This window comes from Argiope bruennichi, chromosome 11, assembly GCF_947563725.1.
Source record: "Argiope bruennichi chromosome 11, qqArgBrue1.1, whole genome shotgun sequence".
Lineage (NCBI taxonomy): Eukaryota > Metazoa > Arthropoda > Arachnida > Araneae > Araneidae > Argiope > Argiope bruennichi.
The window spans coordinates 41,616,514-41,688,602 of NC_079161.1; the positions used below are offsets into that span (position 1 = coordinate 41,616,514).

A 72,089-nucleotide genomic window follows, 5' to 3' on the forward strand; every position below is an offset into this window, starting at 1 on the left:
TGTATAATGAAATATAAGGAATCACTTTACTAAATCCTTTATTTACTGTTTATATCGAAAGCTACAATGAAATTTATGTGGCATAAATAATTAGACTTGTTAATCACATCATGTAAGAGATTCCAATGAGAAAAATGTACTTGTATATCTATAAATTAAATCAACCACTTATTACTTTTTGTGTTTGTAGTAAGGAAAAAAAAAAAAATCTGAAGATTCAATTTAACACAATTTCAAATTAAATGCAATCTGAATTATAAATATTCTACATTATATTCTAATATAACAGAGATACAAAGTTGTACCTTGTATGAATAATTGTTAAAAGAAATCATGTTTGTATAAAATAAATTGATATAAGAGTATATAAATATTCAGTACAGTACAATTTCTTTAAAGGAATATTCACACAATGCATGACTAACATTATATGACAATCTTTTATTTTTGTATAGGTTATAAGAGCCAATTATTTTCAAAATTTAAGGGGGGGGGGGAAAGGAAATATCTATAGTAAATATAAAATCATTTTTTGGCATCAAATAAATGTGCAGTAGTTAATTACACAAATATTAATGAATGCATTTTATATACACAAATAGAAAACATTTTACAATAGCATTACAAACAAGCTCAATACATAATAGAAGTTTCTCTCAAAATTAAAATAAATTTATGTAATAAAATTTATGAAAGTTTGACATAGGAAACACAATGAAAAGCTTCAGTTTAAAAATTTGGCACTAGAAAGAATAAAGTATGCATAAAAAAATTCTCAAACTCTCAAAATTTGTTTTTTACAGAATCATGTTTCAAAATTAAAAAAAAAAAAAAAAAAAAAGTGTTAAATTTTTGAAAGGAAAACTAGAAAGAATAAAATTTACTGTTGAATATAAGATTTCTTACACATTAGCTGATGTTTTCCAATAAACTAGCATCATATTTATTAAGCCAAAATCAACATCAATATATTTTTATACAGCAAGAACATGCTTGGTCAGTCGAAATTAGAAATTTTTCTAGATAACAGTATAATAATAATAATAATAAATGAAACAAGTAAAATGCATATAATGGGGAAATAAATCCAAGTATTACTTACACCACTAGTAAACATATCACAGAATTAGATAACATGTAATGGTAAATGTAAACATCACCGTACAAATTTAACATACATCCATAAGAACTTTGTACAAACATCAAATATATATTCAGGTAATATAAACAAATGTGAATCCAAGTTTGCTTCATTATTATAACAAAAACTGATTTTAAAAGATGAATGAAATATTCCATAAAGCAGGAATGCTTGCCATTTTTTAATGCATGCATGAAACGAAAATCCATTTTTAATTACTAGACTTTTTAAAGTTATATAAACATTTTAAAAAAGAAAAATACTTTACAAAGTCTGACAATATATACACACAAGTATTTTTTTCATAGAGTAAAAATAGAGCTTTTCCTAGTAGGTTAATATTTGTGAACAGCTAAAAAAGAGATTCTTTTTGCCAATAGCTCTGAACAATTAGAGTTTTACTCTTCATGATATGAAGTAAAAGAGCAGAATATGTTATAAAAGTTAAGATAGTTCCGAATTTCATAAAATTGCTACTAAGGGAATATAGGAACAAGGTATACGTCTGAAAAACATATATTGCCCTCATGCAAGAGATAAATAGTTTTGATTAATAAAAAATTGTATGATTTTTTTTGTTCAAAATATACATATGTATCTAAAAAATATACAATTTAAAATATATATAATATTTTTTTGTTCAATATTTATGTATCAAGTTATTTGAAATATTTTCTAAAGAAATGAACATATTGCAGAATTTTGTATGTATATTTCTAAATGACTGTATAAAATTACAACAGGCAGAAAATCATTACACCATGAAATAAATGTATCTTAAAAATCAAAATATAATTTTTAACAAATGAAATGAGAATAAAAACAGTTAAATAAGTTTTTACAACTTTTACAATTAAAGTAGATCTTCTTGTGACAATAATATATAGCAGATACTTTAGTAGAAAAGGGCTAAACTAGATTTAACTTCATGCAATGCATATCATATGATTAAGTGGTTTATAGTATTCAGCATGCATGCTCAACACTATCAGCATCATTTGATGATAGTTTTTATATATAAGACCATCAAGTATAATCTTTTACCAAATAATAGTTGCTTCGCCACTTCCATGTTTTGCTAATGGAATACTGATGAATTGTAAAATTTGTAAAGAAACGGACAGTAGAAAGATAATTAAGAAACCATTTACCATTCATGCAAGTTGTAATTAACTAGAGACCACTCTCCACTGCTGTGGGTCATTTTACAATGACTGAAAGATAGAACAGCATAATCAGCTAATGCAATGCTATCGAACTTTGCCTTAGAGCTTTTAAGACAATGATTCCAATCATGCTTTTACATATCTTTAATTTTTTTTTTTTTTTTTGTGTGTGTGTGTGTGTGTAATGTAGATATTTTATGAATTATGTTTAAAAGAAAAATTAATAAAAAAATAATTATGAATGACCTAATATATGATAGCATATAAGAACATTCCAAAATTTTCTGTATCAAAGGAGAACTTAGGCATAAAATTTAAATTGTTAAATTGATCCAAGTGAAAAAAAAAAAGCCCCTACGTCATTAATATTTAAATAAAAAGTAAATACATGGAGGATAATACAACCACTGAAAAATACCGAGAAATCATATAAAAAAATACTTTCTCATTACTATTAAATTTTTATTTAAGTTGATTGCAGTAACAGATTATAGGCAAATTAATTATATTTATTCAAACAAGCATATTTGTTTTATGATCAGAATCCTCATCATTTCATATTCTTGACTCTAGTTATTAAATTCCAAGTGATTTCTTTGCTTGAAAGAATTGAATTCAAAGATTTAAAAAAAAAAAAAAAAGCATGGCATGAAGTCTGCTATTCTGATGATGAGAGTAAAAGAAATGCGTTTTTATTTCATAAGCTATTATAAATATTCCAAGTAAATATTGATTGCCCCTCTACAACTTAAACCACAAACAAAAAAATGAATATTTCTTGATTATTACTTACGGCTTTATTTACAAATACAAATATAACAACTTGTTTCTTTCAGATTTAATAGAATGTTGAAACAAAAGGACAATTTCCTATAACTTCTAAAGCAATCAAGTCTTCTAATTTTAATGTTTTGATTGAAATTTGAATACATAAATGATTTGTGATTTACTATTATTATAACCCATTGTAACAGTAGTGGTCATTTTAAGCTGTCAGTAAATTGGTGAAAAAAACAGACATTCGGGTAACATTTAAAAAGGTCCTTTTCTTTTCACCAAAAGTAACAAATCAAAACAAATGCTTATAGTCATGCTATTCAGCATTATTATGTAAAGTAACTGCATCATGGTCCCTATAAACAGGATCATGATATCTTCACACTTGGGGAAAGGGAAGGCTTCTAAATGTCTTTTCAACTACTTGTCTTCATTTGGGAGTGAGATATTTCCTTTTTTTAAAATTAAATAGTGAATAAAATGATTAACAAATAGACTGTAATATGTTCAAATAAATTTATAGCTATATTTAAGTTTGACCATAAAATTTTGAATCCAGTTTACAGATAAAATACACTCACATAAAATATTGTCATATAAAAGTAATATACCACCATTATAATATACCAGGAAGCAAACTCAACAAATTCATGATAAAAGAGAATAAAATCTCTTCTAAAATATCTAAAATGTATATCCTCATTATACCAATATTTTAATTCCAAAATTGTTCCCAGTAATACAGGCAAATTATACGAGGCCTGTAAGAACCATACCTTAAGCACCCATCTACAAAAGTAATCATTAAGATTAAAATATTCAAATTCCTACACAAGAAAGCTCTATAATACTCATTCTGGAATGTACTGGTTTTTCATTTTTTATTCTAAAATTTTAACAGAGTCATAAATCAGCAGAATCTTCAAATGATTCATAGGTAATTAAACAAATATATGCAGGATCAATTAATATTAAAAGTTTAAAAATTCTCATCAATCCTCAGATTGTTCTTTAAAATATGAAACAAAAATTTTGATAAACCATTTGAATAGTCTGACAGATATGATTAAAAAATGAAACATTAATTTATGCAAGAAATTAGTGCTTTTAAAATAATATCAATGGAGCATGTATATTTCTAAACAAATATTACAAAAATATTGAACTATACATGAGAGCACAATTTTTTAAAAGAAATGGTTTAATGTTATTGGCTTTAACAATAAAATACAGTCTGTACAGAAAACAGACAGTACATCCCAATAAATAACATACATATTGATCACAGGAAGTATTTAGTAATCTTTCTAATAAAATAACTGTAACATTCTTCAAAGACCTTTATTCATTAAAACACTTTGCTCCCTTTTGAATATATACATATGTTTTAAGCATTCAAAATATTTAACTGGATAAAAATTTGAAGTTTTAGAACAGTGATGTCAAGAGAGTTAATTCTATACCAAAAATATTTTCATATTAATTTTTCAATTATTTTATAGAAAATTAGAATTACAAAATGTTATAATTCCTTTTGCAATCCATATTAATATCATTCTCAATGATTAATGTGTTGATTGCTGTTGCATCCTCTGCTTTACATTTATTTTCCTTTTTACTATTAATTTACAAATCTACATAAATGTACAAGTTATTTTCCCTATTCTTGTATGAAAGTAATATTAGGAAACTTTCTTTAGTATCCTAAAAATCTGTTGCATCCAGATAATGTCCATCAGGAAATTTTTGAATTAAATCAAATTATAGGATAAATGATAGAACCAGTAAACTAACCACTAAACAAAACCGATAAATTAATGATAAATAAATAAAAAAATATGCCATTAGGTTATATTTACAGCATATTATAATTGAATATTTGTAGCAGACATTACCTGAGTGCTAGTTTTAAGTTTACCTATCTTAAATGCATTATAAAAATAAGGAGGAGGGAACTGTAATTTTCTTAAAACAACTTTTTTTTTTTATCACATAGTAATTCACTCCATAAAATAATTCTTACGTTTCATCTGTTACCAATTTTCAAAAAATCCAATAAAAGAAACATAAGAATAAGGCTACTTTTTACAAAATTCGAATCTAAACAAATCCAATTTTGTTTTCAACTAATTTTTTGGGAGGGGGTTGAAGAAAGTCAGTTAATTCTTCATATTATTTTGTACAATTTGCTTTAAAAATATTTCTTATGAAATATTTATTCCTGTTAACACAACTGTTCTTCAACTTTCAATTGAAAATTAAACATTCATTACCAAACTAATTATATAGATATTCTATAATCTATCACTGAACAATATAATCTTTATAACCTCGAATGGTTTTTAGCTGTTTTTTCAAACCTTTTACAAATTCTATAGGTTGCACCAATAGTGATATATCAAGACCAACAGCATTCAATCTATCTTGCACCTAGGGAAGACAGGAATAATATACTTATTACAAAAAACATTTTTATAAAACAGTACATACAAAATTTAAAATTATACTTCTTTGTGTGCAGCAAATGAAAGAGAAACACTAATGGTTCAAAACTGTATGAAAAAGCTTTAAAACAATACAAAGAATTTTTCAGATTCTTATTGATAATAGAATTAGATAATATGACAAGATTATCATTTCTTAACCCACTTATGTTAGAATAATAGACCAATAAAATAATTACAAAGTACAGTTTATGAATTTGCTAAGTATATAATATAATAAAAAATTGGAAAATTTACTTTATATATCAATTGCAAAAACTACAAAATAATTGACAATTTTAAAGTAACAAAAAGAAATGAAAATTTCTTAAAGTCATTAAATGATACTTTTTAGGTAAAACTAAAAGGAATTTTAAAATCCCAATAACCTAAAAAAATTATTAAACCCCTTAAAGAATAAAAGGGGGGGATTTTATTAATGCATTTTATGAATCAATTTTATATTTTATAAATTTTTAAGTATATAATTATAATAAATTATTATAAGCACATAAATAATTGTAAAAAACAAGTAACAAATTATTTTTCCATCCATTAATAAATACAGTTCTTAGAAGATCATTCACTAAATTCTGTTCAATATATAATTTAACATTATTTTCTACAATTTTTTTAAGCAATTTAAAACAATGGACAAAAATTAAAGTGGGAAAACTTTGATACTATTCACCCAATATTTATAAAAATATCAATGCTGATTTAATAGTTATTATAGCATTTAAAAATATCAATTAGAATCTTTACTTTTCCTCTAGCTACACAATATTTCAATTTGCAACTTCTATTTATTTTTGTGCCAACCCATTCAGAATTTTCCTTCAAATTCATATTATTCTGATGGCATTCATTATAAAAATAAAAAATTGGATGAATAAGATGATAATACTATATATATATACCATTATTCTCATTTATTTATAGGTAGAATAGCTATATAGATAAAGCATGTACAATACTTCCTTTATAATAAGAATACTGGTTTTTATCACTATATAATTAATTTTTTTTGCATAATTTTACATGAACTGATTTCTGATCATGGAAAGCTTCAATGTCTGTCTGCAGGTGATACAAAAGGGCAAAACTATACACTTACACTAAATTTCAGTAACATCAATGGTGAATAAAAAATTTCATAATAGTTTTAAACAAGTTCATTAAATACAAAACAGTTAAAGATTCCTCCATAAAATTCTAGAATATAAATAATTATAACTAAAAAATCATTTCAATATATTAGAAATAAGCTAAAGATTCCATTATCAAATAAGCTATTTTATAACTTTTATTGGATGATAATTAATATCTGTTAAAGTGTATACATAATTAATAAAAAAAACCTCTAAATACTACCTCATTATCTTTAAAAAATAAATTCAATGGACGATGATTTATTTCTGTCAAAACCCAGTTGCAATAAGAATTACCATCTAGACTAGATGCTTCTTCAGGTAAACCTTGCCGACAAGCTAATCCTCTACGTTTCACTTCTTTAATCTGAAAAATTGAATAATCATTTACTAAATAAATTGAAAACTGTACAATTCCTTTCCACAATTCATATATTAATTGGATTTCAAAGAAAATATTCAGTTCATTTTTTTAAATTCCAGTAAAGCAAAAGTAAAATAAAAAAAATAATTACTCAGTAGAATAGGATAAAAACATCCATTTTATTAAGCCTGAAAGCAGTATAAAAAGATCATTAAAAAAAAATCATGCACTCATAGTAACTGCTGTTTTTAGAGAAGAATAACGTATATCTTTATTCTTGTTTCTGCCAAATGTAGAAACAAAATATTTAATTTATATAAAAATGCATTTATTTAAATAAAAAAAACTTGTTTGTTTACATTCTGAAAACTGTTTCTTAGATCATTAGAAACATTTTTTTCATCACTAATATTGCCAAAATGACAAATATTTTTTCTTTCTTTTTTCACTTGTAAATGTTCTTGTTCTTTCACTTATAATGTAAAGTAAACTAACATTTCTGAAATATAAAATTAAGACCATTTTATCAAGGAACAGAATTTTTATTTAAGTTGATTTGCAACATTAATATAAGCAAGTGTCTTTTTAGAATGTACAATTATTAAATAGGATCGCATGCCGAAGTTTAAAATGGATACAGTTTGCCATCAAATAATTGAAAAAAATATTGGTTCTCAATATGTTTTTCATTGCATATATATCAATGCGACAAATAATAAAAAAAAATTACTCTAAACTTGGAAAAAAAAACTTGTGCTTTTCTCATTGGAATTACAGAATAATTTGTTTCATTGGCTTTTGTTATAAAGATTTGACATTTGGGAATAAAAAGTGCAAACTCTTTTTCTTTAATATTGATAAAAGGAAAAATTCATCCTTGTTTCTAATTAAATACAATTAAAATCTGTATTTTCACAGCAGAAATAAAAAATTTCAATAAAATCGATAGTTGTATTTGAAATAAAATACAGTATGTTAAGAATATTTTGTTACTTAAAGTGATCCTTTTAACATAGAAGAAAATACATCAAATTATTTAATTACTATGCTTGACACAAAATTTTTGTACCTCAGCAGTGCCACCTTCTCTAACAATACCCAAATCTTGTCCTTCATATTCACGTTTGATTGCAAATATTTTTCCATATGGAACTCTTCTGACAATAAATTCTACCTAAAATACACAAAATAGAGAAACAGAAAAATCAAAAGAATATATTAACAATCTTTCAAATAAAAAACGTTGAATATTATCTCTTAATAAAGAAAGAATTATTAAAAATGAATATGCAATGCATATTTCAATTTGAGATTCAGAATTATGAGAGGAGAATCATTTATATAAATTAATATGTTTAAGTAATCTATAAATGAACACTAAATCAAAATTTAGAAGACATGAACTCTCTTAACATTACCATTAATGAAGAAAAAGGACATTAACATTTAAGTGTTAAATAAGTTTTATAGGTAGATACCAAAAATGTAGAAATGAATGTATACATATAGAAAAAATTAATAAAAGTAACCATTTAAGTAGAAGACAAATATTTCATTATTACAGGAAAAAAAAGCAATTGGATGCTAAGAAGTACAAAATGATTAATTATGTTGGTTGCTTCTGAAACTGCCCTAAGACCTTTTGAAGTAAGAATGGCAAATCAAAGAATAGGCAAGACAGAACACATATATTTCTAATATTATATATACATTTATGGATAATAAGACAAGTTCATTTCAAAAAACAAAATGAACTTAGCCACTTAGCTTGATAAGCCAGCAAGTATGCTTATTTAGAACTATTCCATAAACCAGGTTCTAATGTTTGGCAAGTTTCAATATTGATGCTACTTTTAACTCATCCAATAAAGAATTGCTAAGATGTTAAATATGGGCAATCAGGATATTGTGAGTTGTTTTTGACCAAGGTTCCACTTATAAAATAGTAGCAAGATTTTTTTTTAAAAAGTAAAACAAATTCTAGAATAATGACAGTGAAGTGCTTAAATTGAAAAAAGCTTTTCATTAGAATGAAAAATAAATAACATCCAAATAAATCCCTGTAAAATTTAATTAACATATCTATTATCACTTTAAAGGACCAGACAAAAGCAGATGTGCATTGAAAAATAATTTTATAATAACATTTCACTTACCGTAGATGGTTGCTGTTTAATTGCTCTATGTGCATCCTGCACAGAATGAATTCTAAGGCCAGCTATACTAACAAGACGATCTCCAACATGAAATGTGTTGTGCAGTAAAGGATGCTCTTTTTGTTTCCATCCAGCTATCCTAAGTATTAGAAACAAAAATTTCAAAAGAAAATGATGGATACAAGCATTTAATTTTATTATTATTTATTATATTCAAGTTATTATTATTATTATTTATTTTAATTACCCCCCCCAGATATAACCTAACAAACAGTAAATAAAACAGAATAAAACCAAACAAGAAATAATAATAAAAAAATACATTAATCAAATTAATGCAAAATACAATGTTATTTAATTACTATCTTTATTATGATGAGAAGGAAAAAAAAAGAATATTACAAGAATATTACTTTAATGATTAACTCATTAAAAAAATATAACTTTATTAAACTGACAGAGATTTTTAAAAAAAGCAAGTATTTATTAACAATTTCCAACTCAGTTAGTTCCTTCCAGAAATAGTAACTACATGAATACATCAAAAATCAGATAATTTTGAAAGAAAAAAATATTTATCAATTGGAGCCAATTTCAGATATTTTTTTAAATGTACCTGTTTTACAATTTAATTTCTCATGTAGTAATTAAAGATTTAATAATACATACAATGTGAAAAGTGCAATAATAAAATAACATAATAAAAATAACAAGCAAAATTAAAACACCCCAAAACTTGCAGCTGAAACACTTGTAATGAAAAATTTACACTACTAACAATTTAAATATACAGAATAATTTTAATTTATTCGTGGTTTAAGAATAATTATTTTCTAATCATTCAAACTCTGGCATCAATTTAAGTTTTGAAATTAGTAGGCTTTTAATTGCCCAAAATGATTTAAATGCATGCCAAACCAAAATACTATATAAGCAAATTCTCTTCTGAAATTATATAAGTTCAAAATATTTTCTCACATCATCTTTTTTTTTCAATGCTTTCTGCCTTCATTTTTGAGCTGCACCTGCCACTAATTATCATTCTTAAAAAAACAACTTAATAATGGATAAAAATTAAATTTTTTTCTCCAATGTTATGCACTATATTATTATTATTATTATTATTATTAAAGAAAGGCATGCAAGTTTCTTTTTAAAATAAAGAATATTTCACACACACTCAACACACACAGAGAATAAATGTTAAATAATGAACTTAATCAGACATGCATTCAACAGAGGGGAAAGAAAATGTTCTGCAACAGAATAAGCTTTTAGTTAGAGTAAAGATGCAATTTGATGCTATGTTAAATTGCTTGTAGAATAATGTTAATAAGGCAGATTATCTCTATTATTGTCATCAAAATTTTAAATATGCAACTTTTTCATGTGTTATCAAGATTTGCTCATGCACTTCTTTTAAGATCATTTTTATTATATCAACATTTTATGCTGAATTTTCAAATGTTATTTATTGCAAAAGAGAAAAAAAAAATTAATAATAAAAACGTAATTTTGATAAATCATAATTGCACATTAAAAAAGAAAACTTCTCTAACTACTTTTAAAATATTCCACAAATCTTTTTCCTCTATACAAAAAGAAAATTACTGAATACAATACAATAGAATTACATTTTAAAAGGAAAATAATCAGAATTAGTTATTGGCACTTTGTATCAGCTATGCTTAAACTGAAAATTATATTAGAAAAAATAATTTATAATAATAAATTTCCACATTCCCATAGAAAAAAAAGATAAAATATAAAAACAAAATTAAATGCTTTTAACAAGCATCCCTCAATGACTTAGGTCAAAAATAACTATTAAAACCATAATATGCAAACACAAAATTTTTATGATATGCTAGTCACAAAATGTGATTGAATTTTTAAGGCAAAAATATTAGCATTTTTTTATTTGTATAAAAAATTAAACATTTCTAATTACATTCCCACACACACACACACAAAAAAAAATGTTTTAAATGACTAAAAAAATTTAAATTATAATGTCATGTAATTAAAATTAAATATGATTTTAAACAATCCAGAGAAAAGGCATAAAACCATAGAAATAAAATACAAGAATGAAGTAAAAATATTATGCATCAACTTCTTTCATATTTTTTTATAAATGGCAGTTCTATTTGAGCTTATAAATTGTATTTTATTTCTTAATAAAATTTATATGGTACTAATTTTTTAATAAGCATCATCCAAAATAATAATAAAAATATTAAAAATTTATTATAAAATCCTAATTAATGAATTCCTATTCATGAATTTTCTACACATTGATTTAACAAATTAACAACTGAATTACACCATTTTCAAAAGTTTGGAGCAACAATATTTGTATTTCCTTCATGTCCACTAAATGTCAAAATAACAGATTATTACACATCCATAAAAGACTATACTGATTAATTCTATGATTGTAATTTAAAATGTTAGGAGAAATTAAATAAATTAATTTTAAAATCTAAAAGATGGAAGCAGTTTTTTTTTATATATATATATATATATTTAACTCGCAATTTTTCCATTTTAAATAGCTTTATGATAAATTAAAAAAAAAAAGCACAACAAATTATTTCTCAAATTGACTGTTAAGGGAAAAGTAATCAATATGTTCTACATACCAAACATGGTTGAAACACTCGACAAATGCAATAGCATTTAAGCAGTCCTTCTTCCTTAAAACTAATCTTACACCACTTTTATGGCGCATTTCTGCCTGAAGTTTCTGAACTTGGGCTTCTCGGAGTGAAATTGGCTTTCCATTCTCATCAACCGGTATTGTGCCATTTTTGAAGGCGCTACTGGACTGAAAAATTACAAAGCGAAAATAATTATCTCTAAATCATAATTTATAAAATTTGCTAACAATATTTATTTAAAGTGTTTTATATAATTATACACAAAAAAAAATTCCTTTCTGTTGATATTTCATCTTTATTAATAACTAACTGAATTTGATGATCATCTGGTTTACTAGGAATATAGGTAATGTTTACTTTCAATTAAATCTCATATGCAGATATTAATGCTTATGATTCCCACAATAAAATATTTTTATGCATCTAATTGTGACAGGAATCAAGCTGTGTTAATCTTGGATCTATTCTGTTCATTGGGTATATAAATTATTCTAATAGAGTCTAATCTCATAATATCATTATGTAATTAAAAAAATATTTTTAAATTTTTTTTTATATATATTTATCTTTCAACCTTCACTTTTCTATTAAATAGAATCCTTCATTCCCAACTTTTAATCCATGAGGAAAACCACGTGACTAAATATCTGAAGAAAAAGTGAAAACAGTTTTTGAATTTCACTGTAATAACAAAAACCTAATTATTGAAAATTATAAAGTCACTTTTAAAAATTGCCAAAATTCTAGGAAATTTTCAGAATAATTAAATTGATATAATTTAAATGACATTTCTTTAACTTTTAAAATAGTGCAAAAATCAGTTTTAAACAATAATGTTTTCAGAAGTTAACACAGAAAAACATTAAAAGTTTACTTAACTTTTATTTAAATAATAATAATAAAAAAAACTCTCAGAGATGCATATTTCTAACCCTTCAAAGTATACCTGTAAAAAATTTGATAACTCTAAATTAAATGATTTATCCTGTATAGTGCCATGCACAGACTATTATAAGCAGAGATGATGAAGATTATTTGTATAAGTGCCTACATGCTGGCACTCTATAGGTGTCACTATATGACCTAGACAAAGGAAATTTGGAACATATACACATTAAAGTGTAGGAATGAGCACCTTAGAACAATAAAAAAAACTTACTTAAAAATTAAGTGAATTTTAGCATTTTTCTGTGAGAACCAAAAATACAATACTTCATTTTAAAATTAAAAAAAAAAAAAATTTATTGCTTCTCAAATTTTTTTTATGATTTTTTTTTTTTTCTTTTTGCATAATTTACATGAGGAAACAGAAAGGGAAAATATGGTACCACAAAATGCAATATGTATTTTGAAGTAGATTACCTATATATTTAAATTTTAGTAACACTGTGATGCCATGGAGTGACAATTTAATGCCTACCACACTTTGATATTCAAAAATGCTTTGCTGACTGAATTATAAAAATATGAATAAGATATTACAATACATGAATTGATTATTTTTATCATCAAGTTTCCATTTTCTCAATACACAAATAAAGAAAATGAGAAAATTGTACCACTTCCAATATAAAAAAGTAATCTAAGAAAAACTGAATATTTTAGGAATGACTAACTAATCCTGGCAGGAGAATCAGAAGCCTGCCAAGCATGCACACTAATTAATTTTATAAATGCCACATTTTTCCTAATAATGAATATAGACTAGACAGCACAATACATCTACTTTTGATTCAATTATTAATAGTAATGAGTTTACAATTAGACATAATGGCTCTTCAGCACTTAAAATCATGACAAGATCCCTATCATTCTTGATATTTCTAGGTAGATTTTACTACAAGGTATTACACAGCATTGTTATATGCAGAATTTTCAGGCAATTTTTTTTAAAAGAGGATGGAACAAGAGAATTCCACTTAGATAGTGAGAGCTTCCATAAATACTCATTGAACTACATTCTCAAATCAAATAAAGTTTCAATTTGGCAATATTTTGCAATCTCCTTTGTAAAGCATATTTTTCATGCATACCTTTTTAATCTTAAAAATATTTGAAAACAGATGTGTGTAAAGGTAGCGAGTGTGAATGAATGTAATACTGGAATAACTGACAAAAAACATACGAGACAGAACTGGGGGGGAAAAAACCATTAAAAAATCTATTAATGTTGGGAAGAGAAACATTCACAGCACATGCAATTTTAAATAGTTTTCACTTTCATAACATTTTTTTAAAAGTAAGTATAGGAAAATTAGATGTTCTGCTGATCACTTTAAGTCATAAACAAATAAAAAAAGTGATAAAACAGTGCTTCTTTCAAATAAATAAATTCTCCCCTATGAAGCAACTTGCAAGTAGAGGGCCTTTGTACTTTAGGTTTATTTTAAAATTATTTTTTTATAATTAAATTGAAACCCTTTTACTACAATTATTGAAGGGTCATAATACAAATTAATTGCAAAGATCTATAATTTTAAATCAGAAAAGACACCTGGATAAAGTTAAGCAATAAATGTCTCCTTCCTATAAAGTTTATTTGCTTACATTCAGTAAAATATTACAATACAGTACAACCTGTTGCAATAAAACAATGCATATAACTTTTTCCATAAATTTAAAAAATAAATTATGGATTTGAAAGCAATATTTTTCTATTTCAACATCTTTTTAAATCAGGACTAAGAACTCTAATCTAAGGCAAAATTGTACTTATATTTATACCATTTGGAGAGGAAAATACCATTAAAATAAGTTTAGATAATGATTAAGACAACTCATAAAAGGATAATGAATAATCGTTAAAAAAATACCAGTAAAATAATACAAGGGCATTAGAAGTATACCATATATTTATAAAAAATTAATAAATATACATTAACTGATACCTAATTTTAGGGACTAAAAACCTAATTTATCATCTATTTAATCTATTATGATAATATAAGAGATGAAATATTTTATAATACAGACCATATTTTTCATTTATTATGATAATACAACAGATGAAATAAAACATACTATGCCATTGAGGCATTAAAAACCTTTGACTATAAGAACGATAGATGGAACATTAAATGAAAGTAAGAATACACAGTGCAATTTATTAGATATGTTAAAACTTACTTCAGAATGCTTTTAATAATGAAAACTCAATTTGGAAATTTTTAAGGAATGCACTTTTATTTCTCTACTAGTGCATCTACTAAATATGTGAAAAGAGATAATAAAAGTCTCACCTTTTATTTTTCAGAATTGTCTAATTTCAATGAATGACATACACCTTCCTATAAAATGTAAACCAGGAAGGTAATATATTGATAGAAGATAAGAGAAACATTATTAAATGAGAATTACTAAAAACCAAAAATGCTAGAAAGAACTAAAATGTATACATATAAAAAAATAAATAAAGAAAACCTGCTAAACAAGGAGGATATAAAATAAGATTAAGAAATGAAAAAATTCCAAATTATGGTGTTTATACTTTTGCACAAACAATACTCTCTTTCAAAATACAAATAGTTGTTAAAAGCAAAATCTTCCCAATTTTAATTATTTCCAGATAAATTTTGAAACAAAAGTTAAAAGGTTATAAGCTCTTGCCAGTCTGAAATTCAGTAGATTTTCTTTCATGGAATTCCTTAAAATAAGTCAGAGGAAACAAAGAAAAGAAAGGTGCTATTTCAATTAAACTCAAAAATTTTTAAAAACTGAAAGCATGATTTTTTAAAACTATTATTTAGAAAACATCCCACAATTTTTGACAAGTTTTGGGGGTCTTCCAACAGTATCCTTGAAATGTTAGAACAATTTCCAGTAATCAAAACTTAATATTCTTCTTAAACACAGTCAATTCCCAAGACTGTGCTTAAGATCTTCAGAAGAAATAAAGTCTATAAGGTAAGAAGAAAAATTCTACCTGTAATCTCATTCCATTATGTGGATGCCTTTCAGCTAATGCTGGGTGACTGCTTCTTTCTGAAGAACTGCATACTGGCTCCAAATGTGAATGTGTCCTTAATAATGCAACAGGAGAACTTGTAGAAGCAGAACTAGTACACGGTGTAACTGTATTCGTACATTGCTGTTGAGAAGATGCATGTAAAGAAGGATCTGAAGTAGAGTTTGAATTTCCAAGACTACTGGATCTTATTGGTGAATGCACATTAGACCTATCACCTGTGACCAGGGATGGTGTCCGGTGAAAGTCAACATTTTGTCTTGGAGGCAAGGCTGGAGTGGGCTTGTACACTATATGCCTTTGAGGATATGGAGGATTCTCATAGCTCGGGTTTCTCACACCCGAAGGAACATTGGGTGGAGGTCCAAAAAATAGAGGCTCATAAATAAGAGCGAATTCGGCAGAAGGAGTATTTGGAACCGATGATACCCTCTGTTCCACTTCATTAGGAGATGGAACAGGAGAAATGCTATCTTGGGAACTGTTGCTTCGAGATATTGGGCGAGCATTTTGATCAGCAAATGATGGTAAATCAAAAGTAAAAACACTCTCTGGGACTGACTGGGAAGAAGTAGGTATTCCTTCTGATGTACTGACAGCTGTGACTGAACCACTAATGCTTGAAGAACTAGTAGTTTGCAAAGAAGCTCTACGGGATGTAGGATTTCGAATATAAACAACAGTAGAACTTGATGCTACACTCTCTAAAGGTTCAGAAGACTGGACTACAGTACTAGGAACAGGAGGTAATGGAGAATTAGGGTCTCTTATAGAAAGACGACTGAAATCTAGGGGGCAAGAAACATATAATAAATGGGAAGAACATATAAAAATGCAGCAATAATGCTAATCTAGAATAAAAACAATTTTCAAAGTCCAAAAACATTACACATTTTACTTACAGTTCAAGCTATTCATCATTAATAATGTTTAATACATTTATTAGACTGTTATATTCATCTAATTCTGGATATCAAAGAATATGTGAAGGAGAATGAATATAATTCTAAATGTTCCTGACAAAAATGTGCAAAATCATTGAGATTTCTTGAAAAGAAACATGGAGGGGGGAAGAAAGAAAGATTCAACATTTGTTTGCAAGTTTTAGTGAATAGAATAATTTAAGAAGAAATAGCGTAAGATTCACAAGTGAAGCTAATTTTCAATATTGGAAACTGTTAGCGTCATGAAGCCAAAATTAATGGGGGAAAAAGGATTTTTCTTTACTATCTCCTTTTCTGAATATATTTATGAAAATAACTAATATATTACAGGCATTAAACCAATTACATGTCTCCAAGTACTATTTTTAAAATAAGAAACATGGTATTTCCTTTACTAATAACTACACAGCAGGAACAGGCACTTCCAAAGAATTCTTATCGAAATTATATCTTATCAGTTATTTTATGTAAAAATTATTACTTGTTCCTTATCTACATAATTTAAATAACAAGTTGAAACAGCATGTCCAAATTTTGTAACAATAATTCTGTATTTAATAAGTTTTTTTTTTTTTAAAGGAAGTCCCATAATTACTGATAGATGAAAGGGGATATCAATTATATTACATTCTCCTTCACATATCAAGTAGGAGCTGGATGCATGAATGAAAATTTATTACATTAAATGAATGAGTGGTATCAAACAATAGTGCTTTCAAGATTAGGTTGAATTAAGGAAATTAGATAAGGATGGCTTAGATAACTAAGAGACTAACATTAACAAACATGATTTTATTACCTGCACGAGACTGAGACTCTAATGATAATCCACTAACAGAATGTTGATGACTAAGAGCCCTTGTAATGATAGGTTCTTTACTGTATAAGTTATCTTTAGGCTGAAAATTATATATTAAATTACACAAGGTGCAAAATTAAAAAAAATAAATAAATTAAGTATTAAAAAAAGTAGCAATAATTTCTCACATTCAAATAGTAAAAAAAAAAAAATTCTTAGGTTATATCTTGTTAAAAATAAATAATTTGATTATATTTTATTATAACTAGTAATAACATTAAAACTTCAAAAATTTCAAATGCAACAAAGTTGAAAAGAGGAAGGAGACGAGGAATAATAGCTCTGTATGTTTGGGTGGACTATAATGACAAATATATTTTTCCAATTTAAGTAATTTAATTTTCTTATTTATCATGTTTTAATTTCATCAATAAGATAAGAGAAGTGAAAAATATAGAATGTGAATTGAATGTTCATTTTTATCCTTATTATATTACTAATATAATATTTCTTTGACTTGTGCTATAAATACAATGATAATGATGGAATTGAAAACGGAATTATTTTTATCACTGATGTTTGAAAAAGGATATTAAAAGTTACTTGGAACTTATAAGAGTAAAATAATAAATATTGATTAAATTACTGCAAATTCTAATTATTTCTTAACTAAAGTAAGTCAAAATTATATAAAAATTTAACAAAATTGTAATCAAAATTTCATAAATTTAAATAGTACAAAAATAAAAAAAGCTTATAAAATGTTCCAACTTAAAAAAAAAAAAAAAGTTTAAGATCTTTTAAATGCCTTCATTTGTGGAATTTTTTTTAATGATATTAGTAATTTAAGACAAACAGAAATAATTATGAAAATTAAAAGATTATCTATACTTATAATAAAGCTCAATGTGTGTGTGTGTGTGTGTTGGCGCTCTACAGGCCAGACCGTTTGACATACAGCTACCAAATTTGGTACATGTATACCTTGGAGGTTGGGAATGTGCACCTGGGGTTTCTTTTTTCGAATTTTTAATTAGAATTTTAATTATTAATTAAAAACTAACTTTCCTGCCAAAAAAATCTTCCATTTTCCCCACCGCCAACTTTTCCGCCAAAAAAATCTTCCATTATCCCCAGCGCCAAACGAGAAAGGCTTCAGTTTTTTTTTTCTCCCAACAGTAATGAGGCTAGGGTTAAAATTTTTCGGCGGATTATTTCAATCGGTTCTGTTTATTTTCTTAATGTTTGATGCATTTAAAATTAAACATTGTTAATGAATCAATCTTTCAGATTCATTCTGAAGTACTTTTGAATTAAAATAAAACAGAATAAAGGAAATTAAAAATTTCTAATCCGCATAGCGTTACCCCAACTGGCGTAGAAAAAATCACGTATTTGCGTTACGTAACCGGCGAAGAAAATTCACGCATGCTCATTCTGTTCTGATTGTTGCCATGACAACGTTATCAATGGATGATTTAAATTATTTTTCGATTAGTTGCATGCTTTTGTAAGTAAATTGTATTTATGTTAGTTATATATTTTTTGTATATGCTTATAGTTTTAAGTACATCGTTTTTTAAGTAGTTTTTTTAAAACCTGTTTTCAACCGTTTATTTTAAACGATTCGTTTTATTTTCTTAGTGTTTGATGCATTTAAATTTAAACATTGTTAATTAATCGATCTGCTCATAATGAATCTAAGAAAATTTTGTTGACTAACTCTTGAGATATTACATAAATTAAAAAAGATATTCTTTAGTGCCCATAAAGTTTAAACGCTGAGTGACTCTATTTTCAGTAATCAGATTATAAAAAAATGCTTTCTTTCAGTAAAAAATATTATTATATTAATTGAAGATAAATTCTTTCCACTTTAATTTAAAGCATAAATTCTATGGGTGCTAACAGAAAATGAGAGAGATACATATTACGTTATGACTGAAGGCCTTTATAATATTATGAATGAATTATATGATAATCAAAATTTGAAGTTTTAAAATATTTTGATGAAGAAGCTATTAAAGAAGAAATTGCATAAAATATTTAATTATTAAAATTTTAACGAACATTAAGATTGGCGAACCGGCTGGTCGCCAAAGGCGGCTAGTAAAAAATAATGAGATAACACATAAAACAAATAGTAATCAACTGTCTAATTTAAATTTCAACTAAATCTACAAACCTCTAAGACACCTAATTCTCGAAGTTTAGTGCTTAAAGTATCCATCCATTCTAACATTTGTTCACTAAAATAAAATATAATATTTCCATATATTATTAATTTGATTGGAAATACAAATAAAAAATATTTTCAAATGAAGAAATAAATGTTTTAATTAGCAGAGTTATTAACATTATATTATAAAATAGTACCATAAAACAGAGCTATTAAATAAAAGATCACTAAAAATAAAAAATGAAATAAATCTATTTGAAAAAAATTAAAGGAAATCAAAATTTTCAGTGCAAAACATCGTAGTATGATAATGTTTTAAATAACTCTTCAAGCTTTATTTCATTTTTAAAATTTACTAGTATTAATTATAAAAATTAAATAATAAATTTATTATTAATTATAATAAAGAGAGAAAGGATTTTATGGAACATTATATGTAAAAAAATTTGAATTACCATCATCAAAATAAATATCAATTAAAAATATTTTTTAAAAATTTATTAGGATAAATTAGACAAAAAAATTGAATGGAGACAAAATTGATAACTATTGAAAATCTAACATTCTGAATTTCAAACATAATATATTCCGAAGTTATTAAGAAAAAGCATTAAAACTTCAAACATTTTTTTTAAATTAAAGATCTTATTGAAATTTTGAAAAATTCTTTTGTAATGAGTCCCAACTATTCAAGAAGCAACTACTTGCCAAATCTGGTAATTCCAGGACCTATGATCTGCCCTGTAGAAATTTCACATGATTTTTAATCACAGAAATTGCAATTTACACATAGTTTGCAAATCTGTATACATTATCATCCTGTATATATATATTATCATTTGTTTCTAGTCTACAGGAAATATTAAACAGGACAAAGGACAAATATTAAACAGGATAATATTTTGCATTAATAAGAAGGATTGGAACAATATTTTAGATTAAAATAAATTATATGTCAAAAGCAAATAACTTTCAAAAAGAAATTTAAATAAGGACTTGCATAGTAAATAATAATAAAAAAAAAAGATGAAATAAAATAAAATAATATTCTGACTACAGAAGTGGCATTTAATATAAAATTAAATTATAATAAAAATTTAGTTCTATATCTCGTAAATCAGACATTATGTATCTTTACTCTAAGAAGCTTCAACATTTTGATCAGATCTTTCACATTCTCTAAGAGGATTTATTTGAGATATTGTAAGTAATTAGATACAGATTAGTAAGGTCAAATTTGTATGAGAGATGATATTGGAATAAAATACAAATCTACACAGAAAAATAAGTTTTATCAATTAAAAAGACATAAATTAATTAAATATATGTAGATTCTTATTTCATAAAATCTTTCAATCTAAGAATTTAGATAAAAATACTAAATTGTTTTAATATAAAAAAAGAACAAAAATTAAATGCTGAAAAATATAAAAATTGATAATTTTGAAAAATGATTCAACAAATATTATCTCTGGACACTGGCAAATATTAAAAAATATTGTTAGTATGGTCTGTAATGCCATTTAAAAAATAAAAATATAGTAATCAAAGTATCAAATATAGGAAGAAGAATTAAGAAATTTTTAAATACAAATTGTAAAATAAAAATTATTGTGTAACATAAATTGTACTAGATTAATACAAACTAATGCTTTTTTATTCACAAGTGAATGTACAAACACACACACATATATATAATGATTTAATATTATATAAAATTCAAAAATTAATTTTATCATTTGGTACGAGTTTTAAATAAAAAAAAATAATTTATAAGTGGAATGATTCAATAAACAACTAAGTTTTCCCTAATAATGGAAACCCAGCCACAAGGTATAAAAAATTACAAAAAATGAAATTTCAATTAAACTTTAAAACATAAATATGCTACAAATGCTTACTTTGTCGAAGCAGCTAATCTGACAACTTGGTTATCAAGAGTAATAACAAACTCATGATCATTCCCTTGGGCCACTATTGTAGGAGAAATGTGTAGACATGTTGAGAGAGAAACGCTTGATAAGGGCATGTGAGAGTAAGCACTGCGTCGATTTTCATAAAATTCAAGGAATCCTTCTTTATCATCATGTACACAAAATACTACCCAAAACTTTTCAAGTTTCTGAGACTAGAAAAAAATATTAGTTAAAGATTAAAAATCTGCATACTATAAAATCTTCTTATTGATGAAATCTCTCTCTATACATAAATGAAACATCAAATTTCCTTCTTAATATATTATAGAAAAAATATTTTTCAAATTTTTTTAAAGAAATATTGCAAAAAAATAATAAATAAAATTATTAATTTAAAGTGTAAAGGAAGTTTTTGTGACAATTGATTAAATACTTAATTTTACATTGATTAAAAACTATGTCTCATTTAAATATGTTCCAAATCTGAGTCTGCTCATAGCTTGGTAGCACCCAAAATTTATTTTAAACAGAATTTAGAATAGCCAAAACATCGTAAAGGTATATATTGAAATAAGATTTATTTTACCTCATTGGTACTCAAAAATGTCTCTAGGAAAATGTTTTGAGGGTTCCTATTATTTTAAGAAAACTTGATTTTTGCAATGAATGAAAATTGTAATTCACTGTTGAAAATGGCTACTTTTGCATTCCATGTTTAAAATAAGGAAAATAATAGATTTCTATTATTTTTTAAAAATCATTTGAGACAGCCTACAGTTTTTTGAGAAAAATCTGTTGAGATTATTTGTTGGTGCAACAGATAATCTCATTTTAATTAAAATTGAAATTGCAAATAGTATTATTTTAAAAATTTGTAGAATATTAACATAAATATTTTCTACTTCCTTGTATAAAATGATATTTTGATTTGACACAGGAGAAAGTGAGGACATAATGCTACATAATTTTATTTAGCAAATAAAGGTCTTAAAGTGACATTTGATTTCTTACGTATATGTTAACTATCATTAAAATTAAAAAGAAAAATTATTTTGACAATTTAATATCTTTAATAGCGATGGACATTGTAATACTATACACCACTTTTGAGATACAGATTTGATATTGTGGGGTACAGTGTTACTTTATAAAAAGAATAGCAATTATAAAGAATGGGCTTTTATTAAAATACACTGGAATTGAAATATACTGATAACTAATGATTCCTTAAGCAGGCTTAAAGCATCTAATTTGATAAGTTTACATATAATTGAATAGCTTTAAATGTGGAGAACACTAAAAAAGACTGCAGTGCTAGCAGAAATTCTTCCATTGAAATGCAGATTTCAGTTTTCAGACACTAGACTTTTTTTTTTTTTATATATATATATATATTTCATGTTTATCTGATCAAAATATAAGCAAATATAGTAAAAGAAAACTACTAACATAAACATCTCATAAAAAGATGTGCAGATTTGAAGAAAAAGATTTTGGAAAAACTAATCAATTTCAGTTATGTTATCATTCATATTACAAGTCACACTTTAAATGAAAAATGCAGAGCCATTAAAATTAATAAACTTATTTAGTAATCTGATTAATAAGATTTATTTTGTGAACCATATTCTTGTTTGAAATGTTATTAAATAGCTAAATTACATATGCACAGTATGTCATTTTGTGATTTTGCACCCCATCTGAAATAGTTTTAACAACAATATTCTTACAAATGAAAAATTACAAGATTTTAAATAAAACATATAATCACTTTAAAATTAAATTGACAATAACAATGTGTACCACCCTTCCCTATCATTATCTCATTGTTTTCTATAAACATTTATATTAAAAAAAAAATTCCAAGTACCATTTTCAAGTACTAAATAATAACAAATACTTTCATGATGAAAATTAAAAATTTTCATTAGCATGCAGAACAAAGTGGGTATATCGGATAGTGTCTTCTAATAAGAAAGATGAAAGCATCTGTTTGTGTGTATGTTGATGCTCTACAGACTAGGGAGTTTGAACAAACACATTTTGGCACTAACTTGGCACATTTGGAGAAAGGTATGTGTTTTTTAGGGATATTTTGTTTTTTCAAATTTTAGTTACAATTCTAATTAATTAAAAATTAAGTGACATTTCACAGCTTTTTCAAGATAACTTCTAAATATATTATAATAGAAAAATGGCTTTTATAGCATTCTAAAAGTTAAAAAATTAACTTTTTTATGATACCAAGTTTTTTAACAAATAATTTTTCTTTCTCTTTTTAAAATTAATCCATGCATAATTTATAACAATGTAGAAATGAACCGAAACTGTTTTCACTATTGATACCAATATTTCATGCTGGCTTTTTATCCCATTGTGTTGACCAAGATATGGATTACTTCCCTATGTTGATTAGATTTCAGTATTTTTTAATATTTTGATGCACCTAAACTTAAGGTTTTAATTCAGAATCATATGATGCCAGGATAATTTTACAGTCTCTCTATTTTAAAATACTGCTGCTTTTTCCAGAGTGCTAATTGGATATTTAAAGAAACAAATAAAAAATTAAGGAAATGCAAAGCACAATGAACAGAAATGTATAAGGCTTTTGAAATAATGTAAGTATTTAAAATATTTTGTTGAGGAAGTGATTGAAATTTTTAACAACCATTAATCTTGGCAAATTAACTAGAAGTCGAAGGCAGTTTGTATGTTATAAAGGTAAATTTAATTAATACCTATTTATTATTTTCATTCACAAAAGTACATTTTAAAAAATGATACACAAATTAAAAAAGAAAAATTGTTAATAAGTAAAATAATTAAGAATTATATATATATATACATATGACCTAATAATTAATATTCATAGAAATAAATGAATATTTACTACATTAATGTAGAATAAATTTGCATCTATTTAAAAAATTTTAAAATAATACAATAGTAATAATTATATTCAAGTCAAATTTTTTGATATATTGTAAAAACTTAATGTATTTCAGTGAATTTGTGTAAATTTCTATTCAAAAGTTGGGAATAAAAATTCTTGTCAACAGAAGTGGTTAAGCCATTGCTTTAAAATGCAAAGATATAAAATATAGCATGAAATATGTACGATTACAAGAAAGAAACGCAAATAGATAAAAATGCAACTAGTAAACTATAGTTCTATATATTATAATTAACAGATAATAAAAATTAATAAAATTGATATCTAAACATAAATATATCAAGCATTGTTTGTTTTTTAACAAACAATACTTGATATGCTTCTAAGTTGTAAAGGAGTAACAAGCAACTTGTACTATTTGCAATGAGAAATATATTTCAAAAATACAAATTTATAAATGACATGAACATTTTTTTTTATGAATTACTTTATTAAAATATATAAATTTATGAAGAACTATGTCTAAATTGAAGAGAAAAAATATTAAAAACTAAAAGTAATTGACAAAAATAGCTTTATGCAATATATAATACAGTTGTTAAACAAGGAAGAGAAATTATCCTTCACCACTTTGTTCTTTTTCTTTTTATCAGAGAAAATATTTCATCATTTATATAATTTTAGAATTTCTTTTCAAATAAACATGGTCAGGATTATAATCATGATCAGCATGCAATCAGGACCAACTTTGAGGTAGAAAAAGATGGTGTGTAAATGCTCTCATACTTTTTAAATATTTGAGGAGAAAATTTTCAGAAAATATAATAGGTTTATTATTTATTTTGGGTGTGCTTCACAACAGTTCAGTGTCAAATTATTATAGAAATTAAATCCCTGATAAGCTTGGGGGGAGGGGGGGAATAGAAGCTTGCAAAAGTATCGATCTATTCCTAAGTCAGAAATTATAGTAACAGCATTTTTTTTTTAAGTTTTAATTTAAATCATTAGAAAAAGAATTTTAAAAAACATTAATAATTTGAATTTATTACATATATATTACCTTAGGAAACTTTCCAGACCATTTATCAATACAAGGCATCTTTTTTAACCAACTATTTTTGTGTATTTCTCTCACTGCAGGAGAATGTTGAGAAGTAGTGGGGTTTTCAACACTAGCAGCTTCAGAAACCCGTTCCCTGTCTAAAAGGGAAGTATTATTGTTGGAATCTTCAGCCACTGTTGCAGAAGCTTCATTTCTTTGTTCAACTTCTGCTGGAGATGTGGAAGTGGCTGTTTGCCCCACAATTGGGTCTAGTACAGAACTAGAATCTCTACTCATTTTTCAGACATTTGACAGTTATGGATAACCTGCAATATGAAATGTAATTAGTTAAAAATGGGAACACTCACTCATTTTAAAGATTTCAATCTTCTTAATCTATAGATATCTCATAATATGCTTACATTTCATAGAAGACAAGGGAATTTGTTATTTAAAGAATATTAAAAAGAAAATAAAAAAAACTGATTTTCGAATATAAAACATTTAATTTAGCATAAAAAGGAGAAATAAGTTGATAGTAATAGCAAAAGTAAGGCAGAAGAGTAAAGATGATTTATTTAACTAATAAATTCCTAATTGTTATAGCATTTCAAGAGATGCATTTACATATTTGTAATGTCTCTTCTCATTTATTTTTATTTATATACTCTACGTATCTTTTATTATGAATTGCAATATTTTTGTATGGTACTAGCAATCTTTGCTTCAAACATAAAATTGTTTATATTTGTATATTAATGCATTTTCTTTTTTAATATAAAATACAAAATTTTAAAGTGAAAAAATTCCTTCAACTATTACATCAATATCCTTTATACAACCTAATTATGTATGTTTTGCAATTGAAATATATGTGTTAAGTAATTTGATAAGATAGTAAATAAATGATATATGTACAGTGGCTCAAAAAACTGAGAGTACACCTTACTTTTACTTCATAAATCCGACTTTCAATATAAATAACACATTACCGGGAAGTACAAACATAATTTTATTTTTACAAACTCAACAAAAAATTTCTAAATTGAAAATTTTCAGAAGCATTTTGAATAAACCTACACAGAATTTTGCCTCAAAAAATTGAGAATACACCAATGAAATTTTTGCAATATCACGCATAGAAATAAAGTGTCACTATTAAATTGCATGTCTTTTGGCTCTTATAATGGTCTCTAAACGTCATGGTACCGATTTGAACAATTTTTGGTGGTATTTGAAATTATTTTACCCCATTCTTTTTGCACCACTTGTTTTAAATGGGTTTTGTTTCTAATTTTGTGTTTTCGAACCCCTTTATCGGATATGGCCCACGAATATTCAATGGCATTGATGTCGGGGTACTGTGGTGGTGTGTGTAACTGCTATTTACAATGAAAAAGACACCATATTTTGAAGTTACGTGTATTCTGTTTGGGGTCGTTGTCTTACTGGAAAATGAAATTTCCATCTAAACCCACATTTTTAGCACTTTCCTTTAGATTGCTGCGAAGTATATACAAGTAAACCGTATTATTTATAATGCCATCTATAAAAATTAAATTTCCTACCCGGATGAAGCCATGTAACCTCAAATCATCACGGAGTCACCATCATGTTTAACTGTATGACGTAAATTTTTTGAATACAAAGCAGTATTAGGCTTTCTCCGTACAGTAAGATGGTTGTCACTGCCAAAAATGTTCAGTTTTCTTTCATTACTAAATATAGATTTCTTCCAAAGGTTATTGGTCTTCAATTGATGAGTTTTTACAAACTTCAAATGCTTTTTCTGAATTTGCAAGCTGGTGAACGGTTTCTCTCTAACAATGCTACTTTTATATCCAGCTTGTTTAATGGCATTTAGCACAGTTTCACCACTTACACTTCTGCCGATGATTTGAAAAGTTTCTGCAACAAGTTGGATGAACCATATGGTAGCAGCAATCTAAAGGAAAGTGTTAAAAATTTGGGTTATAGATGGAAATTCCATTTCCCAGCAGGACAACGACCCCAAACAGAATGCACGTAACGTCAAAATACGATGTCTTTTTCATTGTAAACAACAGTTACACACACCACCACAGTACCCTGACATCAATGCCATTGAATATTCGTGGGGGATACTCGAAAAAGTGGTTCAAAAATACAAAATTAGAAACAAAACCCATTTAAAACAAGTGGTGCAAGAAGAATGGGTAAAATATCTTCAGATACCACCAAAAATTGGTCGAATCGGTACCATGACGTTTAGAGACCATTATAAGAGCCAAAAGACATGCAACTTAATAGTGACATTTTGTTTCTATACATGATATTGCAAAAATTTCATTGGTGTATTCTCAATTTTTTGAGGCAAAATTCTGCGTATCTTTATTTAAAATGCTTCTGAAAATTTTCAATTTAGAAATTTTTCATTGATTTCACTTTATTTTTACTCTAAATTAAACCATTTGTTATGAGTAAAAATAAAAACAAGTTTGCACTTCCCGTTAATGAGTTATTTATATTGAAAGTCGCATTTATCAAGTAAACGTAAGGTGTACTCTCAATTTTTTTAGCCACTGTATATTAACTGCATTTTAGAGATTAATCGAAAACCTCCTCAAAGATGTCATGTTTATTAAGACCAGCAATTAATAATCAAATATGCCACTGTTAGTCAATTGAGAATGTTTGGCAATAAAGTGCAGGTTAAGCTAAAAGTTCACTCATGGTATGCAACAAATATATAAGTATTAAATAAAGTAGCTAATAGAGAATGAAAATAGCAATATTCAAACACATATGAAAATTTCTAAAAACTGATATTTGATGCTAACATATTATATATAATTGAATTAAATGCAAATGGAATTATGATAGCTATGGAGATATTTTTCATTCAAGCAAAATCATATCATACTATTATAAAAAATACCCACACATATAAATTTCTTAAATTGGAAATTAATTTTTTATAGTATCTAAAATACATGTATATTCTTCCTACACTAATGCTTGGAGAAAGAGCAGAAGAAATATGAAATTTGTATATATCATTATGGAGTCTATTTCCAGTTCATTATACTAATTTCAAGTTTTTAAATTAATTCTTAAGATGTTTAATGAAATAAATATTTATTAATTAATAAAATAATATCATTAAACTAATCATATAATAATTAACAAGCATAATAATTTACGTAACAATCTAATAAATTTCAAAATATAAGAAAGACAGTCAAATATTATTAATTAATGTATTATTGCCAATAATTTATAGCAAAAATACTAACATCTGCATTTAAAATTCATAAAAAAAATAAAGAATACAGTTTTCATACTGACACATATTATGCATGACCAGAAAGTTTTCACATTTTTGTATGAAATGTTGAGTTTATGCCTAATGGAAATATAAACTCAAATTTTAAATGTTTAAAAAAATGCCTGTAGCCCAGAAAAACAGTACAACAAAGTTTATTGTGTATTCAATGAATTTTTACTACTTTAATTACATTCTACATTTTAAGTTTGAGAGCCACAGTCACAAATTAATTAAAAATTTGGATGAATGTTCCAAAATAAGTTATAATATGTACATTTAACAGCAGTATTAAAGAATATATATATGAATTCATTCTTTTGACAAAAATAAAATATCCAATGCTGAAAAAACTTTATAAAGTTAAAACTATTTGCTTTAAACATTACATAAAGCATCTACCAATGATTTAATTTTAATGAAAAGTTAAAAAAAAAAAACAAATTAAATAATTGTATTAAAAATATTCAGAATTCAACAACAAAAAAGAGATTGCTTAGAATTCCATATTTGGATGGCTTAACACGAATTCAACAAAATGAAAACTACGCATTTCTGAATTTTAATCAAGAATTTAAAAAATTTATAAAGTGATGATGTACCTGTCAAAGTTGAAACAGCTGCTTGTCAACAAATTGTTACAAATATATCGTATATCTTTTATAATCAAAGAAATTAAATTCGATTATGAAATTTCTAGATTTAATGAATGAAATTCTGTAGTCGCAGTGTAGACATAATATATAGAAGTAAATATTATTATTTAGTTCTTCTTCTATTCATTATTTTGATTTATTTCGTGACAACAATATGAAGATAATAATCGGAACATGTCTTGGTGAGAAAATAACTCAAAACTAGTAGTTAGATTTTCTCATAGAGGCGCTGGTCTGTCTGTAAAATATTTATTTAATATCTTGTTTATTCACAATCGGATATGAAACGGTAATTTTTTATATTAGTATAATAATATAAATAGCTATATTATTATTATTATAAAAACTGTACAGTCTTTAATTTCAATACATCCAAAAGATAAATTAGTGTATATGATAACAATGATTTTAAATCAACCCCTAAAATTTTACTATTAAAATTCTTTAACCGAAAGCCAGAAATCGTTAACATATTTGACATTCTTGTTCATGAAAGAGTAATTTTGATCCTTCAAAATAAATCTTTTCCAATCCTGTTAAAATGACTGGAGAATTTTTTAACTTATAAAATACAGCTAAATAATTCAAATAATTTCTTGCTGATGGGTTGGTTTATGTTTGATATGGGCTCTATGGAAGAAGACCCGCCCTATACATGCACAAAATAAATTAATGAAAATTGTAGTGAATACAGTTTCAAATAAAAGTTATGATCAAATGAATTTGCCTTTCACAACTTTAAGATTATGAAAGTCATTCTTTGAGATTATTAAAAATCATACATTTTCTATTAGAAATTGTGAAACTCTTCAGAATCATAGAAAATAGGCTAGAGAGTTTTATTGATAATTTCATAAAAATATATTAGTAAATTCAGTTACTTTGCAAAGAATCGAAAGCGAAATTAACCATTTGTTCTTTAAATTATAGCTAAACAGTTGCAGCATGAGAGAAAAAAAAATTGTTCAATTTGGGTAACCGTAATGAAGTGAAATGATTTTTTAAACTATTCGAATTTTCTGGAGTATTCTTAATTCAAGAAATCATTTTGGTACAATTTATTCGTATTATTTTTTTGTTGAATGCATTATCATTATAAATTATTTTTTTTTCTAAAATATTTTTACGAAGAAATCTTTACTTGTCAATGATTTCACTTTATCTCAGCAAATCATTGTCTAAAGCAGCACCAATAGTAGGATGGATTGCATTATGCGTTTGTATTAAAGGTTTCCTCTTTGATTGCTTTGCAATAATTTTTAAGTTCTTTTATTTACGAGAAAATGTGGTTAATAAAGGCTTCAACTTAAATGCTTACTTAATAAAAATCTGATAGATCATTGCAAAAATGGAGCTAAAAATGTCTTAAGCCTAATGAGATTTTTTCCCCCCGCTATTGTTAATGAATGTTATGAAAAATTCATTTAAAAGTAAGCTTGAATCTCATTTATTGAAAATTCTGATATGTAATAGGAAGTTTTTGCTGTTTATGGAAATCCTGGAATAATCGCATATAAAAATATACCTGATATTTTCTCCAAAAAATTTGTAAATTTGAATTTTTTGTTGTGTTTCTATGCAAGTTCTTTAGTTCTTGATGAAAAATTATTTGAGATATCCTGGATCAGAAAGTAGATTCAATTGCTTTTATTATTTTTATTTTATTGAGAAATATCGTACGTCAGTTAAATAATAGCATTTTGCAAATTGGTCTTATACTTTAGTGTAGATATTTTTATGTGCATTTTATTGCTATGACCATATTGAGTAAAAGAACTTGAAATCATGAAGATTATATTGGAATGCTATTTCCTTAATGAAGTTTAAGGAAAGAGTGATTTGAATTAGAATTTGAAAACCAATTTCCTTATATTTCTGAGAATGAAATAAGAAATGTTTCCAATGAGAAAATTATGGACAAAGTACTTTGCCATGATGGACTTATTTTACATATTATCTAAGAATTGAATTCGTGATGTTCAAGGCTCTATTTGGAAATAAAGCATTATTGTAAGTGATTGCTTGAAATAATTTGTTTTTCCAAACAAATGGATGCCCTTGTAAATGCCCTCTGCTTATACTCTTATTATTGACTTGTGAAATTCTGTTTCAAAATAATTTTCTTCTGAAACTTTTTATTTGACTACTGACTATCTTGCAGTTTTACATGTGTGGTTGGGAAAAGTTATTAAAAAATTTGAATGCTCATGAATGACAGCTGATGGGGTAAAAAATCAATTACATTGAATTTTTATAATTTTTTGGAGCTGTATCTTTTGTAATTGATTTTGATTATATCAGGTGACATAGTGTTTTATTGAAATCATACTGATTAGATATGAAGAATCATCATCGATATTATAAATTCTTTGATGCTCTGAAAATCAGAAATTTCTTCTACAAATTGGTTTTCCTGCGCTAATTTTAGTATCCTGATCTGGATATTGAACTGCAGAAATAGCTACTTTATTAATTTCCTCAACAACCATTTGACTTCTACTTAAGTTTGTAAAAATCATTTGATAGATTGGTTCCTACTACTCAAATAAGTTTCTGCAAGTTCAAAATAATTTCTGAAGGGTTTGCAAATAGCAGACTTAGCAGAACTGTCTGTCTTGATTAGTGAATTTAGAATCGCATGTATATGTTCTCTAATCTGTGTCATCTAATGCCATAGGGTAGAACCCGAATCTCTGAAATTCAATTTAATTTTCTTGATAAGTGTAGTACTTTCCAACCCACTTGTTAACGAAGGAGAATTGTCACTTTTGTAAGAATTAAAATTTATGATTTGGGCTTAATACAATCAGTTGCTGCATCACATGAACCAGCAGGCTGCATATATGGATTGAATTTGTGGATAAGGCATAAATAATTTTATTCTGCATGCAGAATTCGCTTCGCAGTGCAAGTTTATGTTCATATACAATTAAAATATTTTTTTTTTAATCTAATAGTTTTCAATTCATTTATTTCCTCCCAATTGCCATATTCTCAAAAAATTATTTTGCTTTCCATCTAGCCAGGGTCTTAGGAAACCACTTGTGGCTTATTATTTAGTATTTCTATAGGAATACAGGTATACTGAAAAGCTATGACTCATTTCAAATTGTCTGTTTTAAATCTTCATGACTACGAAATGGTTGAGAAATTTCATCCAAAACTAATTGAATTTTCTTAAGCCAGTGTAGTTTTTTTTTTTTTTTTTTTTTTTTTCACATCTAAAATTGTAAAGACTTTTTGGTACATACGTATTAAGGTTACGTATTTGGTATATGTATCACAGCTACAGATTTGGTGGTTTTTAAGTGCTGCGAATCTACACCTAAAATTTTAGCGAAAAATCATAAAATAAAACATTTTATTTAAAATCAAAACACTTCATTTAAAATCAATGTGGTCAATTGGATTTCGGTGGAAAATGGGCCGATATAGAGTTTAGCACTGGAGCTTAAACACAGTAATAGTGATAACAGAATGAAAATAATACATAAATAATGTGTGATGGATTTGATAGAACTACCGTATTCAATAATAACCTTGCATTGTGAATGCTCATGACAATAATGGACAAAAAAAGTAAAGCCTGTAGATATCAATTTGAACATCAGATGCCCGTGCTTCCTTTTTTTATTAAATATTATCTGGTTTTCTTCAATGTCATAATAGGTGTTAAGTTTTCTCTGTCTGTGTGTCTTTCTAATTTTTCTTGGATATTTATTAGAACATTTTGCACCCTTCATATATGAATTATTTTTACATGAATCGTGCATCATTTGCGTTTTAATGACATTATGCAACATTGGGTCATTTTCAGGTTTTGGCAATTCTGTGTTGATTGTATCATCTATTTTATGAGTATGGATTTTATCCTGCAACCATAATTGAATGTGTATTTGGAAATCCACTTTTTAATCATTCGCACCTGGTATTAAGCAATGAGATTATAGTGAGACTACCATAGGAAACAAATCAGAGGCTATATTCTCATGTAACATTAAAAGCAACTAAACATAGTTTCTGAATTAAGTAATTGTACAGTGTATACTTGATCATGGATAGTAAACATAATTTTACCCTTTCGAGCATTTGTCATATTTTGTATGTTTGTGTGACAGTTTATCTTTTTGTTAAATAAAAGGTTGAAGAGTGAAAGGATTCATTTATGGAATTCTACATTTGATCTCGAAATATTAATAGCATACGAATTTTGTCCAAGGTGTAAAAGAAATTCATTTGTAGATTTACCATCATCATATTTAGAGAGCCCAGGGTGGGCCAGTGCCTTCCTCTGAATTCTTTTCCACCGCATTCTATATTTATTTGCGCCAGACTGGGTACCCATTTTAGTCGCCTCGTATGACGTGCTTGAGTTACAGTGGAACTATTCTTTCATACCCTGTCACCACACGGGTGACGTCTTCTCAAAAGCCGACTCGTTATTATATTCTGAAAATGTTGTTGAGAGAGCCTTGGGCTTTGGCACTTCCAACTTTTTAGGTGGTTCTGTCCTCTGTGGTTTGGTTTCAGGCAGAACCGTTCCGGCTGCGGTCTCTTCGAAATTTTCACCTTTACGCTTAGTAGCCGGAGCTCTAGACCTTGATGATTAGGAGGCTGGGAAGACGAGCCATTCCGGGTGCTTCCAAACTTTCGGTGCCCACTAAAACCTCTTCTCCTAAAATTTGATCCGCCTCTAAAACTCATATTTAATCAATGCGCATCTGCGACAACACCTTTTAAAAATAAAAGGTAGATTTACCGCTCTAATTTTTTTTTTGAAGGAGACCATTGCATATTGTTTATAGAACTTTTTAAATTGACTGAGAAGCCCTCATCATTATCATTAAAACACAGTTACTCTTTTTGGGCAACAGACAAATTATCTCCTCTAATTAATAATTTTGTTGAATGGTATCAAAATTTCAATTTTGTTTTCCATGACACTTCGAATCCTACCTATGCCTTTTATCCTGAACTAAATCAGCGAAGCTGATTTAATCTGGTGCAAAAGGTTCAATTTCTCAATTTGTTACGCATCTATTTCTCATGTTGACTGCTGTTTCAAATTCGATTTTTGAAAGCAATCATTGTCAGGTCATTATAATTTGGTCATATTTGATTGAATATAAAGACAAGAGATTAGAGTCTGGCTAACCTTCAAAAGTTTTAGCTGCAAGAACTAATCTTAATGCATTGATGCATAGGATTTCGGATGTTATTAGAGATACCAAAAAAAATTGCATTGCTGGTTAATGATAATCCTCACAGGTTGAATTTATCTTGTCCATGGCAAGTTCCTTTGCAATGCTGGATTTCGGAGTCGTATTCCTGAAGTTTCTGAATTTGACAAGCTGTCTCGCCTTTGGGATCCGACTTAGGTAAAATTCAAAAGCCATCTCGATCAGTTCAGTCCAAATGAGAAATGTTTTACCATACAATTAATGACGATGGGAAATTTTTGGTGAAACTATTTTTAATCGTTGAACTTAATGATAGCTAACAGAACTTTTACTAAAATAAGTTGACTTGTTCATCGTTTTCGATTATTTGGGAGAATACTGCTCCAATTCCTTTATTGCTAGCATCCTTATTTAAGATGATCCGCATCTATCTTTGCCAATCCGATTGAGATATGTTCTCGCATTCTTCTGTTCATTTGAAAACTAGCAATAGATGCATAGTCGAAGGAAAATACGGAATTCATGCACCATTTCGAAACAAGGCCAATCAGTTATTGCCTTAATTTGGATCAATTTAATTTCATTCTGCCGAAATAATGTGTCCATATAAGCAACCTTTTTCCGGAAGAATCTGCATTTCTTCGGACTTAATTAAAGTTAGCATTTTGTTATCTCTAGAATACTTCTCGAATATTATTAAAAAAAATTTCAAATATTTTTCCTCCTATTATGATATTATTTAAAATATAATAAGCATGCTTTAGACCAGTGGTTCTTAACCTTTTTAAGCCGCGAACCAAATTTGAGAAATATGTTCATGTCGCGATCCAAAAAAAAAGTCAATTTTTTCATTGCTTTATTTTAGATCGTATTTTTAAAAATCTTCAATCCTACGATGATGATTTTTTTAAACTTACAAATTTTTTATTTATTTTTTTAATAATAAAGATAAAAAAAGTACTTTTCGATCCAAGGAAAATTTAATTAATAATCAAGTGTTTTTAATAATTTTTATTGACCATATTAAAATATATTTATAACTTTTTGAAAATAATTGACATTTTAACTTATTCCTAAAAAAAAAAAAGAAACATCAATACATATGTTAAGTTTTTTAAATTTTAAATGCAAGTCATACAGTTTTAATGAGAACCTTGTGCTTGAATATATTTTGAAAGATCTTCAAATCTCGGTTGAATGCTTGTCAAGGAGCACCTTATATCTATTTCAGGATTTAACTTGTTCCGGTAATTGTTTTTGATTACACACAGAGCCGAAAAACCAGCCTCACACATATATGTTGTTGAAAAGGGCAATAATACTTTTAGGGCTTCTTTAACAATTATTGGCTTTTCGGTTTTTAATTTTAACCAGAAAGCACATAAAGATTCAGTGTTTTTGTAGAAATTATATCGAAGTACTTGGTCACTTTGTATTTCTATTAATTGTTCTTGAAATTGATTAATATTAACAAATTCCTCATGCAAATCACTTACATCAAAATTAAATGGCATTCGAACCCTATTATATTTGAAAACATTGTCTGCTGGGAAATATCGATCAAAGTCTGCTATTAGTTTTTCTAAATGATTAATAATAATTTTCTGTATTTCAAAATCTGTGATATCAATATTATTGTCTTCAACAAGTAAATTAAGAGTCGGGAATGAAGCAAGTTTCTTTACTTCAACCTTATTTCTCCATAATTGGAGTTTATTTTTAAAACATGTAATTTTTTCAGTTAATTCAATAACAGTATGATTACGTCGTTGCATAGACGTATTTAGATTATTTATTTCAAATAAAATATCTGACAAATAAGCAACTTGAGTTATCCACTTACACTCGGAGAATTTAGATGCTAATGGGTGTTTCTTTTCTCTCAAAAATAATTCGACTTCTGTCCGTAATGATAATACTCTTTGAACAACTTTGCCCCGGGACAGCCATATAACTTCAGAATAATATAATAAATGTTCGTATTCTGCACCAAATTCGAAACACAGTGCGCGGAAAATTCTACAGTTAAGAGCTCTTGATTTGATAAAATTGACTACCGCAACGATTTCGTCCAAAACGATACATAATTTGGGTGATAATTTTTTTTGAAGCAAGATTTTATTTATGTAACAAACAATGAATCGATATAATTTGTGGATTCATTTGTTTTGCTCTTGTCGAAAATCCCTTTTGAAATGCTGTCATGGCAGCCGCACCGTCGGTGCAAATACTGAAACACTGATTCCAATTTAATCTTTCTTCTTTAAAAAACGATTCGACCATAAGAAAAATATCTTCACCTATAGTTGTTGTTGACATTGGTTTGCAAAATAAAATGTCCTCCTGTATATCTGTTAAACCTGGATATCGCACGTAAACCATGAGTTGAGCATCGTCGTCTAAAGTTTAGACGAAAGTTGTAGTACAGTCTTATTCATTTTTTCATTTTTCAAATGTGGCCAGAGCATTGCATAATTCAAACAATTGTTAAAGCCCTTGTCTGGTGGTAAAAATTGTCTTTCCCATATTTTCCGGTACTAGAATACGCTTTTCAAATCCAATATCGAAAATCATTGGCTCCCATTTAAGACATCTAGAATGTTATCTATTCGTGGGAGAGGGTGATTATCCTTTTTTGTTATTTCATTTAATTTTCTATAATCCACACAGAATAATCGAGTCTACCCATCTTTGTTCTTAACAAGCACAATAGAAGCCCAAGGTCCCGAAGATTTCTCGATTACTCCACTCTACCATATCTTTAACTAGCCGTTCAGCCTCTTTTTTTTTTTTTTTTTTTTTTTTTTTTTGTCAGGGGCAGACATCTTTTTGTAGCTTGATTTGTGGATGATCTCCTATATCGATATTGTGTCACGTTGCAGCAGCGTCACAGGTAGAAAACAAGTTTTGAAATTCCTTAATAGTTCTCGTATAGCGATTCGCAGCTTTTCATCAAGCCTTTCGAAACTCTCCCAAGATCGTTGAAATATAATTTGATTCAGAAAATTCATGAGTACTTTTGATGATATCCACTATCGATTCATACGTCACTAGAACAGCTCCTTCATCCACAATTTTGGCCTTATTCTCCAAATTCAGAGCTCATGATTTCTCATTTCAAATTAACTAATATGGCCCCTATAAGGGCACCTGTCTGGAAGACTTGCTTAGGAAAATCCCTTACGATATCCTTGAGTTGAACGGGAATATATGTATAGACTTTCCCATATATATGTAAATCTACCAAATATAGCCGCTTTCAGACTTGTATAAAAATAATTTTATGTCGAAACTAGTTGTTTGGAATGCATTTCATCTATCACTAACGACCCTCCTATGCACTGATATTGGATTTAGGCGCATGGATAGATCTAAATCTTTGTGCAATGTTTTACAAAAAGTTTACTTTGAATTTTAGAACTGCTGATGTATATATCTGTTGTTATGACAGATGATTCTTTTGGTATTAACATCGGAATTAGTATGATTGGATAACTTGTTAAGCATTTTAAAAAAACCTTTCTAGGGTTGCAAGAAATAATAATATTGTTAAATTTTAAGGCAATTCATCATTTAGTCTCGTACTAGTTTCAAAAATACTCTAAAAAATGCAACTATAGAGCTGTTTTTATATCCTTCAAATCTTTTTGAATTTGTCTCTATGCAGCTTTCTCAATGCCAATATATAATCATAAATGATGTATCGTTTCAAATTAATTTGTAATTTTTTTTAATTTAGAAGAAAAAAATGTTGAAAAAGAAGCCTGAATTTTATTGTTAATCGTACAAAAGGTGATTTAATTTTGTAATGATAGAAGTATGATCATTTTTATGTTATCAAAATCTAATACAGTGGCTCCCAAAAGTGTTCGTACACAAACAAGAATCAATTAAAAACCTCATTATTTACCGTTATATATTCTTATTTTTACAAGAAAATTTTTTCATAGCATATTTTTACAGTTCTTAATAAAGCAATGAAGAATAAATTTTAATTACGATGCAAATTATTTTTTTAAAAATGGCAATAAATAAAATTGCACAAAAATAAGACACAAAAGTGATCATACACTTTAAAAAAACATCACTAAATATGAAATTTTCTAAATTTTTATAAATGTTTAGTATTTAGTAGGATATCCTTTATTCTTTATAACAGCTTTTAAACGTTTGGGCATAGATTTAACTAAACAATCGGTTACTACTGCACCGATCTTGTTCCATTCTTCGATAATTACTGCTTTCAGTTGAATTTTCGATTTAATGTCGTGACTTCTTATTCGCACCTCTAATTCTTTCCAAATATGTTCTATAGGGTTTAAATCCGGTGATTGAGCTTGTGTTTTAAGGGTTTGAGGGCAATGATAGAGGCAAAAAAGACGAACATTCATGGCCGTGTGCTTAGGATCGTTGTCTTGGTAATACACAAAGTTGTTTAAAATGCCCAATTTTTGTGCTGACACTTTTAAATTATTATTGAGAATATTTATATAAACTCTATGATCCATTATACCATCAATGAATACTAAATTGCCTACTCCAGCTGCTGACATACACCCCCAAACCATGACACCTCCACCGTCATGTTTTACTGTTCCAACTAAATTCTTGGGATTAAGTTCTTCGTTTTTTCTTTTTCCCCTCCATACAATGATTCTCCCATCTGACCCAAAGATGTTAAACTTACTTTCATCTGCAAATAAGACACGATTCCAATAGCTCTGTGGCTGGTTTATCATAGATTTGGCAAATTTAAGCCTAGCAATTCTGTTCTTCTGACTTACAAAGAATTTTCTTCGTGCAGAGCAGCCATGTATACCGGCATTCCGAAGAATTCTACGAATAGTTTCACATAAAATAGAAGTTTCGTTTGATTCATTATATTGTGAAGTAAACTTTATTGCACTCAGACATGGATTTTTTAGAAATTTACTCACAATATTTCTTTGACTTCTAGCTGACAGAATTTGAGGGCGACCATTGCGAGGCTTGTTTACAATCCTTTTTCCCTCTCTGTAACGTTTTATTATGCTTTGCACCGTTGAATGAGGTAGATTAGTTATAGTTGCAATGCCTCTAATTGATTTTCCAGCTTTAAAATGAAATATAATTAATTTTCGTACGTTTAAACTCGTTTATTTACGAATGCATGCATATCTAAGAAAAAAGTAAATAGAATAAATAATTGTGATATTAAATACTGAAATCAAACGATTTTAGTGTATTTTTCAATTAGAAGAAAAATCAGCCGCGAAAGATATTTTTATGATTAATTTAAATAAATAATGTTTGGATGTACAAAGACTTGTGTTCTAATTTTGTGACATTTTTTATTTATTTATTTTTTAGAACAATACTACTTGATTTTTTATAAAAATATTTGTTCAGTTTTATTGAGAACTATTTAAAGATGCTAATTAAGAAAACCAACTAATAAAATGCTTTATTAAGAAGTATAGAACACAATTTCTGCAAATTTCTTTAGTGTACGAACACTTTTGGGAGCCACTGTATGTTTTACAATAATAGATGCTCCTGTAGTGTTGCAGAAATAAGCATTAAAATTACTATGTTATTGTAAAAATAACTTAAAATTTCAATAAAAAAAGCTTTATAATAAACAGAGAACATCTCATGTTTAGAAAGTAATCAGGCTCACATATGTATGAATGTTAAAAATACATAATTTTTGAAGCATTTTCTCACTGCACCATTTAAATAGAAAAAGTATTTTCTTACATTAAAAAGATGAAACAGTGCAGAATCATTCATACCTTATGATTCCCTTAAATGTACTATATGATATCTATTTCAAGGTTAGAAAACAGAATTAATCCTTATTACTTTTCACATTAACATAGGTTTTTAAATTATATAGATGCTGTTAATGAACTATTTAAGTAATTACCATTATCAAAAGATTCAATATGTTTAAAATATATTTCACAAAAAGAAAACATTTCACATCATTTTTTTTTTTTATTCATGAAAATAAATCTGGCTGGATTTCACCAAACTCCATGACTAGTTCAAAAATCCTTCGGGTGAACTGTTCCCCATACGGTGGTGTCAGTTTTTTAAAAGTGGAAACAACAAGTTGTCCCACCGCATGGGGAACAGATTCCGAAGCTTCACTTTTTTTTTTAATACTTCTGACACCATTCGTAAAACGTCTTCTCCCACATTTGTTTGACGGCGTCTTTTCGGAGGAGGACCTACACTGTTATTGCTTGATTCGGCAACTCTCTTCTGCGGAGTTGCTGCCGAAGACTCTGGGCAATTTTCTTCGTATGCTTCAAAGTGATCTGCTTCCTCCACAGAAATCTAAAAATAATTATGTTTTACTATACATTGAAAAATTAATCAAAGGATATATTTAAATGCGCATAGAAATGCCCATGTTAAGAATAAAGGTACCACCCAACTCCTTCAAGAGATTAGATGCTAGACCCTTCTAATATTAATCGATTGATTGGTATACGGTTAATTAATGATATGATCACTAGATATATTTAATAAAATTCAATTACATTAGATGTTAAATTCAATTACATAAGATGTTATTTAGTTATACATTCTATTTCAATTCACTTCTTGACCGGCTTTTTCATCATTCAATTTTAAAAATTAAAGGTCAATGATTAAGCTCAATTATAACTAAATATGCATATAAGTTATTCATCAACTAAATAAAAGCATTATATAAGAATTATAAACATTTTAGCAAAATATACCATTGGTTCCGAGCACCCATCAGTTGCAAACGAATCATCCAAATTGGACTCGGAAGAGCCTACATATATTGTGTCCCTCAGGAACAGCAGTCTGTGATAATGCACCCATTTTGGTGCAATATCCAGAGCTGCTGATCCTGAAGGCAATCTTGCTCTTTTATCCTCTCTTTGGAAATATGACCTTAGTATTCAAAATTTCTTGCGAAGTATTTCTGGAATAAATTAAAAAGAATTTAGTAAGAAATATATATATATATATATATTTCTTTATAGAAATATGTGTGTGTATATGCATCATAATAATGTAATTTTACGTAGCCAAATATCTTTAACTTAAATTATTTTACACAATACCAAATTTAATTTTGTATAATTTGACTTGTAAATGAATATAGAATAAATTCTTAATAATTTTTCTTTTAGTTTCATGAAAAATAGGGTATATTTGTAAGAAAGTAATGCTGCATGTTAATACACATTTACATAAGTGAAACACAATAATCCCAAATGAAAACTAATAATGAATACGGAAATAAGTTAGGAGCTAACTGGCCGCATTAACCATCTTGTCTTATTTAATGAATAATACAATTATATAACCTGCGTATGGTTCAATATAGTAAATAAATTGCATCCCAATTTTTAAAATAGTTAAACTTTTTTTATGCGTTTCATATTTTTCAAATATTTTAGCTGGGATTAAAAGAAAAAATAATTCAGCAAAATAGATGAGATGCTTATAATTTGTGTTACATATACATACAGAAATTTTTATCAGGAATTTTTTGTACATATTTAAAAGAATTTTAAAAATTGATTAAATGCCGCCTTTCTGCATTATCATAAAATGTATTCGTATAAAACGTTTTTTGATCACAACATCATACTGAGAAACATAGAATATTTCACCTACCTGATGTTAAGTGGTCCTCATCTTCGGGCCATCTCCTTAGCATTTCTATTCTTATCGATTCATACAATGTTTTTTTAGCACAATGAGTATCCAGTGGATTCCAAAGAGCCGGCTTCTCCTGAACAAGGTCAATGAGAGCCGACTCTTTTTCATTCGACCACAATATTTTTTTTGCCATTTTGGATGATGTTGTTGGTTTGCATTCACACTAAAAAATGGACTACTTTTCACAAAGTAGTTGGCGTCAGTCGCGCCATTCTTGGCACACTACGTCACTATCGAAGTTTGACATGATTGGTTGAATTTCATTTGCAAACGATATTTCCGTCGCTATCGTCAACATTTTCAAGCTGGTCAAAAAATGCTCACGATGACGGAAAACTTGCTTGACCGGTTGCCTGCGGGTAAAAACGGAAAATTGCCCACGAAAGTGCTGACGGTATTTGGCCGTGTGATAAGGCCTTTAGAGGGGGGAAAAATAGGAGGCCCAACTCACAAATATTCCTATTATTCTCGTTTTTAGATAACATTAAATAGTTATTTAGATCGTACAATATAATTTTCGATATTAATAAGTTCTCTATGAAGTGCGGTGTTCCTGTGGTATCGTTCTAATCATTTAATTACGGTTCAAAATTCCTATGTCCATATAACAACATACATAGGATCAATTCTAAACGGGATGTTATATTTACTAAACAAATATAAATCCCTTTCTAAATCGCGAAATTTTCATAATCCTGTTCTGGTGAAAAAGATAATAGTAGTCTCTGTGTCCTTTCTTTCTTTGGAGAATTTCTGTATAAAAATTTATTGAAATTTCAAGAGGATGATCCATCACTTACGGAAACATATATTTAAATTATTCAGTCCAAAATTTGTGATACCAAGACGCCTACTTTAAAGGTTGAGAACATTGCGAATCTGGGAAATAATTATTTCGCATTATCATATACTATTTAGTACCATTTGTTTCAGGTATGCTTTTGTTGTATGAAATTATATCAGTTTTGGTGAAAAAGAAATTATAAATTTTGCGATCCTTCTTGGTATTTGTACTTATAATTGAATAATCCCACATCTAATGAGTTAAATATCGGTTTGAATTGAAATTAATCATAAATGTTATAATTATAATATTCAATTAAAAATAAATTTTTTTCTGAACCAAACTATAGTCTGTGTAATTTCTGTGGGCGTTTCAAGGAAACTCGTTTGCCCTGCTATTCTCCCTTTCTCCTTGTCCGTTGCCATGGTTTCGACAAAGCTTGTTTTTTTTTTTTTTTTCCCACACCAGTACGTTTTAGTAAGGACATTAAGCTGGCGGTACCTTAACAGCTGTGGCAAGGGAAAAAAAAAATAGATACTGAAGAAAAAAGACACTGTTATCTGCCACAGCGTTGCGACGCAAACATCCAGTAACGAGGTAAAAAACGTGACCTTGAACCGCCTACAGAAAATACATAGACTATAAAAAATGATGCATTGTATATAAAGAGCGCTAATGCCTGAGGGTGATCCTTGAGGAAGTCTTCAGGCTGGATTCATCATTTCTTTCTTTTTGAATTAAATCCTTTTTAACTTTCACATTAACATAAGGGTTAAAATTTTAAATCATATAGATAGTTCATGAACTATTTAAGTAATTACCATTATCAAAAGATTCAATATGTTTAAAATATATTTCACAAAAAGAAAACATTTCACATCAACATTTGTTTTTATTTATGAAAAAATATCTGGCTGGATTTCGCCAAACTCCATTATTAGTTCAAAGATTCTTCGGGTGAACTGTTCCCCATACGGTGGTGCCAGTTTTTTTTAAAGTGGAGACAACAAGTTGTCCCACAGCATGGGGAACAGATTCCGAAGCATCACTTTTTTTTGAGTTCCGCAGACACCATTCTAAGAACATCTTCACCCACATTTGTTTGGCGGCGTCTTTTGGGAGGAGGACCTAGATTGAAATTGCTTTGTTCAGCACCTCTTTTCTGCAGAGTGGTTGCCGAAGACTGGGCAATTTTCTTCGACATATTCCGGCTCTGGCACAAAGTTATTCTCTCTTTCCTCCACAGAAATCTAAAAATAATTATGTTTTACTATACATTGAAAAATTAATCAAAGGATATATTTAAATGCGCATAGAAATGCCCATGTTAAGAATAAAGGTACCACCCAACTCCTTCAAGAGATTAGGTACTAGACCCTTCTCTAATATTAATCGATTGATTGGTATACGGTTAATTAATGATATGATCACTAATAATTTTTTTAATAAAATTCAATTACATTAGATGTTATTTAGTTATACATTTTATTTCAATTCACTTCTTGGCCAGTTTTTTTATCATTCAATTTTAAAAATTAAAGGTCAATGCTTAAGCCTAATTATAACTAAATATACATATGTTATTCATCAATTAAATAAAAGCATTATATAAGAATTAAAAACATTTTAGAAAAATATACCATTGGTTCCGAGCATCCAACATCAGTCGTGAAGGATTCGTCCAAATTGGACTCCGAACAGTCTACATATATCGTGTCCCTCAGGAACAGCAGTCTTTAATAATGCACCCATTTTGGTGCAATATCCAGAGCTTCTGTAACTGAAGACAATCTTGTTCTTTTGTCTTCTCTCTGAAAATACGAACGCAGTCCGCAAAATTTCTTGCCAAGTATTTCTGGAATAAATTGCAAAGAATTTAGAATGAAATATATAAATATGTGTGTGTATGTGCATCATAATAATGTAATTTTACGTAGCCAAATATCTTTAACTCAAAAAATTATTTTACGCAATACCAAATTTAATTTTGTATAATTTGACTCGTAAATGAATATAAAATAAATTCTTCAAAATTTTGCTTTTAGTTTCATGAATAATACGGTATATTTGGAAGGAAGTAATGCTGCATGTTAATACACATTTACATAAATGAAACACAATCACAAATGAAAATTAATGAATACGGAAGTAATAAGTTAGGAGCTAACTGGCCACATTAACCATCTTGTCGAATTTAATGAATAATACAATTGTAGCTGCATCATTCCGTAAAACTTAAAAACAATTTATATATAAAATGCAAGCTAATTTTTTGCTTGCCTCCAAAGCTAATTCTCTCATTAGATTTTCATAGCAGTCTTTCTGTCTTACGTCTAAGCAGCCATTTCCGCGACCACAATTTTCTTTTCGATTTCTCTTTTTCTTTTTGCCCTGTTCCCAGGATAATGCACAATAGCGCTGTCAGCAAAATCCCTTTTGCACCGAGCAATTCAACAGAATCCGACGAGTTATGAAATAAGAAAACTGCAGATATTCAGTAAGTAGAAGCAGTGAAAAAAAGCGATAAATACGCCATAAAGTAACCTCTCTTTTTAGGTTTACCAGACAGCAAATGCTCAAGTGACGTACTTTCGTCTACACATTCGTGGTCGTTTGTAAACGAAAGTGTAGACGGTATTTGGCCGTGTGATAAGGCCTTTAGATGCGAACAATCACGATGGGTATGTCATGAGTCAACCCCTTCCCATAGATAATTTTTCTTGGTTCACTAGCGAAGAAATTCAAAATTTTAACATTTTTGATTGCGATAAAAATTTAGACGTTGGATTTATTCTAGAAGTGGATTTGCGCTGTCCAGAAAAGCTACATGATAAAACAAACAACTTGCGTCTTGCGGTCGAACACTTAAAAACAACTTTTTATATGTTATCACCATATGCTAAAAAACTCTGTGAGAAATTTAATTTGAAACATACTTACTCGTGTAAAAAACTCCAAATTTTTACCCGAAAAAAAAATTGCATAACACATTATCTTAACTTACAGTTTTATATCAGGAAGGGTATGATTGTCGATAAAAATCATAAAATATTGTCATTTAAATAAAGTGCATGGCTTACATGCACTTTAATAATGAACAGCGTGCTCCGATACTATTCTACTTGTCCCTGCATTGTATTGGGCTCCGGTTTTGCTTCACCATGCGAGACAGTCTCCGACGACCTTTTTCTTTGATAGCATGTGGACGTCCAACATCATATTGTCTACTGCTGCTTTCACCGTCATTCATCCACTTTGCACAAGTACTAACAACTGTAGATCGCGCACAACCCACGAGTCGTGCAGTTTCGGAAATACTTGTTCCGAGCCTTCGAGCTATTACAATCTGCCCTCTATCAAAGTCGCTTAGATCTTCAGCCTTTCCCATCACACACAGAAGTAAGTGAAAGAATGATTCTTCAGACTCTCCAGCAGCAGTTAAATACCACTTCCACCTGTCACGTCATTCAGGCGAGTTCATTGCAAAATGTAGGGGTGGTCATAATGTTTTGGCTCTTGAGTGTATATAACCTGGGATTAAAAGAAAAAATAATTCAGCAAAATAGATGCGATGCTTATAATATGTTTTACATGTACAAATTTTTATCAGGAATTTTTTGTACATATTTAAAAGAATTTTAATGATTGGTTAAATGCCGCCTTTCTGCCTTATCATAAAATGCATTTGTATAAAACGTTTTTTGATCACATCATACCGAGAAACATAGAATATTTCACCTACTTGATGTTAAGAGGTCCTCACCTTCGGGCCATCTTCATAAAATTTCAATCTTTTTTCCTTCATACAATGTTTTTTTAAATGTTTTTTTATGTAATGAGGATCCAGTGGATTCCAAAGAGCCGGCTTCTCGTGAACAAGGTCCATGAGAGCCGACTCTTTTCCGCATGACCACTACATTTTTTTAGCCATCTTCTCTTTTCAATAGCGAAGTATATACTAGGTATACCACCCAAATATTTTAAAATTTCAATGTCCTGTATCTACCCTTAAAAGTTTGTACCATGAATTCGGGACCACCTTGTAAAGCCTATACACAAGATGCGATCATGCAATTTCGAAAAATGTTTTAGCTCCAAAATATCCACCCAGAGGGCGCTTTTTCCGGAAAAACATCTTTAACCATATGTGTGGCGCAACATGGCCAAATCTGGCCCTTGCGCCATTAAACCCTACAAACCAACCAATCCCCGAAAAAACATTAAATTTAACACTATTAGCGACTAAAACGGAATGCAGGAACAGGATTAATATTTATTGACTAGTTTCTGATTACCTTGTCATCGAACCACATTAAGTACACCTAGGAAAGAAAGAAAGTAAAAACAGTACGCTGTTTGAGGGGAAAAAAAGTGGTATTGTTTGCAGATCCTGCAAGTTGCAATTCTTCATCACAAGGGTAAAAAAATCTTAAAAAATTCTCCATCTTGATCAGCTACAGACACCATTAAAAAGGTTTTCTCGATATCTCCACTTAAACCAATAAGATATGTTCTAAATCTGTCAATTACATTGGGGATAAGTTCTGTAAGATTAATTCCGTGGTAAAAGTAAAGTTTAAGGTACGGACCCTCGCCAAACCGCGCCAAATTCTACAAAATTCGCCAATTGTCCTCCATCTTAGATTGCTCCAAAATGGCGTTATTTTTACTTAAAAAATGATTCTAATGGCCCCCTCCAACCCCACCACACAGGATAATTATTACACTGGATATTGCTCCAAAATGGCGCTATTTTTACTTAAAAAATGATTGTAATGGGGGGGCTTTCCCCCCAACCCCCCGACACAAAATAATTAAAATATCATTAAAAAGACGAAATAAAGCAATTTTTACTTAAAAAATGATAAAACAGACAAAAAATTAACCCTTTTAACGATTCTAATGGGGGGCCAGCCCCCCCAAACCCAACCCCCCGATTAGCAAATATTAAACATATTTAAAGCACAAAAAGAATACATAAAAATGGTCAAGAAATGAACGAAATAACTAACCTAGTCATTCCTCGTCAGGAGAAGCACTGGCCTGGGATTCCTCGCCGGGCAAATCACATGTTTGCGGCGTGTACAGCTCGCCGATACCTCGAAGAAACACTTTAAATAGTGCCCGATAACTGCACTGATAGGTGCGGCGGAACATGTAAGTGGCAAGATACGAATCAAATTGATCCTTGCACTTATTTGCTCCGTCCTTTTTCATTTTCGATTTGATGGCGCTCCAGGTGCCTTCGATGCTGTTAGTGTGAACACCGGTGATAGGGTCTTTAAAATTTTTTGAACGTATCCTTCGGCCGTTAACGAGTTGTAAGATTTCCAACAATCCGAGGGGACGATGCTCCCTGGCAAAACATTTTTTTGTAATTTCGATCAACGTTTCTGCCCATTCGATCAACACCCATTTCCCTTCCACTCTTTTACCTCTATTATACTTCCTTTTGCCAAACTTGCTTTCATCAATTTCCACAATCACACCTACACCCCCAATCTTACTATACTCACCAAACACAAGCATACTCATACACACTTCAGGACAAAAACTCTTTCAATCAGCCAAAGTTGGTTTACTCAAGTATGAAAATTCATCAAGTATCCATTTTGTGGGTGTCTCTTTCACCCACAAATAGGATAAGATTAAGACTTCGGTGATAGATAAATGACTTCGAGAAAACCAACTACCCTTTCTGACAGATCTTTTAATGTAGTGCACACTATCACGACAAACCCAAATCCATCCATCATTCGAATCAATCCTTTCAACCAAATTCATCTTTTTCCCACATTTACAACACACATAATCATTAGCAATCAATTTCTCATTCATACACCATTTGATCACATCCAGTTTCGGAGCCTTTCGTAAGTCCAAAAAAAAAAAAAAAAGATTATACAAACCAGCATTGCCATCGACTTGTTTTTGGATTTGAAAACGAGGCAATTTTTTACCTATAGCACCCATCACGAGAAGCACGTGTTCACAAATTAACCCTATCGACGAAAGGAACAGAAAAAACAAACGTCTGACCCTTACGGAGTGACAAGTCGAAAAAAGTGACCCCTGACCCTTGCAGAACAGAGCAATTTAGGGTTGTCATAGGATAGCCACCGGTCACCATATTTGGCGATATATCGCCAAGAAAAAATTGAAATTTGGTACCGTACTTTAAACTTTACTTAACCCAATTCCGTTAAGCATGCAATGAGTTAAGGAAGGTTTTCCTTTCTCGCAGGCAGAAGTGTCAGAAACAGGGCGTATCTTCGAGGTTTCGCTTTGCATTTTTTTCACGAGACGATGTGGCAAATATTGACATTTTTCATTTTTTAATTCGTTTTCTGGGACATATTCGATTTAGAATCCATGGAAGGCAAGTTCATTATACACGAAAATTTTTCAAGTCCTGCATGTCCTTTTCCCAGTTCAGTTACAGCAACCACTGTTCTGCGATTAATATCGTATGAGCTTTTCTTATTTTCAACCACATTTGCAGAAGAGTTCTTTGAAAATTTAAAAAAACAGTTCTTGCAAGTTACATTTATGTCTTGGGCCAAACCAAACTGTTTGCCAATGTGAAGCTCTAATGTATTCTGTTAGCAACAGATACAACAACTTAATAAAATATCATGTAATACAGACTGTTTTAAAATGATGTAATTTTCATTTATTTCTTCAGGCAAGTTTTTCTTCACTGGATAAATTATGTTTCGCTCATCCAAACATTTAACAACTTTGGTTTCAGCAGCTACCGAAGTATCACAATCCGAGTCTTGTTTTCGATTTTTTTTCATGATTTCAGACCGCAAGAGTTGAGATTTCTTTTTCCTACCCATTTTAACAGCTTATGAAACCAGTTAACTGCGTAAACTTTCAGAAGAAATTAGAAGAAAACAAACTTTAAAGTAGAAAATTAAAAAGCACGTTGTCTCATGAAATGTAAACACTGAATCTCTTCGTTTCACTTCATTATTGAAGGAGTTGAGTTGTATACAAACTAAATCTAGGATTTAAAATAAATTCTTTAAAAATTTATTTAAAAAAAATCGAAAATTACGCTAAAACAATGCCGGGAAATGTCTGTTTACATTTAAAGATATGAAATTGCCATGGCAACGCCTTTTTGACAGTTGGAATTTCAAAGCAGTGGTCAACAAAAATTATGATATCTCTCGTTCTAATTAAGATAGAAACACGATTTAAATGTTATTTTAAGCAGAAAAGCATGCAGAATTTTTTCAGCTAAAAAAATTTCGAAAATTTGATTTTTGTGTTCTAGACTAAATTTACACTTTGCCTTTCCAAAGAGGTTGGCCAAAGTCAAATTTTAATAAGTTTGTGCACTCTAAATCAAAGAGCGTTTTTGCAGTTCTTAAAGAGGCAGTACAGCCATTTTTATGATTATTAAGCCATTTATTTCGTACACATTTAAGAATATGCACAGAATCAATTATTTAAAAAAGGGGTCGTGAATTATTTACTGGGAGGGTATATTTAATTTGTAGTTTAAAAGGATTAGTAAAGTTGCTCGCTGCTGCTCGATTAATAGAATTATTGTCTGTTACAACGAGAATAAAGGATCAAAATATACCGTGGGTACAAAAAGTATTTGCACACTTACATGTTTGTATGCAATTCATAAAAAGAAGTATTAAGAAATACAAAAATTGGTATTGCCAAACCAGAATAAATGTAATCATCTAAATTAAACAGAAAAAATACAATAATATAAATAACGATTCTTTTTATAACAAAATTAAAATATCTTTGGTCAAAAAAGTATTTGCATACCCACATGAATACAAAATATAATATATAAGCAAATTTCAAATAACTGATATTTAGTATGCATTCCATTAGCATCTATTACTGCTTGTAATCTTGCTGGCATTGATTTAATTAAATTTTCTGTAACAGTAGGGTCAGTATTAGGCCACTCTTCAATAAAGGCTTGTTTAAGTGTAGATTTGCTTGAAATCTTTTTTCTTATTTTTAAATGCAAAGAGTTCCACAAATTGTCCAAAGGATTTAAGTCTGGCGATTGAGGTGGAATAGCAAGTCTTCTGGGTACATTATAAAATCAAAACAATCGTGTTATAGCAGCACTATGCTTGGTATCATTGCGTTGTTGATAATAGTACGAATTACTGATACCTAATTTTATTTCACTTTGTGGCAGGTTATCTCTCAACACATCAATATAGGTTCTAGCTGTCATATTCCCATCAATGAAACACAAGTTACCGACTCCTTTGCTTGTCATGCACCCCCAAAACATAAGAGCCTCCTTCATTTTTAACTGTAGGTAATACATTTTTTAAATGAAAAGTAGTGCAAGGCTTCCTCCAAAATAATTTCATGGGTTAAGGCGTTCTTTCATCCTTTCATTCGGTTTTCGAGCCGGGGACATTGAGGAATTTTAACGTTGCTGATTTCCCAATTCTGGAGAAAAATGATAAAATTTCACCTTGGGAGGAAATGGATTTAAATTTTTATCGAGTTTGCCGAAATCAACAACACTTAATTTCATGTACAGTGGGTAAAAAAAGTATTTGCACACCTACATTTGTTTGCAATTCATAAAAAGAAGCATTAATAAAAAAATTGGTATTACCAAATCAGAATAAGTTTAATCATCCAAAACAAACAGAAAAATTACAATATAAATAACAATGCTTTTTTGTAACAAAATTAAAATATCTCGTATCAAAAAGTATTTGCACACCTGCATGAATACAAAAGAAATATATAAGCAAATTTCAAATTACTAATATTTAGTATGCATTCCTTTAGCATCTATTACCGCTTGTAATCTTGCTTGCATCGATTTAATTAAATTTTCTGTAACAGTAGGGTATTCGACCACTCTTCAATAAGGGCTTGTTTAAGGGCAGATTTGCTTGTCTTCCTTTTTCTTGTTTTTAAATCCAAAGAATTCATTATAAAATCAAAACAACCGTGTTATGCCGGCAGTGTGCTTAGGATCATTGTCTTGCTGAAAATAGTATGAATTACCGATACCCAATTTTATCGCACTTTCGGGCAAGTTATCTCGCAACACATCAATATAGGTTCGAGCTGTCATATTCCCATCAATGAAACACAATTTACCAACTCCTTTGCCAGCCATGCACCCCCAAATCATAACAGAACCTCCTTCATGTTTAACTGTAGGTAACACATTTTTGGTATGTAAAGCATTACAAGGTTTTCTCCAAACTAATTTCCTGATTTAAAGATATTGAAATTACTCTCGTCGGAGAATATGACATTTTTCCAGAAATCAATTGACTTATTGATATATTCCTTAGCGAATTCAAGTCTATTCATTCAGTTACGTGGGGTTTTTCCCTTGGAGATCTCCCATAAATGTGTGCATTGTGCAGGACATTTCGAACACTTTGGGCACAGATTTGAACACCAGATGTTGAAGCGACATCATTGGCTAATGTAATTGCACTAACAAATGGATTTTTCGATGCTTCTCTTACGATTTTTCGCTTCATTCGCAGTGAAAGTTTCTTTGAGCGTCCAGAGCGCAAGTTATTTGATGGAGATCCTCTTTCTTTATGGCGTTTTATAACATTCCGAACAGTAGAGAAGCAAACATTTACTTTTTTAAAATCTATTTCTCGATAACTTAGGCCATTTTCACGTAGAGAAACTATTTTTTTTTCTCGCAACGAAATCGACAATCAACTGATAACGTCTCGACAACACCTCCTTTTATAGTCGTCTTACGTATGTTATTTACTGCGGGATGGCTGTCAAATAATTAGCATAAAAATGCAAATTTGCTAAAGTTGAGTTGAGTGTGCAAATACTTTTTTGACATAAGATATTTTAATATTGTTTCAAAAAATGTTTTTTATTAATATTACTGTATTTTTTGTAATTAATTTAAATGAATAAGCTTATTCTATTTTCAAAATGCCAATTTTTGTATTTCTTAATGCATTTTCTTATAAATTGTGAACAAAAATGTATGTGTGCAAATACTTTTTGTGCCCACTGTAAAATTTTTATTTTACGAGCACAGAGATCGTTTTTCTAACTACGAGCCTGTGTTTACTGATGGTTCTAAGAATGAAGATCATGTTGGAGCAGCAGATGTGGTAAGAAATTTTATAAAATCAGAAAAACTATATCTGTTTTGGGATATATGGTATATATATGACTTTACTTAAAATGAATAATATGGAAAGGAAATTTATTTTATATACCGATTCAAAAAGTGCAATCGATGCTCTGAGGAATGTTAATCCTCTTAGTCATCCTCTAGTTCTTAAATGTGCAGAGATGTATAAATATTTAACAAATAAAGGTCTGTACATTGCATTTTGTTGGATTCCTGGCCATGCAGGAATTATAGGTAATGAGGTAGCTGACCAGACATCTAAAACGGTTACGCTCAGGGTGGAACATGAAAGGAAAGTAATAAATAAGATTTAATTAAATCGCGTGTACTTTCTTAAGGGAGTGATATTTAGCGTTTCTCGTAACCGATTTGATGGTTATGAATGTAATAATACGTAACAGATATCAAATTCTCTTGTTCATATACGCAAATCTGAACGAGACAACTTACATCGAAAGGAATTGCCCCCCTTTCAATTTTACGTTTACCATTTCTCTCTGCCCTCGATTTAAAAATAAATATGTGGTCAGTTTTACCAAACCGATGAACAGATGTAAAATTAATTCATCTACTCATTGGACACACAAGGTATACACATAGACATTTGCTGTTTGGTGAACGAGCCCCTCATTGTACGAACTATGGAGTGGTCAATTTTATTGCACATATTCTTATTCAATGTCCTAATTTTGGCCATTTTAAATTTGTAGGACCTGGTGGGTGAGAAACCTCGTCCAAAACTTTTTGACTTTTTAAAAGCCATTAGTTTTTTTCATAGTATTTGAAATTTATTTTTATTCATGTGCCAAATCGTTGTAAATTATAGATCTTCTCAACTTTTGACGTTTTACAATGCATCCTTCTTTTATTTACACATTTTATAATGGAACTGGTTGAAAATCCCTAATTATCCATATATTAACATAAGCTTTATTACATTCTGTACAAAAATGCGATTAATACTTTTTGTTATCAGCACAATTTTTTTGTGTCCATTAAAAGATTCATTACTGCTATAAAATCTACCACACTCTAAACACATCTGGGAAGAATTTTCATATTTATCAGTTAAATGTTGGAGATTATCTCAACTTGTCTCAACTAGCAATAAACATATATAGGACTTTATATGTTTATTGCTAGTTGAGATTTACAATTTCTGCTTGAGAACTAACACTAGCCACCAATAAATTATTACAATCGTTTTTTAGCAGAGTTAAAGCATCACATACCACCCTTTGGTTTACAACGTTTTAAATGATTTGCAAAAGAGGATCTTGAGGAATTGGATTTGAAGCATACCTCACATTCTTTAGGATAAGTACATTTCCTAAAGAAAATATAAAGAACATTTATATTTTCTTAAATGACGACTTCGGCAAATAAGTTCTCCCACAATAATCACAAGTCTTTGAATATAAACAATTCTGGGCATCTCCTCCAGTAATATTTATACTTATTAATTTTTTTAATTTAGAGCCAAAAAATATCTATTCTGCTTTCTTCTTTACAATCATTTTGTAGCACTGCAAGTTTATTTGTTGTAGGAATATTGCAAATAAACACTTTCATAGATATTTTTGTCACATTTTGGTAAAATATTTTTACTTATCTTAGTAATTTTTGTTTTTCCAAGCTTTTTAGAAGCACATGCTGGGCGACATTGGGCTGGGGAAGCTTCTGGGAAAAGCTTTAGGAGGCGAGGAGCTTCTGGTTCACAGTGGGTTGGCAGAATGCACGCAGCAACTGACTGCAAGTTGAAAGCGAGGAAACAGCAGCAGGCACAGTAGTTGGTAGAAATCTAGGAACAATAGGTACATAAAAAGATAGGAGACCGTAATAGAGTCGAATGGCAAAAACTGAACCATAGACGTATAGAAAACAACAGGTACAAGAAATTGAACATAGCCAATAGATGTCGACCAAGGAAGAGTTGGAAGCACAGGCGGGGGAGGGTGGAAGAGAACGAGAAACAGTTGAGACTAGATAGGCTGAAACAGATGGTCGTGCTAAAGGCCAAGAAGCAGCATGTTTTGACCAAGATGGTAAAAATGAAAATTGCCTTGAGGAAGACAATGGGGGAAACTCAGTTGATTCAAAATGAATTGAGGAGCAACTGATTGACATTTTTGAAACTATAATAGTTAAAGAAGAAAAATGAATATAATAACATCTTTTAAAACTGTATGGGCAATAAAAACATCAATATATTATCAGATAACAGGTGCATTTATATATATCTTTTTGTGAGGCTGGTGGTTAAGAACATATGAAGGAACTGGGACAACAGAAGTTGGTAAATGAAAGCTAATCACAGAAAGACAATGGAGGAAATTCGAAAGAATACAAAATGTGTCCTGTGGCAATTTTTCGTCTACAATAGTTAAACTACACTCATGTCCATAAATTAAGGATAATGCAAATTCAGGAAAAGAAAGAGTCAGAAGCAAAACAAATGTGACTTATTTGTAAAGCCTATTTATTAAAAAAGAAAGGTAAAGGGCAAAAAAGATGCTATATGTTTGTTATCATTAATAAAAGTTGCGATTTTTTTGCTTCCTGGAGCAAATTACAAAAAAAAAAAAAAAAAAAAACCCTATTTACAAAAACCAATATTACATGGTTGGTATGATGGTTAATAAATAGTATGTCTCCTAAACGATGCATTCCAACCATATGTCTGGAGCAGTATAGTCATCTATGGCTCTTGCGCCTTTAAATCCGACAATGCAATCCAATCCAATCCTAGACGATGCAATACAATCCATACAACGCCTAGGCATGCTGAGTATCAAATTATCAATCTGATCTTGGGGAATATTACACCATTCATCAAGCAATGCTCTCCTATATAATGAGGTCATTACACAGATCTATACGTTTTGATTCTTAGAATTGCAGATTTGATACAATTTTACAATTCATAAATTGTTCTGTAACAATTTTTGCATATTTAGCAAATTTTTTTATATCGTTAATCATTACATATTTTCTAGTATTTTCAAAATGATTTTCGTGGTCCCATTTAAGATCAACTCATGGCTCTTTGAAAGATTTATGCAGATTTGGAAAGTTCTAATAAGAAACGTGAATTCATAAGCGTTTGTAATATCACTCTTCTGAGCGTACTCTGCCAACAAGATAGAGTTAAAAACCTTTTTCATGAAATTTTTCTTTCCTTTTTGTGGTGTTCTTTCTGGTTCGTGTAAAGGCTTGCCTCTCTTTTCTAATAAATGATTTTGTAATCTTGTATAACGATTTGAAAAATTTAGAAAGAGGAGGAACATAACGCGAAGTGAAAACAGTAAGTTCTGGTAGACATGTATGATGTGGTTGACGGGCTGCAACTCGTAGGCCCAGCATGTCCCACACATGCTCTACTCGATTCAAGTCCAGTGAGAATGCTGACCAGTCCATATGGGTGATATCCTCCGTATTACGATGTTTGCACTATGAGGACGGATGTTGTCATCCATTAACACGAATTCTGCGACCCCGGTCCAATGGATATAAATGGCTCTAGCGGCCCTGCCTGCGGTAGCATCTTTTAATGGAATGTCTTCGATCCAAAGGCTGAACCTATCATCGTTAATAAATATTGGTAGCTATTTGAAGGTGGCAACGGATCCACCAAATCGAAATGAATATGTTCCAAACGATTATCTAGAACCGCTATATTAAAAACGGGACTTGATGTATGCCGATGAATTTTTGAACGCTGGCACAGTATACAAGTTTTAGCCCATGTGCGAACATCCCTTGTCATAACCGTCCATATGTATTGAGACGTTACCAACTTACTTTATCAGGCTTTGATGCCTGGATGGTAAAGGTTGTGTAATGAATCGAATGCCAGTCGTCGAAATTGAGGTGGCAAATATGGACGGATTTTTTAATTTGTTGTATCGCAATATAATTCAGTTATCGCAATAACTCGGCATACATGAGTTTGATAGTGCTCGGATCCAAATTTCTCTGTTGGAAACTGAAGTCACGAGTCCTGATAGCGAAATGCTTGCAATCATCCCATCTTACCGGAACCATAGGCGGGAAGATTTGGTTCAGGGATAGGTTTTCTAGACGGCAATAATCTTCCAATGTGCCTCTTCAAGGGAGTTTTTGGAAAAAAAATGGTTAGAAATGATACATTTCACCTCTATTGCTGATGTCGCTACATCTGTGAATTCGCGGGCTCAGAATTGGTTCACAAAATATCATGTTTTTCTTTCGATATATTTTTTCGATATTTTGTATAGAATTGGGAGAGGTCGACCGTGGGAAACCAAGAACAATTCGAAGGACGTTATTCTGAATAGTTTGCAAAGCTGTATAACTAGCTTTATTAGTCATACTAATCGTATGAGCTCCAAATTCAATAGATTGAGTAATGCATGCATTGCATATTTTGATGAAATCTGATGCGTTCGCACCCCATATGGGGAGTGGCCAATTCATTAATTTAGTTTCTTATAAGCTTTTTTTAAGCTGGTTAATATGGGAACGAAAGGATAAGGTTGCAGCAAACTGGATGTCAAGATATTATTGGACCAAGGGATAATGCAACCACGAAAAAGGATTGCGAGCCCAAGTGGTGATTTACGAGAGAAAAGGTTTATTACAGTACTTTTTTGAGGAGCAATATCCATTTGCCATTCATTGTACAAGCTTTCCAATTTAGAAACGCATAAACACAATTTGCTTTAAATCGTCCCAAAATTAGTTTCCTCTTCTAATAAAAATATTTACCCATTGTTTGGCGCAGTATGGTCAACATTATGGCTCTTGCGCCATAAAACCCCAAAAATCTCAAAAAATCTCAATCTCTCTAATAAAAATATGTCATCCGCATAGATGAAGCAAGTAACATCATTAGGTAAGACACTATAGATATCATTCATAAAAATTGAGAAAAGTAAATGGGAAAGGACGCTTTTATACGGGACGCCCCTTTCTTGCTTAAATAAAGAGGATACACCTCCTCATGGAACAAAAGCTTTCCTATCTTTTAAGAAATAAAGAGATCGGTTGTAATTTGCTTAATCCCCAATTGTAGTATCTTGAGCATTAAGCCGTCATGCCAGACATAATCGTACGGAGGCCTTTATGTCAAAATAAATACCATATATGAACTTCTGGGCTCTAGCTGTCAAAATTTTATTGCGTAGGGCTGCATATAGGTTGTCACAGCGTTTCTACGGGAGGAATCTGGCAGAAAACGGCATAAGCAGTCTTCACATTCAATCCTACGAGGGATCCGGCACCTCTTATATTTTTGCTATAGGTATCTTCTGTTGGGCATAGTTTCAGCCCTCGCTGTATGGCGTCTCTTTCTGGAACTTACTTCGCTTGACATGTTTAAACTAAAGGATTCGTCTAATGTTAAATAAAACTAACAAAATCAGTTGTTAATAAATAATTAGAGAATGGTCGCAACGCCTGGTGATTCATGATTTTCAATGCAATGATTACCGGTCTCGCGCTACACCTGTTGATTGATATCTTCGAATTTGGATGCTGTCTTTCAAATCAAAGCAGGATCACAACGTTGAACATTAGTTGCTATCCTTAATTTTAAAATAAGCGGGCACAACGCAGATTCACATTAACATTTGCGGATGAAAACAAATTTCTTTTTCACTGGATGAGAAACGAAATTCCATGATATAACATAAATATTCTCGAGATGAGAACAAATTTCTTTTTCTCAAGGCGGTAAAAATTATGGCTTGTGTCAGGACGGCACGTTTCATAATTTCCCGGGATTGGAAAAATTAAGCTTGAATCAGATGGAGCTCCATACATTTCAAATGCCTGTCCGGACGGGAAAAAGGGAGCTTCTTTTTTTCACTCGAATTTCACAACTGAAACTAGTTTCATGCAGTTCTTTTTTATTGGCGCAAGAGCCATATTAGGCTATGCTGCGAAAATCAAATATTAAATTATAAAACCAAAAGATACATGTTTTATTAAAATATGCAAAACAATTGTGCACAGATAAAAAAGCGCCTTAAATATCACGATACAAAAAGTTAAAATGTTAAAAATATTCGAGTGGTGTTTTTCGCCCACTAAGACTCATATTTACAGACAACGAATTAAAATAAAAATGACGATGATTATTAAATGAACAACATTCTACCAAAATATGTACAATGCTAGAATCAAAATGACATCGAGGACAGATTGGTGGTCTCTCGCCTAAAAGAAGATGACGGCGAGTTAAGCGATTATGTCCTATACGGAAACAAGTTAGTTGACGTCGGACTCTCGTATCGGAAGAACAGGCCAGACATCAATGGGACGTTTAATGGTATGCAATTTATTTTGTACTCGTTTATCCCATTTTTCCTGATGTTTTTAAATGTTTAGATGCTAAGATCACTTTTTGCATTATACAATTTTATCTTTGCACACTTATTTAAAACACCCATTTGTTAAATTAGTATATCTTTTATAATTTTACCATTTGATTGGCGCAGTATGGCCAAATATGGCTTTTGCGCCAATAAACCAACCAACCCATTTTTCCTGCCAAGTGGAATTAAAGCAGCTAACAAGAATTTTCTTGACATCACAGTAAAGAAGCTCTTGTGTCAAAAAAGAAGACGCAGATTTCGCAGCAGAGTCTGCCTCTTCTTTGCAAAAAATGCCTACATGACTTGGCACCCAACAAAAGGTAATATTACAACCCTTCTTCTGAAGATATTTTAAACGGTATAAAATTTTGAAAGCCTCGGTGTGCATTTGTTTGTTATAGTGCGACAGAGTTTCTAAAGCGCCTATGCTCTCAGTATAAATAATAAAATTAGGCTGAGTAGCAGGCGATATTTCCTGAAGAGCACAGGAAATAGCCACTAACTCAGCGGTATACACAGTTATTTTTATGCAGCCGATAGCTCAAGGTATCAGATGGAGAGACAATACCACAACCAACATAATCCTCCGATTTTGTGCCATCTGTTAAAAATGATAGGTGGGAAGAATACAAACAGCGATGGTTTGAAAATACCTGTAGGAAAACCACAGGCGGAGTCACTGATTTATAAAATTTATGAAAGGGATTCAAGAATGAGAATTGGGGAACATCCAAGGAGAAATGCAAAAGTAATCAACGGATATATTAAAATCGTTAGGGTCAGTCACGCAGAAGCATTTTGAATCTCTCACAAAATGGAAGTACATGAGAGGGCCGAGCATGGTAAATTCTTCGAAAACTAGCCGGGAAATCAATTTTACACAAAGGATGGTTCGGCACAGTCTGCACACTAAAAAAAATATAATATAGATATTTTTTCCCGCCTTAAATCAAGAGGTAGCTGGTGACAAATATTAAACAGACTTTCTTCTAAGAAAGACTACTAAGAGATTCGTAAAGCGCTGTGATGAATTGTTCCAACCTGTGTAAAAGACTAGGGCGAGCAGATCCATACACCATGCACCCATAATCTGGACGAGAAAGAATGATTATCTCGTAAATACGAAGAAGGGAGTTTCGATCGGCTCCCTACGATGTCTTGGAGAGCACTTTTAAGATGTTTAGAGATTGTTCACACTTCTTCAAGTGTAAAACATGTGGAAGGAAGGTGAGCTTGTGATCGAAAATGACTCCCAAAAGACGCAATTCTTTTGCAACAGGAATAGGAACATATCGAATATGAATGTTCGGATCAAGGTGAATATTTCTTTTCCTGCAGAAATGGATGCACCGACTTTTATCGGTAGATATAGTGTGCCCATTATTATCGCAACTTTTTAACTGCGTTTTGCAGCTGTCGCTCAATTAACGACAGGTTCTTACCTTGACGAGAGATTTGAAGGTAATCAACATATAAACTTCCATGAACAGATGGTGGCAAGATATTTAAATTCTGACTAAGATGAAGGATGAATAGTGTGACGCTGAGGACGCTTCCTTGCGGGACACCCTGAGCCTGGATAAAATTATCTGAATAAAAATTACTCTTGCGAACACGAAACGTTCTACAAGATAAAACGTTTTAAAAAAAATATTGGTAAATTATATCTAAAACCGAAGGTAAAAAGAGTAGAAATTATACCATGTCTTTATGTTCGATCATAAGCCATTTCAATGTCCACAAAAATAGAGACAAGGTGATTTCTTCTAACAAAGGCGTCTTCTAACAATGTTCGTTTCAACAGAATGTAATTAATTTCTGATCTGCAGATCCCATGATTTTTGCCAAATAGAAAAAAAAAGTGATGATCAATAGACCTTTTGATGTCACAAAAGGAAAGTCCTATACTTAAAAAGGTCGTTGCAGATTTTGCAATCAAATCTGCCTTCTCATTCTGGAAGGTACCGACATGACTCAGAGCCCAACAGAAATTTATTTGAAAGCCATAATTTTTCAAAAGTCGCAAAGTAAGTAAAATTTTAATCGCAACCGGATGCATCCGATTGTGATAGTGTGAAAGTGTCTCCAAAGCACTCATGTTATCGGTATAAATGACAAATTGACGCTGAGAGGATGATCTAATTTTCTGGAGAGTACAGAAAATTGCTACCAGCTCAGCTGTAAAGACGGAGCAGCAATTATGAAGACGTTCGCTCAGTGTATCAAATTGAAGTATGATTCCACAACCGACATAACCGTCTGATTTTGAGCCATCCGTGAAAATTGTGACAAAATTAGAATACCGATAGCGATGATATAAAAAGATCTGTTGGAGAACAACAGTAGCTCTTGAGGATTTATCGAATCCAAGAAAAGGATTCAAATAAAATTGCGGTATATTCCAGGGTAGGAAACTAAGGAAATCCACAGCTCGTACACGAATATTGTTAAGGTCCAAGTCATGAAGGAGTATTTTGGTTCTCTCAAAAAAGGGGAGCATGTTCGAAGGACGAGCATTATACAGTCGACGAAGACCAACTGGCAGTGACAATTGGCCTAAAGGATGTTTGAGAACAGATTTTGTTCGAAAATAAAACATGGCAGACAACAAATAAAACATGGCAATTTCTTACGCCTTAAACGTAGAGGTAGCTGATGGCATATAACGTATAGGCTTTCAACTGGAGAAGTGTATAGCCAAATATGGCTCTTGCGCCAGTAAACACGCAAAACCAATCAACTGGAGAAGTACGGAATGCACCTGAACAGATACGGAATGGTGAATGGTATCCAGTCTCCTCAAAACTGATAGGCAGGCGGAACCGTACACCATACACCCATAATCAATTCGGGAAAGAATTACTGCTTGGTAAATACGGATTAAGGAGGATCGATCGGCACCCCAAGATGTTATCGAGAGCACTTTTAAAATGTTTAATGATTTTTCTCACTTCATCCGCAAATGAAAGATACGAGGAAGAAATGTTAGCTTCCTATCGAGAATCACTCTCAAAAACCGTACTACGTTCACTATAAGGATTTGAATATTCCGGATACATATATTCGGATCAAGGTGAAGTTTTCTTTTCCGGCAAAAGTGGACGCATCGGCTCTTCTCCGGAGAGATAGTGTGCCCATTGTTATCGAACCAAGCTACTAATTTATCCACGGCGGTTTGTAAATGTTTATTCAATTAAATTCATATCGCTGCCTTGCCATGAGATCTGCAGAACATCAACATAAAGACTGGCTGGTTGGTTGGTTACTTCGGTTTTTATTTGCTGCAAAACCCATGCTGCGCCAAGCAAATGATTAGGAAAAGGGCTGACAATAAAACAACACACATTAAAAAATATAAAAGCGAAAGGGATCAACAGGAAAATGCAGGAAATTAATGTGCAATTATGTTAATAATTTAAATAAAATACTGATGTGATAAAAGTGTTACAATGAAGCAAAGTAAAAGGTGAAGCCTGAACAAAAGTCACAAATTGCTAAGTACAAGAATAAAAGCCAATGGTTTTTAGAAATTTGAAAATATTTGGGTGATATTTTTCACCCACCAGGTCCTGTAATTTAAGAGAAGACGAGTTGATAAAATTACGAGGATGAACATTAAAATCCGGACATTCGATTAAAATATGTTTGATGCTAAAAGCAATATACAAGTGGTACACATTGGTACCCTTTCACCGAAGATGAGATGACGATGAGTATAGCGAGTATGTCCTGTAGGGAGGCGGGTCAATTTCACATCAACCTCTCGTATAGGTAGAACAGGCCAAAACCGAATTTGTGGGTTTTATTGAATATAGTTTGTTCTGGATCCGCAGATCCCATAATTTTTGCCAAGTTGTAAAGAGTTGATAAACAAGTGACTTTTTGACATCACAATATGGGAGGACCAGAGACAGAGATGTTGATGCAGATTTATATGCAACATCAGCTTTTTCATTGCCCGAAATACCCACGTGACTCGGAACCCAGCTGAGAAGAATATTAAAGCCCTTGTTTCGCAGTAACCGCAGGTTAAACAAAATTTTAATTGCGATTGGATGCATATGGTCGTGGAAATGAGCAAGTGTTTCCAAAGCACTCATACTGTCAGTATATATCAGAGGTTCCCAAGCTTTTTTTTCCCGTGGCCCACTTTCAAAGTTTTACTATTTTCGGTAGACCCCCTGCTGCTACATTTCTACTGTATTCCCGAAACTCTTTTAACACCCCCAATTTAGGGTGATATTTTTTAAGAAGAAAAAAAAGTAGCATATTTTTTGTGTCCTATTTATTAAAATAATACTTGTGGTTATACAAAATTATAAACATTTATTATAACAATTGACAAAAAACCAAAAATGAACTCTGAAATGTAAATCAACAATAAAAAATATTCTTACTTTTAATGAGACGGATGTACTTGATGAATTGACAGCAAATTATCAATATTTGGCTTCAATTGTGTAAGAAGAAATCTCAAATCTCCCCGTTCTGTGATGTTCAATTTGCTCCGTTTTTTTTGTTAACAGGCTGGTAACGGCACTAAAACTTCTTTCGACAAGGCATGACGAGGGAAACGCTATCAAAAATTTTCTCGCAATTTCCCACAGCCCAGGATATTTTTCGATTTCTGCCTGCAGCCAAAATGTTTGATAGCCTTTTTTAAATTTCACTTATTTTGAACTGTTGAAACTTCTTATTTTGATTATAACTTAATAAACCGTATTCTAAATTATTTTACGACAATTAACATACCTTAAAATCATAATAACATTTACATCTGCTGTTCTTTCCTCTAAATAAATCAATATTATGATGTTTGTTTTGAAATATCTGTTTTATGATGATTTATGTCATGAGTGCTATATTGATTTATATTATTATTCAGAGCAATTCAAAATAAATCTAAAGATCGCATTTAGTAAATAAACACATTCAATATTAGAAGGAATATATTAATCGCATACCTTAGTTTATTAAGAATGAAGTTATATTTTACCATAACTAAATAATCACTCTTTGTATTTCGCTATTGAAAAGAATAATTCACACATAATATGCCCAGTCTTAGGACATCACATCATATTATTATCAAAAGTTGATTTTAGTTTTTAATCATATTTTTTTGTCGAAAATTAATAGTGTTTAAACGATTACATCTACTGACTTAATTTCACAAACTTGTCAAATTAAATCTTGATAAAAAAAAGCCTTTATAAAACAGTTACTTTCTAATTTGTAAGCTATTCCATTGATTTATAGATCCCCCCCCTTTAAATCAGAAAAACCATCTCAAGATTATTTTTTTATCATTTCGATTTCATAATTTTGAAATCATATTAAGGAAGTCGAACTGAAACATACAATAAAATTATTGCCTTCTAAAATATTTCAGAAAAGTTAAAACAATTTAATGATTCTCTTAAGAAATTACAATTGATCATTCATGGAAACTTTATGTAGAAATGTTTCGTTCCACAAAACTTTTAAATTAGTTTAAATTTATGTCATCCTAAAAAAAGTAACTGAAAATTAACGCAACTAATTCATTTTAGAAAATACAACAGCTCTGTTATCGCTAATTTTTTTTTGTCTCGGATAAGAAAAAAAACTAGTAGTTTGCATTACAGATGAATAAATTATAGAATGATGCATGCAGAATTTTATTAAATATAATGGATATATTTAATCTTTTTTCCTTCCAATCCTGATGAAAGACAATTTGCAATGCTGTAAATTTGTATATAACAAAAGTTACATTTATAGTGACTTCTTTTTTCTGGAAATTAAGACATTTGCAAGTTTTGTATACAGATGAATGCACGTCATCCTATTTCCATGATATCAGAAAAACAAATTTAAATGAGATATTAAATAATATAGCATTTAATTTTTAAATTCTGAACTGAATTTAAATTTTATTCTGTGCTTAGTAAGGAAGTGAATGAAAATCAGTTTTTGTACATTATTTATTAAGGGAGCAACTTTAAATGTTAACCAGTAAAAAAAACTCACAAACTTTAGCAAATTTTAATCATAAACTGACGCAATCAAATAATTCACAGTGTTTAACAATATCAAAAATTCGCAACCGAAAAAAATCACAAAGACTGACATTATGTAATAAAGTAAAATTTCACAATACGTAAATAATCACACTAAAGAATCGTAATATAAAAAATTCACTGTAAATAGTCATAATAAAAAAATCACAATATTAAATGAAGCATCCATGCCGTTATATTTCACTAATAGTACCTGAAACAACACACAATATACTAATAAGAATGTGTCTTATTCTTGCATATATCAATTAATGAATATTGTAGATATTTAACATTTTGCTGTAGAGAAAAAAAATATTTAAACTGAATTCACCTTCTAATTTGGAAGTAGCAACATAAGCAATAATAACAATTTTAGAGCCTATCTTTAACTGCATGAAATAATTTTTTCTGGATTATTATAAGAAATATGAAACACATTATTATGAAATGGCAATATAAAAAAGCATATAATTACGAATATTAAGAATCTTATATCCAATATCATATCATACCGATATCATACTGTTGTAACAGTTATACTATTTATAATAGAGACACTGTATGATATCTTTAAAAACATGGTGCTGCACACAAACCAACATCGCAGTCTTTGCATTCAAATTGTGTCTCTCTTCGAATGCGCTTTCCATTGTCGTTTTGTTAAAGACAGCATACAACACATTTTCGCGCTGATTTTCTTTTTTTTTTTTTTTTAGTACTATCTTTTTGCACATATGAAAGAAAATGTCGCCCAACGAAACGAGTTACATTTTCTGATCCTTTAGGGGTGATAAAATTGTGAATATCAGGCTAAGTGCCTCCTTCGATTAATCGTTCAATTAATTTCATACGAAAGCCAACACGATTTAATATCCCGCCATTCTTTTTGAAAATTATGAAAGAATTCCATACGACTTGATTTAACAAATGTCGAAAAATCTTCTTGTAATATTTTTTTCTGCTGACTTCTGACAACAGGTTAGTAGGATAGACACTGATCTGATCTATCCACACCACCCATAGAAGAATTGTAAAATACTACCACTTTAGGTTTTTATCTTCACATCGGATTTTTTCTTAGACTGTACTTCCAACATTTCTGTGTTATGGAAAGTAGTACTAAGCATAAGAAATGGGGTTTTTTTTTGTCCTTCCATTTCATTACACACATTTTACCTTTTTGAAAACCGACTATTTCTCCTTTCTTCACACTTAAGCTTTTTAGTGATGCGGGTAAACCTTTTCTGTTGGATCAGAGTTCCACAAATGTCAGTTTTGCTTTGTATCAACAATTCTGCCAGTTCTGGCGAAGTATAATAATTATCTGTTGATAAACAGTATCCTTTTCCTTTTAATTCGTGAAGAAGAGACATCACGCTTTTTGTAGAAAGACCATAATCATTGTAGTCATCGTGAAAGTTGGTGCCTTTTCCTGTATATATGAAAGAGTTTCAAATGTATCCACTTTCAGATTCACACAGCTGAATGAATTTTATTCCGAAGCGAGCGCGTTTGGTTGGAATGAATTGTTTCCTACTCAAACGACCTTTATAAGCTATTAGAGATTCGTCCACAGATATCTCCGTTTTAGGTACATAAATAAATTTAAATCTTTGTACAAGCATATCATGTAATTTAAAATTTTTCCGAAGTTTAGGGTTCGGATGTAACTTTTCATCGAAATCATCACCGTTTTCAAAATGTAGAAATTTCATTAAAAGGCCATATTTTAACTCGCTCATAATTTTTCCAAAAAATGGCGGAGATAAAATTGGCCTTTTCGACCGAAACCACTTCTCCACGGGCTTTTGAAGTATACCTTGCAACAATAAAAGGGAAATAAATCTCCTCATCTCTGGAATATTTGTGTCATTCCATTTCAGAACTCTAGAAGAAGGTGTAAGTTCCACATTCGCTGAATACGATTCAGCATATCTGTTTGTTTCTGTGACTATATACAAGAAAAATTTTTCATCAAAAAAAAAAAAAAAAGCTGAAATAATCTAAGAGATTATCAGAATCTCCAATAGAAACTTTTATTCTTGGATTTCCAATAAATGGGAATTTAGGAAGACACGGCTGAAGAAGAGTAGGATTCACTCGATACCAGTTTCTAGTACTATCTAGAGAATCATCATCAGATTCACTTTCCGAAGAGGAAAAATCTTCATCCGAGCTTTCCATTTCGATTAAAAGTTCTGTTTCAGAGTCACTATCCATTTTTAACGCAAAGCAAAAGCACACTTCTTAACAAGCTTGAATGTTGAAGAGCAAATGGTAGCAGTAGCTATTTCACTGGTCTTTTATAAGAGAAGTTCCAGTAGGATTGGAAAGTGATTCTATTGGAGAATAGTAAGTTACAAATTGCGATAGTTTGTTGAATAGACTATTCAAATTAGAAACGATCAGAAACCGACTTTAAAAAGAAACACCGCGTGGCCCTAAGGCTCGTCTCACACTATACGGATTCAAATGCCACCCGTGTCACTATGAGTTTGGGCCGACGTTTTTCTACAGACAGAACAGTTTACTCAAAAGAAAAAAGAAAGAAAAAAAATGCTGTACTTCTTGATAACTTCCAAAAGAACTATCCATAAATTGAAATCTTTTGCACAGTTGTGTAGGATGTTGGATTTAATACAGGAAAACGCATTTGACTTTATAAAAATTTTATATAATTAAATAACAGCCATTTTGATAAAAAAAAGTTCATATACTTTTTAAATATTTTCAATGTGTTGCTTACTGTTGCGTTATTTCTATATCCTCACAATAAAGACAATTATAAACAGAATTCAACAGCAAAATCCATTAAAAAAAGTAATAGAATGAAAATATTTTAAAAGGAAATACTTCACGTGACAACAAGAATAATAAACGCAATTACTAAAATGCTCAAATTCAGTAATTTTAATTTTTTTTAAGAGGAAATACATCTATAGAAACCAATACTAAAAAATAGTCGAGCAAAAGAAACAAAAGTATAAATTCATGACCGCAGTAGAAGCTCATAGAGGAATCATCAAGAGAAATCCACTTCAACCTCAAATTCCTGTCGCTTTCTTTTGTCACTTTATTATATATATATCGCATAAAGAACAGAAAATTTTTAATTTATGAATTATTAGAATAATTAAAATATTATGCAGTATAGTTATGCCGAATTATAATATTCATTTAACTAGTTTTTAAGCATTACAATACATATCTGCTTCAGTAAAATATTTATAAACTTCAAGTATCACAGAACTAGTTTCCGTAAAATTTATTATAACAAAGTTATTCGCATGTTTCGCAGAAATTCTATATTCACGTTCCCCAGCGCGCAGAGAAACATGGTTATAAAAAAAAAAATGTTTGAAACAAATTGTACCCATCCACAACGCTTGATACTTTATTTTCATAATTTATCAAAAATATCTCTAAGCGGTAGAAAAAATGAATAAACTTGATTGAGTTGTTGATGAATCATGCAGCCAAATAGGGGAAAGACAGAATTTATTTCAAAATGAAAATACAATAAAAAAATGCATTTTTTTTCTCTTCTTTTTTTCTTTCCTTCTTTCGAAATTGAAAAATTATATAGAGCAGGCGATCATTGATGACATATCTAATGGCCAATAGTTTTAATATGTAATAAAAATTGACAGAAGGGATCGAATGACTGAGGCAGGTAGAATACCAAAAGGTTCTGGAAGTAATTCCGCCATAGACGTATCAACTGAATATACTGAGAAGATATATATATGACTGGGCGATCATTGATGATATATCAATAGTCATTAGCTCTCATATAAAAAGAAAATTAATATATGATTGGCAATATTATTTATATAATTGGTTTAAAAAATAAACAATTGTTTCACAAGTTTCAGTTTAATATAGCATACTGGATATGGCTTAATCCCTTTTTTCAACCCTTTAAAACCCTTTATTAACTTTTTTTAACCTCCCAATTCAATAGCTTGGGTTAAAAAGGCTGAGTATTCACTGGGAATCATTCCAGTCAAAAAATTTGAGAAACAATTTCTTTCTTTATCGTAAATCAACATTTTATCTTCAAATATTATATAAACTGGCTGATAGAAATCTGTATGTAAAAATCGTGTATGCATGTACATGATACCCCAAAACGGAAGCATCGAGATAAATTAAATGTATCATGCAATTTTATCAAAATGTAGAATTGTATTAATTTTTTAAAAATGTATTCTGACAAAGGATTTATTACATACGAGTGTTTAAATAATTATTTGGAATCACACACAGACACAAAATAGAAAAATGAAATTTGGTAAGTTGGTTTGATATCGTTATTGCGAATGTGTCGAATTTTTGCTCCAGTCTGAAAGGATAGGAAGACGCACAAAATTCATACTTGAATCTATTCAAAATGTGCTAAGAAATATGGATAGCGCTACACTGCATAAGCATATGAATAGGAGAAAGTCAGGATGCTGATGCCACCATTGATCTTTACCTTGATTGTAAACCTTGGATTGCTTCTAATAATAATAATTGTTTTCCTGTTAACATCTCAACGCTTAATTCGCTTAAAATTTATAATTTCTTAAAAGCATATAAAAAAAGAATTTTGCTGGTATAGAAGGAATAAATTTTGCTTGATACTGAACGTGGCTTATTTTTGTTCGTTATATTTTAAAAATAATTTGGTTTTAATGACGCCAGAGCTATTTTTGTACAAGATGAGCAAGATTTTCGACTCACTATACTTAATATTTGATAATAGTGTGAATTATCAGGAATATTTCGTTATCAAGAATATTTTTATTACGATACCGTCATAAAAGAATAATGAACGACATTAATCTTTGTGAAAGCAGAAATAAGTGAGTGAAGATCTTCCATCAAGAATTGGAATGGCAGTAATATTAAAGCTATTTAGTATACAGCCCTACAGTTTTCATATTTCTTTTATATGCGTTTCATTCATAAAAATAAAGGTAACGAAATGGCAAAGTTAAGCATTCCAAATTACACGAAAGCCCGTATATTATTGGTGTAAAATTTACATAATATAAAGAAAATTGAACGGATAAAAAATAGTAGTTTCAAACATGAAAATAAAACTGAAGGAGCTATTTGCATTATGAGTTATCCTTAAATGAGAAATGCTGAATGCAAGATATTAAAAAAAAAAAAAAAAAAAAAAAAAAAAAAAAAACATAAAACTAAAAATTATCAAAATATGTCTAATTTCGAATTAATTTTTGAAAGCATGGATCATATTAGAAATATTACTGACAAATTTTTAAAAGCTTTTGATGTTTTTACTATTTTTCTCAGAATATAAATGAAGCCGAAATTGAAGTTTTTAATATAAGATTTAAAATTATCACTCTTAGTATATAGAGTCTGCTTCATTAAATAAAGATGAGTTTTGCCCATTTCAATACTTGCTATAAAAATAAGGAAAAAAACTAAGCATCTAAATAGTAAAATCTTCTCTAGAAGAGTGAAGAATAATCCGACTGGCAGAGTTATATCCTTCCCGAAAAACCACCCAACACTGCTACCCCCCCCCCCCATCCCTGCCCGAGAGCCGGATTCTAGCCCTCTGAGCAGTCAAGAAAATAAATTAATACAAAAAAGGGATAAAATGCCAAAAAAGGCAATTTATAAAAAAAATGAAAGCCAAATCAAAGAATAATTTTGGAACAAAATAAATAAAAATGGTCAGAATTTTTTTTTAATTATTCCAAAAATTTCATAATAAAAATGCCAAATCAAATATTTTAAAATAAAGAAACCGAATCAAAAATGTTATTCACAAAAGAAAAAAAAATCAGTAATTTTTAAAGTAAAATTTGAGAATTTTGAGTCTATTGCGTTCTCAGAGGTCTAGCGCTCGTTCCGACAGTCGTTACCTTGAAAACTTAATTTTGAGTTAACGATTCAAGGAGGCCCACAGATGCCTGATCGCCCAGGTTACATCCCGGTCCATGACAGTCTTCCGCCTGGCATCGAAAGCCCTGTCATGTGTCAAACTGTAAACCCAGAAAATCAAGGCCTCCTTGAGGCAACCCGGTGGCGGAATCGTTCGCCAATCGATGCCGCGCTCGTCCGGACTCCTGTCCCCCATTAGCTGCTTCATCCACCTTTCGAAGAGAGCCCTTGGCACTCTGCAATGAGTGCAGGACTCGCTGACGTCATCATATATATCGTTGAGCCTCCCCTAAGCCAAGAAACGAGCAAGTTTGTCGTCGACCCTATTCGATCTTGCTTCCCGGCTTTGGGGCTGAAAAGTATTATTCAGAAATTAAGTAC

General features: G+C 29.8%; 1 protein-coding gene and 1 long non-coding RNA gene across 2 annotated transcripts; both read right to left on the reverse strand.

Annotated features, from left to right (window-relative positions):
• Positions 1-744: 744 nt before the first annotated feature.
• On the reverse strand, positions 745-29,717 carry LOC129957343 (uncharacterized). Its single transcript, XM_056069622.1, has 11 exons — positions 29,548-29,717; positions 25,660-25,967; positions 21,689-21,915; positions 19,794-19,857; positions 17,609-17,708; positions 15,824-16,653; positions 11,884-12,068; positions 9,239-9,377; positions 8,152-8,256; positions 6,942-7,085; positions 745-5,514 (listed from the first exon to the last, which is right to left on the reverse strand). Exons 2-11 carry the CDS (start codon positions 25,936-25,938, stop codon positions 5,389-5,391), a joined length of 2,199 nt encoding a protein of 732 aa, XP_055925597.1. The 5' UTR covers positions 25,939-25,967; positions 29,548-29,717; the 3' UTR covers positions 745-5,388.
• A 14,475-nt stretch (positions 29,718-44,192) lies between these two features.
• LOC129956457 (uncharacterized) lies at positions 44,193-50,192 on the reverse strand. The gene is made up of 4 exons (XR_008782694.1): positions 48,270-50,192; positions 46,338-46,788; positions 44,898-45,112; positions 44,193-44,507 (listed from the first exon to the last, which is right to left on the reverse strand). It is a non-coding gene; the product is annotated as an uncharacterized LOC129956457 (long non-coding RNA).
• Positions 50,193-72,089: the final 21,897 nt, after the last annotated feature.

Coding starts and splice junctions, on each gene's coding strand:
- LOC129957343 (XM_056069622.1), bottom strand. CDS start 25,938: ATGAGTAGAGATTCTAGTTCTGTACTAGACCCAATTGTGGGGCAAACA. Junction 7,086..8,151: donor GAGAAGGTGGCACTGCTGAG/GTACAAAAATTT, acceptor TCAATTTTTCAG/ATTAAAGAAGTGAAACGTAG. Junction 5,515..6,941: donor TATTTTTTAAAGATAATGAG/GTAGTATTTAGA, acceptor TGTCTTCCCTAG/GTGCAAGATAGATTGAATGC.